The 60,948-nt window shown below is 34.4% G+C and overlaps 5 protein-coding genes across 7 annotated transcripts; 3 read left to right on the forward strand and 2 right to left on the reverse strand.

Annotated features, from left to right (window-relative positions):
* The first annotated feature begins 5,211 nt into the window (after positions 1–5,211).
* LOC107637977 (general transcription and DNA repair factor IIH helicase/translocase subunit XPB1) lies at positions 5,212–11,630 on the forward strand. 2 transcript variants are annotated; one of them, XM_088502026.1, is made up of 20 exons: positions 5,212–5,550; positions 5,647–5,693; positions 5,784–5,853; positions 5,958–6,117; positions 6,246–6,468; positions 6,578–6,634; positions 6,802–6,942; positions 7,536–7,616; positions 7,759–7,846; positions 8,304–8,641; positions 8,720–8,795; positions 8,896–9,089; positions 9,278–9,441; positions 9,592–9,664; positions 9,940–10,053; positions 10,222–10,302; positions 10,388–10,447; positions 10,867–10,950; positions 11,035–11,177; positions 11,308–11,630. In XM_088502026.1, exons 1-20 carry the CDS (start codon positions 5,532–5,534, stop codon positions 11,390–11,392), a joined length of 2,298 nt encoding a protein of 765 aa, XP_088358152.1. In that variant the 5' UTR covers positions 5,212–5,531; the 3' UTR covers positions 11,393–11,630. The 2 variants fall into 2 exon arrangements, with proteins under 2 accessions (XP_088358152.1, XP_088358153.1); XM_088502027.1 differs by lacking the exon at positions 5,647–5,693 and having other exon boundaries at positions 5,374–5,646.
* Positions 11,631–16,664: 5,034 nt separating this feature from the next.
* Positions 16,665–17,872, reverse strand: LOC148578718 (uncharacterized). The gene is made up of 3 exons (XM_088503164.1): positions 17,665–17,872; positions 16,881–17,608; positions 16,665–16,784 (listed from the first exon to the last, which is right to left on the reverse strand). Exons 1-3 carry the CDS (start codon positions 17,870–17,872, stop codon positions 16,665–16,667), a joined length of 1,056 nt encoding a protein of 351 aa, XP_088359290.1.
* Positions 17,873–24,281: 6,409 nt separating this feature from the next.
* Positions 24,282–28,085, forward strand: LOC107637988 (clathrin adaptor complexes medium subunit family protein). 2 transcript variants are annotated; one of them, XM_016341200.3, is made up of 7 exons: positions 24,282–24,530; positions 24,599–25,027; positions 25,508–25,791; positions 25,907–26,796; positions 27,117–27,173; positions 27,509–27,556; positions 27,691–28,085. In XM_016341200.3, the coding sequence occupies exons 1-7, from the start codon at positions 24,463–24,465 to the stop codon at positions 27,760–27,762; spliced, it is 1,848 nt and encodes a 615-aa protein (XP_016196686.1). In that variant the 5' UTR covers positions 24,282–24,462; the 3' UTR covers positions 27,763–28,085. The 2 variants fall into 2 exon arrangements, with proteins under 2 accessions (XP_016196686.1, XP_088358150.1); XM_088502024.1 differs by having other exon boundaries at positions 24,339–25,027.
* A 566-nt stretch (positions 28,086–28,651) lies between these two features.
* On the reverse strand, positions 28,652–29,936 carry LOC107619952 (putative galacturonosyltransferase-like 4). The gene has a single exon (XM_016322178.3). The coding sequence runs from the start codon at positions 29,848–29,850 to the stop codon at positions 28,795–28,797; it is 1,056 nt and encodes a 351-aa protein (XP_016177664.2). The 5' UTR covers positions 29,851–29,936; the 3' UTR covers positions 28,652–28,794.
* A 9,995-nt stretch (positions 29,937–39,931) lies between these two features.
* Positions 39,932–41,792, forward strand: LOC107619953 (S-adenosylmethionine decarboxylase proenzyme 4-like). Its single transcript, XM_016322181.3, has one exon. The coding sequence runs from the start codon at positions 40,070–40,072 to the stop codon at positions 41,081–41,083; it is 1,014 nt and encodes a 337-aa protein (XP_016177667.1). The 5' UTR covers positions 39,932–40,069; the 3' UTR covers positions 41,084–41,792.
* Positions 41,793–60,948: the final 19,156 nt, after the last annotated feature.

Raw genomic sequence — 60,948 nt, forward strand, 5'->3', positions numbered from 1 at the left:
ACCCTCCATCTTCCAACAAACAACTCGGACGACAGCTGCTTGACGCAGGATAAGTCAGAGATCATCTCATTAAGAGCTTAGACCTCACGTTCAAGCCCAAACACAACCCAGTTTTAGGTAACCCTCGAAACAGGTACAAATGATTATTTTTTTTCTAAAAAAAAGAGTAAATAGTTATTTCTAATAATGAAAGATTGAGGTGCTGACAATACTTACTATGACTAATTTAAATAAATTTTATAACTATAAAAGATTATATGCATTTGACATTTCTAACTAAATGTTAGTCTATGAGAGATGCCGTTAGTTTTCAATCCTAAGTGGCTTGTTGGTGTTAATAATGTCATGCAAATCCTTATTTCTCTTCGAAACCTCTCCTTCTTCTTCTCATCTTTTTTACCAATCAAAACCCTAAGTCCTAATTTGTAAAGATGAAACAAGACAAAGGTAAGAAAATAAAATGGCATAATTAACATGAAGATTTAGTCCAAAGTAAGAATTTGAACAAAATCTTAAATAGCTCAAAATCAAAAGGTCTGAGTTTCATCCGTTATAGAGAAGAAACAAAAAGAATATCAAAAGACCACAAAAATAATAATTAACAAATTGAATGATATCATAGAATAAAGAAGGAAATGATTTTGGAACCAAAATCTATTATTTCACCTTCAATTCTACCCTCTTTGGACTAGACACATGTTCCTCTTTTTCCTTCCTTTATTTCAACGCACGTGCGCCAAAACGCACTGTTTAAAGGTAAGGGCTTTTATCTTGGTTACTTTTGTCAAGGACTTTTCAACAGAACGATGATAGAATTATGATTGATTTTACTTCGTTGAGGATTGATTCATTCTAAGATAATGAAAATGGTGATAGAAATGAAGAAAAAATAAGGTAGCTTAAAATTTTGTTTTGATAAAAAAGATGAGAAGGAGAGTATTCAGAAAAAAAAGAGAGATGACATTACTAGCGACGTCTTTCATATATAAAGGTTTGGTTAAGGTTTGGGGTTATAAAATTTATAAAATTTATTTAAAATTTATTTAAATTAAGGTTTGGGGTTATAAATTAAGGTTTGGTTAAGGTTTGACATTACTAGCGACGTCTTGCAGGGATGGCGGATCTGATGAAGACGCTGAGATCAGTGGAATAGTGGTCGAACAGACTGCTATGGATGACGGAGACATAATAGAACAAGATGGAGGCAAGTTGGAAGTGTGTGCGAAGTTGAATGGTGCGAGGTTTGATGATGGCTGTGCTGAAGCTGGGACTGGCTTGGATTTTGGTGCTGGTAATCTGAAGAACAAAGATGGAATGGCTCATGATAGGGCAGAACAGATGTTGGAAAATAAGAAGGTGTGGGAATTAGCTGTTGAGGCAGGAGCGGTGCAGTACGACGAAGATGAGGATATTATGGCAATTCTTCAAGAACAGAATGAAGCACTAGCTCAAAAACGGAGGATGGCAAAGAAAAAAGAAAAGGTACGGAGATGCAGACCAAAAAAGCTCAATAAGGTGTGTAATACATATGTGAAATGATTTTTAGTTCCTGGAATGTTAGGGGACTACGGGGTGTTGAGAAGCTGAGTATGGTGAAAGAACTAAAAAAGAAGCAAAAACTAAATATGTTAGGTTTGGTTGAATCTAAACTACAGGTTGTGACTAAGTTTGATGTAATACGTATTTGGGAAAATGATGGTGTGGGGTGGGAGTATATAGGATCAGAAGGAACGTCTGGGGGTCTGTTGTTAATATGGGATGATACGCTGTTCAGAATGAATAACTGTTACAAAGGAGGTAGATGGTTATGTGTTGAAGGAGTCCTATTAAAGAATGGATTTAACTGTGCCTTTTGTTTGGTATATGGTGCTCACACTAGAGCGGAGAAACTTACAGTGTGGGAGGAATTGAGTTTTATAGCTGGCCTATGTCAAGTTCCGATGTGTTATATGGGTGACTTTAATGAGGTTCTTCAGGTTGAAAGAAAAGGTCAGGCAGGTTAACAGCGTCTGCAAAGGATTTTAAAGGTTAGGTTCAAGATATGCAGCTAGTGGATTTACCATTGAATGATCGACAATTTACATGGTTTAGAGGCCGCTCTTGCAGTCGTATTGATAGAGCTCTAGTGAGTGTAGAATGGACTGAGGAGTTCCCGGAGATTCAGTTAAAAGGAGACCCAAGAGGGTTGTCAGATCACTGCCCAATTATAGTTGACGTCTCCAAATTCAGAAGTGGTCCACGCCCCTTCCGGAGTCTAGATTCTTGGTTCACACATGCTGGTTTCCTAAGAATGGTTAGGGAGGAATGGAGAAATCTTGGGGAGATGCAGCTCACAGATAAGCTGAAGGCTCTAACGGTGCCGTTGGGGAGATGGCATAAGGACAAGTTTGGTGACATGGCCAAGAAAATTCAGAGCTTTGGAGAGGAGATCAAGAAGATAGATGATATGGCTGGCAATGGAGTTTATGATGAAACAGTGGAGGCTAGAAGAAAGGCTCTAGTAAACTGTTGCAAGCGGTGGTATGTGAGAAAGGAACTACATTGGAAGCAGATGTCCCGATCCAGGCATGCGAAGGATATGGATAAAAATACTAGGTATTTTCATAACTTAGCATCGGCAAGAAGAAGGAATAACAGTATTGACGCTCTGATAATTAATAGAAGATTGATAAGAAATCAAGCTCGGATTAAGATCGCTATCAGGGAGTTTTATAAGAAGTTGTATCATCAGGAGAGGTCACCAGTTGTGGGATTTAGGGATGGCCTGGTAAATAGGATTGATGAAGAAGATGTCGTAGCTTTGGAGAGGATGCCGACAATGGAAGAGGTTAGGGAGGCAGTTTGGGATTGTGAATCTTCAAAGGCACCAGGAAGTGATGGGTATAACATGAACTTCATTAAAAAGTGTTGGGATGAGATTGGTACGGAGTTCACAACAGCTGTTCTGGAATTCTTTCGGTCATCAAGATTGCCTGCGGATTCTAATATTACGTGGGTGGCCCTAACACCTAAGTTTACTGGAGCTAAAGAGATCAAGGACCTCAGGCCGATTAGCATGGTAGGCTGTGTATATAAAGTGATCTCTAAAGTGATGGTCAGACGATTGAGATCAGTGATGCCAGGTCTAGTAGGGGAGACGCAGAGCGCATTCGTGAAGGGTCGAAAAATACATGATGGGGCTCTTATTGCTTGCGAAACAGTGCAATGGTTAAAGATGAGAAAGAAGAAAGTAGCTATCATTAAATTGGACTTTCAGAAGGCTTATGATCGGGTAAAATGGAGCTTTGTGGATATAGTGTTACAGAAGATGGGTTTGGTTGGAGGTGGAGAGAATGGGTGAAGGAATGTGTTGGTACTGCATCAATGTCAATACTGATAAATGGCTTACCATCTAAACCTTTTAAGATGGAGAGGGGCTGGAGACAAGGTGACCCATTGTCCCCATTTTTATTTGTTCTTGTTGTTGATGTTCTGCATAGGATATTAGGGGAGGCAGTCAGAAACAGACGTATCTCGCCTCTGTTGGTTGGAAAGAATAATATAGAGTTGTCACACCTCCAATTCGCGGATGACACTATATTATTCTGTCCACTGGAGGAAGAGACCATTAAGAACTATGCCAGGCTGCTAAGGTGTTTTGAGTTGATATCGGGGTTAAGTATCAACTATGACAAGTCAAGTCTAATCCAATCAATTGTGATCAGCAGTGGACCTACAACATGTGTAACTCATTGGGTTGTAAGGAGGCTAATCTTCCAATTAGGTATCTGGGCATCTCGCTAGGAGCAAACCCAAGGCTGGTAAGCACTTGGAAACCTATTATTGATAAAGTCAAGGAGAAACTTAGCTTATGGAAGGCAAAAATACTCAATAAAGCGGGTAAGCTAGTCCTTATTAAATCTGTGTTGAATAGCTTGCCTGTGTACTATTTGAGTCTATACAAGATGCCGAAAACAGTGGCAGAAAGGTTGATTTCGTTGCAGTGACAATTCCTATGGAGCAAGGAGGACGGTCGAAATGGTGTGCCGATGGTTAAGTGGGAAATGGTTCAGGCTCCTAAGAAGTTGGGTGGATTGGGAGTAGGTGACGCCGTGATTAGGAACACAGCCCTCCTGTTCAAGTGGTGGTGGCATTTTTCAAAAGAGGAGTGCTCATTATGGAAGAAAGTTATATGCTCCTATTATAATTTGAACCCTAATGTAATGCTATCTGCTCAGACATTGCCTAGTAGAGGGGGTCCGTGGAAGGATATCTGTCAATTACAATTCAAGAACAGTAATGTAAGAGATAAGATGATTAATGGGCTGTCCATGGAGGTGGGTGACGGAAGAAGGACTCGCTTTTGGGAAGATGTTTGGCTACAGAGCGGTTCACTGATGATGAGTTTTCCGAGGTTTTTCTCTATTTCAAACCAAAAAGGATCTGTCATAGGGGATTGTGGGTTTTGGGATGGGTTAGAGTGGATTTGGAATCTCCAGTGGAGGTGAGAGTTATATCAATGGGAGTTGGAATTAGTGAATCAATTACATGAGACTTTACGACCTGTAAAGTTAGCTTATGATACGCAAGATAGAGTTGTCTGGAAGTTTGACAAGGAAGGCATTTTTTCAACTAACTCTTTGTGCAGGTGATGCATTCAGAAACAACTCCGAAAGATATTACCAGCTATAACTTCACAAGAACCATATGGCAAGGATTGGTTCCACCGCGAGTGGAGGTATTTACTTGGTTTGTGTTGATAGGACGAGTTAATACTAAAGAAAGACTGAGTAGACTGGGTATCATTAGTCATGGTGATGACATGTGCGTACTGTGTAAAAAAGAGGGTGAACACTTTTACCATTTGTTCCTTGATTGTGAATTCACTTAGCAGGTGTGGTGTGACTGGTTATCAGACTTTCGGAGACTCTGGTCTATTCCGGACTCACTGAAAGAGCACTTTGAGAGTTGGACAGGTGTCGCCAACAGAAAGAGGAACGCAAAAAGTGGCTCATTTGCTTCTTTGTTGTTATTTGGAACGTTTGGTTAGAGAGAAATAGACGGATCTTTAATAATAAGAAAGTAGGTGTAGAAGAGGTGTACCAGAGTTAGAAAGTGGAGTAGCTTAGATCCCTTTAGCTGTTGATGGCTATGCCGTAGATAGCACAAGGGAGATTTTTCTATTTTATCCTTTTGTGTATGTTTAAGTTTGTTTGACTCTTCTATCGCTCCACTCTGTGTGTTGAGCTCACTTGTTCCAAAAAAAAAATGATGGTAACTATTGTGAGCACCTTATGGCCATAAAGGACTATTTTCTCAAAAAAAAAAAAAAAAAAAAAAAAAAGCAGTACTGTCATACTCATTGGTATAAATAAGAAGATTCACTCGGTTGTCTGAAACTTGGTTCGTTCATTCTCTCGTTCAGGTTCTATTTTCTTCATCCTGGGCAATTCATCAATCTGAGTCGGTTCAGTGCCAATCACTGATCGGAAAGAAGAAAGCGTTTTAAAAGAATTCGAATTAAATTAACAAAATTTTCATACCCTAATCTAATGGGACAACACGGACACGGTACTTTTGCCCTTCGTTCTGAATTTCTGATGCACCCATCTAATCCAATGAAACGCATGTAATCAAGCTCTTCGTATTTCGATTCCATATTTGCAGGTGATAAGGGCCGACCCTTCAAAAAGTTCAAGCCCTCTAACAAATTCGTTAGTTCACTTGCGATATCTTCGATTTTAGTTCCTCTTTTAGTTCGTTTATTTTCGTGCTTCAACTCCTCTTGATGTTGTTTGCTTCAGGAAGATAGCAGCAAAAGAGGATTCGATGACGATGACGTTTATGGCGGCGACGATGCACACGACGAGGATGGTAAGTTTACCATCTAATTAAATTGCATTTAGGATTAGATTTTGGAGAAGGGGGTTAGTTGAGTTTTTAGGATAATATTGGATTGAGTTTTTTGTATGAATCAGATGGCAAAGTCAAAGATTTTAGCAAATTAGAGCTGAAACCGGATCACCTCAATCGTCCTCTCTGGGCCTGTGGCAATGGCCGCATATTCCTTGAGACCTTCTCTCCTTTGTACAAGCAAGCTTATGATTTTCTTATTGCCATTGCCGAACCCGTTTGCAGGTTGCTTCTTTTCCTTTTGAGTAATCATTTTTATATAGATTTAGATATATGAGGAAGATAGTTGCAGGGTGTGTTGTGTTATTAGATTGTTACTTATAAGTTTGGTGTGTGATGATACTGATGGATAGGCCGGAGTCTATGCATGAATACAACCTTACACCACACTCGCTGTATGCTGCTGTTTCTGTTGGTCTGGAAACAGAAACTATCATATCCGTTTTGAACAAGTTATCAAAGACCAAGCTTCCCAAAGAGATGATTAGTTTCATACATGATTCCACTGCTAATTATGGTAAAGTGAAGCTGGTGCTCAAGAAGAATCGCTACTTTATTGAATCTCCATTTCCTGAGGTATGGAAATGTTGCTCTCAGCCTCTCACTGACCCATTGTGTTTCCCTTAGCAGTCTATGCAAATACTTTGTTAAGATCTTGTTTGTTTCATTATAACAAATTTTATAGGTATTGAAGACATTGCTTAAAGATGAAGTCATATCTCGAGCAAGAATTACTTCTGAGGTTTGTGATCACATTTTTTTCTGCTAAAATGCATATTTTTGGATGTAAAAATTTGCAAATGTTACTATATGCTCAATACTACACAGTGTGCATTCCTGTTACTACTTCTTCCCATGACGTGACTGAATCAGTGAATTTCAAATTCCATATTGTCCTTTCTCTTATAGGGTACAAATGGGGATGGATTTACAATTAGCAAAGCAGCAGGTGAAATTGAAGGCAGACATGACGAGTTGCTAAATGAAGCCGAGGTGGCAGCAGCTGCTGAAGAGAAAGAAACTCATGCTTTTGAAATTAATCCTTCTCAGGTAACTTAGTTGTGAGCTTTTGAAAGAGATTGTCTTATTTTCACTCTGAAGCAAATCCCTTTGTTTTCAGTTTTGCATCATGATACCTAGACTTACACCACAAATTTGAATCAGAGTTCTGTTATTTCTCATGAAAAAATGATGCTGGGTTTGGTAATTCAGGTCCCAAATGAATGGATGAGTTAATTGACTCGAATCCAAGGGGAAAATTTTTAATATATATACAGTAATTAGAAGAAGTAGATAATATTAGCAGCATATTTTTTATTACTAGGTTCTTTTTTCTCTATGCTGTGGCTCTGATATTGTTCTGTATGCTGTTTCGATTGCCACAACGACAAGTGTAAATACATTAAGTGGATTCCACACTAAATCCTTAATTTTACACAGTTGATCGTCACCCAAATTACATAGTTCATCTTTCCATCTTTTTGGCAGTCAACTTTGTTACTTCAGTTTGCGTGAGTATCTGTTTGGAATTCGCCGATAAATAATATGATGTCAAAATGTTTTTAATTTGCAAGAAAATTGAGATTTTATCTGTTGGAAATCAAAATAGTGATTGCAATTGCTTTACATACATTCTATTACAGGTTGAAAATGTAAAGCAACGGTGCTTGCCAAATGCATTAAATTATCCCATGTTGGAGGAGTATGATTTCAGAAATGATACAGTGAGTTTACATAATTTTTCTTCCAAAGAAACCTTATAGGGTTGTAATTATGTTTACTGATAGTACATCTTGCTAATTTACAGTTATGAGCTTTGAATTGGTTATCTTGCATGCATTCAATTGTATTCTGTTAATGTTGCAGGTGAACCCTGACCTTGACATGGAACTAAAGCCTCAAGCACAACCACGACCTTATCAAGAGAAGAGCCTTAGCAAAATGTTTGGAAATGGTAATGCTGATATCTTAAACAAGGACTTTATCTCTTGCAATTTACTAAATTTAGAGCACACATCAACTTTTGTTTTTGAATTGATTGAATTTATTTATTTATTCATTTATTTTTTTAGTTTGGTCTTAAACTTGGGTCTACAACACAATTTTCAAGTTTTGCATATTATGAAGACTATAATTTTCAGCTTCATTAAACCATAACATATAGTTTAAAAACCGTATGCATTAGTATGATTAACATTAATTTTCCTTTGGAATTTGTGTGTTAATATCATAACATATAGATTAAAAATCATGTTAAGGATATTTCGCTAGTGGTGTGGCTGTTGTGGCTGTTGTGACTGGTTTTGGATTGGCATGACTTCAGCAACATTAAATGATTAATGTTTCTATTCTGTAAATGCCTATTGAAATATAAATTATTTCTGAGTGCAACTCTTTTTTTCGCTGCTCAGGTAGAGCAAGATCTGGTATAATAGTCCTGCCCTGTGGTGCTGGAAAGTCCCTGGTTGGTGTATCTGCAGCTAGCCGGATCAAGAAGAGTTGCCTTTGTTTGGCAACAAATGCTGTCTCTGTAGATCAGTGGGCTTTTCAGTTTAAACTATGGTCAACTATCCGAGAGGAAAATATTTGCCGTTTTACATCTGATAGCAAAGAGAGATTCCGTGGTAATGCTGGAGTTGTTGTGACAACATATAATATGGTTGCTTTTGGTGGTAAACGGTCTGAAGAATCTGAAAAGATCATTGAAGAAATAAGAAACAGAGAATGGGGATTGCTCCTTATGGATGAGGTAATCCTAAAACCTACTCTTTCGTTATGATGAAATATAGCTCGTTATTTATGCATGATATCATTGCATAATAAACAGGTGCATGTGGTTCCAGCCCATATGTTTCGAAAAGTCATTAGTATCACTAAATCTCACTGCAAACTTGGGCTAACAGGTATGCTCTTTTATGTTAATTTATTATCACGTGGACTATGATTCTAGCCTCTTTTTTTTTTTTTTGGGTTGGAGTGAGATCTTGACCATTAATATTGCAGCTACACTTGTGAGAGAGGATGAAAGGATTACAGATCTCAACTTCCTAATTGGTCCCAAGCTGTATGAGGCAAATTGGTTAGACTTAGTAAAAGGTGGATTTATTGCAAATGTTCAGTGTGCTGAAGTATGGTGTCCAATGACAAGAGAGTTTTTTGCTGAGTATCTGAAGAAAGAGAATTCCAAGAAGAGGCAGGTAAGGCTTCTCGGAATGTTTGTGGATCTTTTCAGGAGGAAGCATGTAGAGTGATTATGATTTGTTGGTTGTTTCACATGATATATTGTATTAATGGATTAAAAAATCTTTTTTTGAATACTTTCAACTACTCAGAGTTTACTTGTTTTGGATCTACTCTTCCTAACTGATGAGCTTTACATGTGCAGGCACTTTATGTGATGAATCCAAATAAGTTCAGAGCTTGTGAATTTCTCATAAATTACCATGAAAGGGCACGTGGCGATAAAATTATTGTCTTTGCTGATAATCTTTTCGCTCTCACTGAGTATGCCATGAAACTCCGCAAACCAATGATATATGGTGCTACAAGGTGCTGTTGACACGTTACTCTCTCTCTCTCCCCCCCCCCCCCCCCCCCAAAAAAAAAAAAAAAAAAACACGCAAACACACACGCATGCACACACACAAGCTGTGTTTTGGGTTCTGTTGCAACATCTATTCTAATATGTGTTGTCTTCAGCCATGTTGAGAGGACGAAAATTCTACAAGCATTCAAAACTAGCAAAGACGTGAACACTGTTTTTCTTTCGAAGGTATCTTTTGTAGTTTAGTTCACTTCTATTTTTGAGGCTTATCTGCTATTCTGATTTATTTTTCTTTGGATTTGTCAAAGCATGTACTAATCAATCTTATTGACATTCATCAATGTAAACATTTGAATTGATATATATTTTTAGTTTTGTTGTGTTAGCTTGGGTTCGTAAGGAGTGTGCTTTTTTTGCGTCAGTTCTTTATGCTCTATTGTGGATATTATCAGGTTTTAACATCTTACTAAAAAATATGATATTTAATAATCTAATATTCTCAGGTGGGTGACAACTCAATTGATATTCCCGAAGCAAATGTGATAATTCAAATTTCTTCGCATGCTGGTTCTAGGCGTCAAGAAGCCCAGCGTCTAGGTCGTATTCTTAGGGCCAAGGTCAGTTTCTGAATTTTAAAGCCACCTTACAGAGTAAATTCTAAACTTAAAATGATGGTTGACGGAAGTTTGAAGTTCTCTGCCACTAATATCTTAATATCATCTGTCAGTAATGCATTGTGCAATGCGGTGCCTGATATATTCAAATTATATCAATTAAAATCGCAGGGAAAGCTTCAGGATAGGATGGCAGGCGGTAAAGAAGAGTATAATGCATTTTTTTATTCCCTTGTCTCAACTGATACCCAGGTATATCATCTATTATGCACCATGGCCTGCACTTATACAAATTATTCATGGTTTAATATACATCTATCATTTCTTGGCTTTGCAGGAGATGTATTACTCGACTAAAAGGCAACAATTTTTAATTGATCAGGGTTATAGCTTTAAGGTATGTTCTTTAATTTTATTTTTGCTAAATATTGCACGTGTTGTTATTTTCTTGAAGAGACACATCAATTGCTCATTTGCTTTATGTATTCCAAGTGGTTGATGTGTTAGATGAAGTTGTTATCTACTTTATAAAGGAAATGGAGAGAAAGGAAATGAACGAGCTAATGTATTTGGAGTCAATCAAACCCTAAATATAAATACAGGGTTGCTTCACTGTCTTCTCTTATCGATCTTCTTATACCAGACATTGCATCAAGTAGATTTCCCGATTTTGTTGAGCTCAATCGAGTAAAAAAATTATTATTAACAGTATTAGGAAGGCCATGCTTGATCATGTGTTATTCTGGTTGGTCACCGAAACTGCCTTGACAAGATCTCCAATCAAACATATCCTAAGCTTTTGATGGTACTTGACAGGTAATTACAAGCTTGCCTCCACCTGATGAAGGGCCGCGATTGAGCTATCATCATCTTGATGATCAACTTGCACTTCTTTCAAAGGTTTCCATCTTCATCATATTTTGACTTCAAATTTAATTGTTGGTTGGGAAATGAAATAACTGGTATGCCGTGTACCTGTATTAGGTATTGAGTGCTGGTGATGATGCAGTGGGGCTAGAACAGCTAGAAGAAGATACAGATGAAATAGCTCTCCGCCATGCCCGTCGTTCTCAAGGATCAATGAGTGCAATGTCAGGTGCAAAGGGGATGGTTTACATGGAGTACAGGTTTGTACTTATAGTGATCTATGTCAATCTGTTACATTGCCTTTTGGGAGTTCATAGATCCTTGATCTTATAACTAGATACCAAACTAAACAGATTTGTGATCATGATTTGCTTTTTCTTTTGCTTGCAGTACTGGCAAAGGCAAAGCACCTGTTAAGAGCAAGCCAAAAGACCCATCAAAGAGACACCACTTATTCAGAAAGCGATTTGGTTGAAATCTTTGATTAAGGAAATAGCTGATGGAATGGGAAAGAAGATGGTGCTTAGGCATGAAGCACTAAAGTATGTGGGTCTATCTTAATGCAATAGATCATTGGAAGAATAGTGATGAGCCAATTTCCAAGTGTAATATAATAAGTAATAACAGCAAGCACACGTGTTATAGTATATTACTGTCTTTCTGAATAGATGTGTAACAATTTTGAAGATAATGATATATTTGGGACTCCCCAATATGAGTGTGGATTGTGTCTTCTCCCTAAAACACACTTGTAGCTCGAAAAAATATCGGACCAAGTTTAGCGACATCTCTTGTACGGTTGATAATGATTTTGTTAAGTAATATGGGTTGAAAAAAGGTAAATGCTTTAATCTGAACAAGATAAAATTAAGGGAAAAGGACAAATTAGTCCTTGAATTTTTAAATCGTGGACAAATTAGGGGTGAGCACGGGTAGCGGGTACCCGATTATCCACCCGGACCCGAACTGAACCAATTAAATTGGTTCAGGAACCGACGGGTAATCGGGTCTAACTCGAACCGAACCGAATTGATGACATTTACTGATGATTGGTTCGGGTATCGGTTTTGGGGTGCGGAACCCGAACCAACCCGTATACCCGATCATAATTAATTATATATATATATATATATATATATATGACTTTGAAAACACATAACCTGATAACCCTAATACTATCTCATTCTCACTAATGGCGCAACCAAACCATGGCGAAACCCTAGCAGAGGTAGAGGCGCAGAGCTTCCTCCTACCACGCAACCAGCTTCTCCAATCTTCATGGTCTTCTCCATTAGGCGTCAGGCGCATCGTCTTCTCCACCTTGTCCGTGGGACCATCTGGTGTATCATCTTCCTCGTAGCGGCAGCGACGCAGCAACCAACTTTCTCTCGATTGTTGGCGTCTCAGTCGGTATCTCTGTCAGCATCATTGTTCGCGGTTCCCTCCCAGCTTCATCTTCAGTCAGCCGTTTCCTCTCCAGCAGCCAGCTTCCTCCAGGCTCCAGCGTCGTCTTCTCCAGTCACTCATTTAGGTTAGTCTATAATTTTTGGGGAATGTTATATGTTAAACTGTTAATTATTTTATTTTCTGTTCAATTTTTGAAATTATACATTCTTAGTTGTTGAATAAAGCAATCTTGATCACTCTGAAACAATCGTGCTGTTCAATTTTTTAAATATTAATAGAATCTTGCTCTTATGTAAAAGCTAGATTTGATTTTGAACTAAGGATCTTCTATAAGCTAATTTTGATTTTTAACTTCAAAAATATTATGCTAATTGCTATGCAGTTACTATTATAATCCATGGTAGCAGATATTTATAACAGAGACCAAACCCTTAGAGTTTTTTATCTATCATGCAATTTCACTAATATGTGATTTTATCTTGTTAATTGAGTTGATTTGATTAATTTAAACCGGTGTCTATATATATATATATTGAATTTTGTATTGAATCATAAGATATAGGAGCAAAGTAGTATCCATTGGAGTTGATGTTGTTTACAACAATTTGAGGTTAACATTTTAATTATTGTTATTTGTTGAATTACTTTTAATTAATCAATTTTATATATTGACATTAGTTAATTATATGCTGATTTTTTGAAGGTCACAACTCCTCTCTTGAATATGCTTGGTTGATGGAGTGAAGGATTATGGCGTAAAGACTTTGAAAACTAGACAAATATTTCTATTGCACTTTTGTATTGAGCTTCTAATGTTTAGATTTTATTGTGTTTTGGTTTTAGCTTTTTCAAAGATTATTTACTAGACTTTTGTATTTAACTTCTAATATTTCTATTGCACTTTTATATTTTCATTAGACAAGATTATTCACTATTACTATGTATGTTTGGATTTTGATGAGTTTAGTTTTTAATGTATTTGGTGTTTAATATGTTTGCATTATTTTTGTTGATGTTACATGTTTATTGTATTTGTTGAATTTTTAACATAAAAATTTTCCAATTTATTTTTTCTTATGAATTTCAACTTCATCAGGTACCTGCTATCCGAACCGAACTAACCCACTCTTAATCGGTTTGGTTTGGTTCGGGTACAAGCATAAAAAAACGCAAATCCGAACCAAACCGAACCAATTACTTTTTGATCGGTTCGGTTCTAATTTTATCTTAAACCCGAACCAAACCGACCCGTGCTCACCCCTAGGACAAATCGATCCCTTAAGATCTAAAAATACTAAAACGCCCCTTACTATTCAAAACGTGTGACGGATCGATCCTTCCGTGCAAAATGATGTGCCAGACGTAACGGAGAGGGGTGATCTGTCGCTTAGTTGGCGTGTGTTGGACCTAGGTGGCAAGATGGGACCGTTGAGGAAGCTTGGTGTGCCCGTTGGGAAAAAGTCTTGGACAAATAGGTCCTTATGATTGAAAATGGCGTCGCTTTTCTGTTTGCCCTATTTGTTCAAATGGAACTCGTTCGCCATTACCGTTGTTCATTTCTGTGAGTGGTTGAGTGTGAGGATATTGTGCAAGCTTAAATGGCTAGTGACGGAGCCTCCTCCAGCTCACGACGAGTTCGATTGCCGCCAACCATGAAATGCGTGGAAGCTTCAGAGGAGAAGGACGAGATTGCTCCGATGTGTAAATGCCGTGTGTACGCCATATTGTACAAATCGAGGACGACGACGAACCCCAATAGATTGTTCTTTGGGTGTCCATTCTTTAAGGTATGTTGGTGATTTTATTTGGTCAGTTTGATTATAGGGGAGTTGATTAAGTTCTGTTTGTTTTGGAACGATGAACATGCAGCTGAAAAATCCCAGTCACTGCAAGTTCTTCTTAGGGCTGGATGACCATCTTTCAATAATAAGAGTCCTTGAAAAGTTTACTACGGAGGACGAGGTTGATGATCTGAAAGTGTATCTTGGGAAGAAGGTAGTGGAACAGAAACTGATTGATTTGGAGAAGAAGGTGTTGTATCTAGAGAGGAAGAAGAATGTTAATTTGTATTTGGTTATTGTAGCAGTGGTTTGTATAATTTTTGCTCCTGTCATTGTCAATCTTGGCTGAAAAGTAGGTAAAAAAAAATCTTGTAATGTAGTATGGGATGAGCTTCCATTTTGTTGTATGCTATTCGAACAAATAATGTTGTAAGGTAAATTATGATATGTTTAGCAAAGTCATTGCCCTAAGCAAGTGAGTGGCATAATTATTTAGAGACATCATTATATATGTAAAGCATAATTTAATCTCATGAAAGAGTTGTTAATATTGACAAAAGAAGTCAAGTACATGTCTACTGCCAAAGTAAGGCATAACTTAAGCCTGCCAGCTATAGCTAATCACGTTGTTTCCAAAAAGAGTTGCTTAGTAAAATAACAGTGTTTCTCAAAAAGGGGTTGAGGTCATGACTAAAGTCTAAACATGTAGCATTAACTACTTGGCTTGTTTAGTCCTGGAGTGGGGATGAACTTAAACAGCCGTTGAGTTGCTTTGCCTGCTGCTGCCAAAGTCTGTGGAGATGCTCCTGATGCAGTTGGTTGTTGTGGAGAGGGGAGATGCTGCTCACTTTGGGCAGGTGGCATAGACTGCGAGGGTTTATTTGTCACAGGCTTCCTCCTAACTGGTTGCTTAGGCCTAAATGTACCTCGTGTCGGGCGTGATGTAGACTGGGCTGGGGGCTTGAATAGTGCTTTTGGAGGCATTGATTGTGTCTCAACCGCTATTACTGAGGGACCAGATTCTTGCTCATTCATCGGTGCAGTGTTTGCATTGGAATTACCCTGCATGAAGGTCAAAACAAGTGTGAAATGCAATGAAACCAGCAAGCAACAACAATGAAATGTCACCAAAATTGTTACCTCATTAGCAACTGACTGATTAGCAGAATTTTGTTCAACATGAGGAGGGTTCGTAGCAGCAGGGGGACTCTGTTTCACAATCTGAGATGAGGCATTGTGTAAAATGTATCCAGTTAGTTTAAACAGTCCCAGTAAAGCACATTATATCATAAGACATTTAAAACCTTGAAGTCTAAAAATATAGACAAATAGCTCCCTAACTAAAACTAAAATAGACACTTAAATCCCTGAGTTTATTGTCGGGGGGACAATTACATCCCTGGGAAAGTAAGTATTACCTCTTCCTCGGGGGCTGACTATGACAAAGGTAGAACCACAAGTGATTGAGAGTCCTTGGCCTTTGTTCTTGATTTTTTCGTCTTTGGCTTCCAGTTTGGGTTGGATGGGGCCCTTTTGCACGTCTTGTAGTTGTGTCCCCTCTCACCACACTTGCTACATGTGACATAGAAACTCCTCTTCAATTTGTCCCCATCAATAACAGCCTCAGCTGGGTCCTTCTGTCTGTTATGCACCTTGGGACGTCCAATTGGCCTTTTTAACACAGGTGGAGCAGGCTTAGTAAACTCAGATCTTGTCCAGTATTCCTCACTCGTTACCGGCTGGATGAAGTGCTCGTATGTCTTTCTAATGGATTCCATACATAGCCATGGATGAACATAATCGTCGGGATTATCATGCCGTTTTCTGATTGCTGCTATAGCATGAATGCACGGCATCCCTTCACAGCAGGACAGCGGTTTCACAACAACAAAATGGCATAAACATGACTAAAAGTTGAATGAACTAATATAAATTCACAGCATGGCTAACAGGTTCACAGCATAGTTAATATCAACACAATCACAGCATGTTAATTAGATTCACACCAAGCATGTCCAAATTCACAGCATGGTTAACATCATCTATGAGTAAAATTGAAATTCACATCAACTATGAATTCACAGCAGGCTTAAATTAAAAAAATACACAGCATGGTTATATTGAAATTCAGGAACCTGACTAACCTATGAGTTGCCATTTGTTACACGAGCAGCTGTGTTTGATCAGATCCACATCAACTTTGGATCCCTTGTGAGTGACTTCAAACCGTTTGTGCTCATTATCACCAATCCAATTCGCTGTCCATTTGTTGCTTGGTTTGATAAGCCTCTGTAGCATTTTCTCTTGCACTGGTGCCAGTTTTCCCTCATGAGTCCCCAGAAGTTTCTTGTGTTGAACCATTCGCCGCATCACGTAGCACCGTAACTCCTCGCACATGTTGTTTGTTAGGTTGTCGACTTTGGGACCATGGCTAAAGTATGCTCTAACCCAGGTAGCAGGTTCAAATTTCATGAGATACGCCCAAGCATCCTTGTTCACTACTTTTAGTCTTTCCATGGTTGTCTTGAACTCTGAGATGGTTGTGCATCTAGCACATTCCTACACAATTTCTCTTATATACAGATCCTTGAATCGGTTTATAAAATTTTTCCACATATGCATGACGCAGTTTCCAACATGTGTACCAGGCATTACCTCCTTCAGTGCAGGTAGCAGTCCCTAACAACAATGAAGGCATGAAGCCATGTTTACAACAATATATAATACAGTAAATGACTAAGACAACAAACACAAAATGACAAAAAGGGAACTAACCTTCTGTTGATCCGACATAAAATTCCAACCGTGGTTGCCTACATCACCAATATCCTCCTGTAAGCATGTTAGGAACCACTTCCAAGATTCTTTGTTCTCGGATCTTGCAACTGCGTATGCAACCACGTAAAACTGGTTGTTGGCATCCTGTGCAATGGCAGAAAGTAGTTGTCTCCCATGGTATGTTGTAAGAAATGCTCCATCTAGGTGGATCAATGGTCTGCAGCCACTCTTGAATCCCTGCTTGTAGGCCTCAAAACAAACATATAACTTGTCAAACATAGGGGCTTCTTGAGGCTGAGGGATCAGGTCTAGAAATGCAGAAGACCCAGGGTTACTTCTATGTATCTCTAATAAGTAATCCCTCAATTTGCCATACTGTTGCCTTTCGTTACCCATCATCCTCTCCCTTGCCTCCTTCACAGCTCTATACACCATCTTTGGGTGTGCAGTAAGGTCAAAGTCCTCTCTTAGAAAATCAATGGCTTCATGGGTTGTCATATGCGGGTGCGTTGCCATCCTCTTCTCCACCTTTTTACTGATCCAGTGTTGATCAGCAGCGTTGCTTCCAAGGTCTCTTGCACAAGTGTGCTCGTTTCTATACGTCTTGACTTGGAAGCATTGTAGTTGCCGATTGTAAGACAAGTGGGCAATCCAACCACACTCTTCGTCCTTGCATCCAACCCTAACTCTTTCCCTATCATTCTTTATCCACACCAACTCCCGGCCTTTAGCAATAAAGGTGTCCTTTACCACCTCTTTGAACCTCTCAATTGTTGCAAACCTTGTTCCAAGCTCAAATCTTCCCTCTCCGAAACTATATTGGTCATTGAACTCAGGCCAATGATGTTTGTTTCCTCATCATTAGAAGAGACAGGTGTATGCAGCTCCTCAAATTCATACTCCCATACAATATCATCACCATCCGTGTCTACATCACTCACGTAGTCTACTAGTGCTGGCCTTGGTCCTCTGGCCCTATTGGGCTCCATTGCAGGCCTGGATATATTGGGCTCCCCTGCAGGCCTACATCCACTGGGTTATCCACCAGGCCCACCTGCCTCGGGCTCATGGACAGGCCCTTTCTTTGTTGCAGCAGACCTTGTTCTTTGAGACACACGTCGCACTTGCTTCCTGGGTTGCTTACTTGGCTGAGGGGTTCTCTTAGAGGAATGAGGCACTTGTTTCCTCTTCTCTCTGCCAAACACAGACCCACTGACAACATCTTTCCCACTATCACTGTTACTTTCATCACCAGGAGGTTGAGGTGCATACGGCTCATCCTCTGCGCTCTCGTAACTATCGTGCTCCGTCGACGACTCACCCAATTCATCCACCTCGACACCAACATCATCTTCCTCTGCCTCAACGTTTTCCTTTCCAGCACAATCTACAGGTTCTGGGTCATCAATAGGATGATCAAAGAATATATAGAACTCATCAGTATCTTTGTTTGTCATCTTTGCTTGCCGCATCTGGTTGATGCCTGCATCTCCCCTCAGAACATGCAGCCCTGACTCCATATCCTTGCTCTTTGGATCATACCAGTATGCCTCCTTGTATGATTGATATCCCAATCCTTTGAACAGTGTTATCAAATCACCAAAATTTACAAAATCCAGGTCCATGGGGGGAACCTCTCAACCTTACCATCGAGATAAACTAACTCACCATTCGGAGCCCGTTGAAAGTAGCCCCCGTGATGGAAAACAGGAATCACGAAAATATCTACCATCTGCATCATTGTTTGACTCAACGATTACCACTAAGCATTAGCAAATAAACAACTACCTAAGCCATAAACCACACACAACTCATCTTCCATGCCCCTCCCAACACTACATTACACCTAAACCCCAACCCACGACATGCACAGCAGATAACGTTCGAAAGTAACAGTCACATTCAGTTTCGCATTAAGGGTACTTACCACTACCGATGACACCCGCAACTCCACCAACGAAGCTTCACTAGCGCAACCTTACACGAAGACGACGACGGGAAGAAGATCAATCGTTTTTTTTTGGAGGAAAAAGATCATACATATGTGTGCTAGGGCTTCTTTGGAATTGTGTGTGATTGATATGGGCTTCTTTGGAATTGTGACTACAGCCAACGTTCTCAAAACGTTGCCGTTTTCAATCATAAGGACCTATTTGTCCAAGACTTTTTCCCAACGGGCACACCAAGCTTTCTCAACGGTCCCGTCTTGCCACCTAGGCCCAACACACGCCAACTAAGCGACAGATCACCCCTCTCCGTTACGTCTGGCACATCATTTTGCACGGAAGGATCGATCCGTTACACGTTTTGAATAGTAAGGGACGTTTTAGTATTTTTAGATCTTAAGGGATCGATTTGTCCACGATTTAAAAATTCAGGGACTAATTTGTCCTTTTTCCTAAAATTAATTTGGAAATTTTGTACAAAATAAAAGTTGTGCGAGTGTTTTACCAGAGGCAAAGAACTTCCGCGATTTGAATCCTTTCATTTTCCATAACAAGATAATGGGATGTCGTTAGAAATGCTAAATCAAAAGTAGGGGTGTCCATGGATCGGATCGTATCCGCAGATCCGCGGTAAATATCCGCATCTGATCCAAAAATTGCGGATACGATCCGATCCGCACCCTTTGCGGATCGGATCGCGGATATTTGCTCTACATGCACGTATCCGATCTGCGGATCCGCACAATAATAATTAAAAAATAAATAAATATATATATATATATACTTGTTTGTATGTTTTAGTTAGTAATTATTATTCATAAATTGTATTATTTTATTTTTGTTATTTAAAAAGAATTTGATTAAAAATATTTTAGGAATAAATAAGTTTAAAAGTATGAAAAAAATATTTTTATTGAATTTTTTACATAGAAATATGATTAAAAAGAGAAGGTTTAATCATGCGGATATATCTGATATCTGATCCGATTTGCGAATCGGATATCGGATCGGATCCGGCACTAAAAAGTGCGGATATCATATCTGATCCGATCCGATGAAAATTGTGCGGATCGGATCGAATTTTCAGCCATATCCAATCCGATCCGCGGACACCCCTAATCAAAAGGGTTACAATATTTTAGATGTTATTGTCTACCAAAATATGATTATTTTCATCACTGAAGTACAGTAACGCTTTTATATGAAATCGAAATTCTCTCCAAGTATATTTGTATATTTGGTTTTAGAAAATACAGAACTTGTTAGTATTTACTTGTGTTAATTTTTAACAAAAATTATTTGTAATGTCATCATTCTATGCTTCAACTTTTAAGCTATTATTATTTATTGTTGACGAAGCATAGATTCGAAGTGAAATTGAATAATAATTACTTACAATTTAATACTATTGGTGATTATTATTTTAAAAATTGTCAGTTTTATTTTTGTTAATAACAAAAGACTACAATTTTGGTGTAATTTTTTTCTTTTTCCAACATTTAGCTCTGTTGTTCATTAAAAAAAATTGAAGTATTATTTTTATTTCTAATATTTAAAAAATTTTTAAAGTTATTCTTATTGTTTAAATTATTCTATTAAAATTTATAACGTTTCTTAATATGTTAAGAAAAACTTTGCTTTATTCTTAAAAAAATAATAATTTATTCTAACATTTTATTTATATCTAAATTTAAAACATTTAAATACAAAAATACACACAAATGGTATAACATAAAAATCAAAAGAAAATAAGCAAACAAAAATACACGCGCAATATTTTTTTTATATTAGATTATTAGGTATAAATTTTTTAAAAATAACTCAAATTATGTATTATATGTCGTTGTGAATCTGGCGGTTTTTTTATAATTAAAATAATATTTTTTAATAAAATATTAATCTTTTATAGTTAATTCTTTTTAATTATAAACCGTGAATGATATTTTATAGGCCTTGTTACCATAATAGTATAGGAAACGTTTCAAGTGCTCCAGGGTATTTTTTTAAAGATCAGTATGCCAAGTACGGTTAGGTTGCAAAATTTATTTTGTCCTAGAGTGATGCAGGAAAGGACTAATTTATCCTTGAAAAGTAAATGAAAAGGACAAGGGGCAGCTGCTATGAGAGATGCAGAGAGATGCAGAGAGAGAAAAATTTCAAATCAATCTATCTCTATCACCACATTTTTTTTAAAAAAAAAATATCTATTTTAACATCAAATCTATTACGAATAGAAAAAGAAAAATATTTTTTTCTTTAATTTTTAAAAAAAAAAAAATTTGAGAACCTTATTTTTTATCAGATTTATTGAATATTAAATTTAAGTATTCATATATATAACTATATTTTTTATAAAAAAAATGAATATGAACATTTTTATTTTAATAATGTCATTTAAAAAAATACAAATATACAATATAAAAAATTATGTATGAAATGATATTATCAAAAATAGAAGAACCATTATTATTTATTTTTTTATGTATTATTTAGGTAAAAATATTATTACATTTACTAAAAATTAGCTATTAAATTAGTTATTTTATATTTATGTATATTTATATATAGGTTTATATATATTTTTTCACTGAATAATTAGTTATAAGAGGAAACAACCAAAAAAAAAAAAGATTCTATTATTAAAAATGATGACTAAGTAAATAAAAAAGAAATTTTGAAAAAGTTCTGCTAACAAAAATTTATTGTTTACTTGTAAAAGAAAAAATAAATTAAAAGAAATCCAACTTCTATGTTAATATTAATATTTTTATAAAAATAGCAAGATTAACATAGAAGTGTCGAAATAATTTTATATATGAAATATCAAGTAGTATAATTTAAATATCATATTTTTTTCTTTAAATGTTAAGATTGATGAACATAGTTGAAACAGTTAAATTCTATAAGTTTTTGTGTGCTAAAATATCTAAATTAAGAATAACACTTCATTGAAATTATCATAAAAAAAATTTTCTATTAAAAAAATAGCAAACTATTTCTAATAAAATAAAATCTTTTTTGTTTTTAAAATTATAAATAATTTGATTCCTCAATAATATTATTTTTTTAAAAAAATGAGAATTAATTTATACTTTATAAAATTTTACAATAGATTATTTTTTAAAATAAAAATCTTAATTTTTAAATTTGTATTATAAACAGGTAATTTATATTTATCTATATTACTTATTAATTTTAATGTACAAACTAAAAAATTAAGAAAGAAATGAGTATTTCAAAAACACAAACTACAAAATTATAAAACAGCAAAGAAAATTATTTTTATTTTTGCATGTTATGTAAGTGAAATCATATAATGAAAGATATTCTAATCATAAATTTTAATAAAAAAATATTTTTATTTGTATTTAAATAAAATAAAAAGTAAAAACTAATACAAATTGAAATCTAATTTTTTTTTAAATCAAATTTATTTATAAAATTGTGTTTTTTATAAATTTATAACTTTAAACTACATATTTGGATTTTAAAACAATTTATTTAATATATAATTTTTTAAAGTGGCACGGAAATTTAAACTTAAGAATTTAGAATAACAAATAATTATAATAAAATAAAGTAAGAATACTAACTAAATTTATGCAATTATGATTTTGAAAATAATTAAAGCATAACATTAGTTAAATTACTATTTAATTTGTAAAATAAATATAGTATAACAAATGTTTAGATATTATTATATGTTAGTTCAAACTCTAAAAATGTTAACTTTAAATTCATATATCATATGTAGGACTATATGTTAGGTGTATCTATTCAAAATAAAAAATTTTGGTAATGGTTCCATGGCTGGACGATGATAAATTAAATGATGATTTATAATAAAACTTAAGAAATTATTATGGATTTGTTTTAAATTGATAAACTTATAAAAAATATTATTTTTAATGAATTTGAATTGAAACACAAAATTTAGATTTTTATTATATTTTATTTTTATATTTTATTTCAATTCAAATAGAAGTATATATATTTTTTTATTGATATTTATATTTTAAAGATTATGAAAAATAAATGATTAATTTAAAATAATATTTTAATATAATTAAAATTTATTTTATGTGATTTTACATGCATAGTCTGTGAAATAGAGATGAATTTTTTGTTTTGGTTTTTAATTTTGCAAAAAATACTTATGAAATAGTATTTTTTTTAAAATTTATCAATATATCTCAACAAAATAAGACTAGCTGTGAAATAAAACTACCCACAAAATTAACAAATAATATGTATAATAGTAAATTTGTTCTTTTTAACACAAATTAAAAAATATTTTTTCTTTAAATAAAAAACTCCTAATATGTTTGATATTCTAAAAGATTAAAAAATAATTTATTTTTTTTATTAAAAACTAGTTTGTCCAAAAAAAATTATTAAAAACCAATTGAAGTATTACTAAAAAATAAATGAACAAATTAAAGTCTTAAAATTAATATTTTCTAATATAAGCTAATGTTGTTTTCTTATTGTAATTTGTAAATTTTGAATATTTTATCAATTGAAATTGTTATTATTAGTTGATAAATTGTTAATAATATATGTATAATAAATTGAGTAAGGATGCAAGATTAATGGGAATCAGATGAATATGAAATTTGTGATATACCTGATAAAAAATTGGCTTAAATGGACAAAATTATGGATTTTTTTGTGTTTTTAGAAAAAAAATTTTCTTTTTAGTGATTTTTTTAAAAGATAAAAATAATTTTATATTTAAATATTTTGTGCAAAAATATTTTATTCTCTTTATAATATTAAAGTTAAAATATTTTTTTAAGTCATTTTTTAAAAATTATAAAAATATTTTTAAAGTTTTTTAAATTTTTATTGTTAAAATTTTATCAAATATATTAAAAAATTATTAAAAAATATTTTTATTTAACAATTTAATTACAACCAAATAAATTTTGGCTCATCATTTCATTGTAAGCTAACTACAGGGCACATGACATAAGTCATAAGCTAGTCCACATCATCACACCGTAGTGGACATTATGGACTTCTTCCATACCTATGAACTTGACAATGAAAAAACAGGTTAACGGTCCACCATGCACTCATTTATCTCATTTCACAACATTCCTCTCTCCCATAATCTCATCCCTTTATATATTTTATATTATATCTTAATGGTTCACAGGCATGGCACACTGAACCTCCAATATATAGTACAATGCCTCAGCTGAAATGCATCCAATAGTATAAACCACTATATGACGTATATATTAAAATTAGCTATTAAAATCAGATTATTAATATAAATATGTTAAAATATAAATATATTTTAAAAATAAATTAAATTCTACATATATTTATATACAAATATTTTAATAATTAATTTTAATAGTTAATTTTAATCTACGAATAATATTTTTATAGTATAAAATATTAAAATATTCAAATATTGTTGTGTTGCACACTAAAATCATTCATACCTCAAACATTTAGGCCACTTAGTGCACCTAAATCTCTATTTAAAATCATCTTTGACAAAATATTTAAAATTTAGTTTCCGTTTTTTTTTTTCTCGAAATTAAATTACTTGCTTGTATTTTGTCATTTTTGTGTGTGCGTCAGTGGTGGTGGTGGTGGTGGTTCCCTAACCGCAACGCATGGCCGGTGGATGCAGCATCAGAGCTATCTGGATTCTGAACAACCTCGACGCCGTCGTTTTCTCCAGGTCCTACTCTCTCTCAATCTCTCAGCAGATATATTGAACTTCGAATTTACGATTCCATTTTCCTTTAGGAGATTCCCTGTTGTAGAAAAGCGTTGGCGAGCTGCTTTGAACTTCGAGAGCGATGAGCTCTTCACTTCAATTCCCAACGACTCTGAACTCGCCGATGCTTTCATGGACAGAAAGCAAAGGGAAGGATCTGCTCGCGGATTCGGCGTACGTAGAACTCATCAATCCTCTCCGGGATCTGATTCTTGGATCGATGATCCTATCACTCGTCATATCGTATCCCTTTACATTACCAAAGAGGAGCAAAAGAATCTCTTGTGGCCTTTAATCTTGCACATAAGGGGCCTTTTCACTATTCTTGTTCTGCCATTCGTCGAACCTAAGCATTTAAAGGCTTATGCAAGTTTGTGTAAGAGACCTGATTGTGGAAGTGCTCTTGGCCTTGACCATGGTTTGTCTTCGCTTTTGATCCAACTTCCCTCAATAACAGGGTATGGTAAGTTAAGTTACTTGCAAAATTTGAACTAACATTCAGGATTATCATGCTTTATTGATTTATCAGGTTACCGTCCATAAGAGCAATTTGTGAAACAAAAATGCTATGTGCACACCAAAAATTAGCTACCGAATCAGCAGTTCAGCACCATGTATTTGCGTATGCATACATGTATTGTTTCACTCATTTTCAATGTGTATTTCGCATTCCAACAAGCATTCTATACAAGTGTCTGATCTGGTGGCTATTTTTGGTGTAGGTTGTTTTCGAAATGTTTGTTTGAAAGGTTACCACATTTACCATATAGAATAAAGATTTTCCTTATGTTTTCCTTGACGGAATTGATTGTGGTTCATTGTTGGTTCTTATACACTGAATTGATTGGCCACAGTCCCAGATAATGGTAGTGGACTTTTACTTCCTTTTATGAACTTCTCAACAGAGATATCTTATCGCATTTCCTTTCATTTTACAGGGCATTTATGATAGCTCACGCCATCGGTGACATAATTACAGGCGACGTAGTAGAGCCTGAAGTGATTGTAAGTTCAGCTCCCTCTGTTGGAGGGCTGTTTGATTCACTAACTGGTAGTATAGGCATATCTTCCAGGCCAAAACCGGTAGCTCCATCAGTTGCTTCTTCTGCTCCATTGGGTGCAGCTGTACCAGGATTAGCTACAGCAGATAGTCAAAAATTTGGGTCTAGGCCTTTGGATAAAGATGCACTGAGAACATTTATTAGTAGTTCAATGCCATTTGGTTGGTACTTTTTATTATGGTATTTCTCATCTCATAGTTTGTAGTGTTTCTTCAAGATAAGCTTGCAGTTACTTATTGCTTGTAAATTTAATCCATCTGTTTATTTTGCATACAGGCACTCCTTTGGACCTTAATTACTCAAATATTTTTAATATCAAGGCCAATGGCTTTTCTGCATCAGATTTGCCTCCTGCTGACCAGAAGCAACCAGCTTGGAAGCCATATTTGTACAAGGGAAAGCAGAGAGTATTGTTTACAATTCATGAGACTGTTCATGCAGCTCTGTATGATAGAGATGAGATTCCGGATATTATATCAATTTCTGGTCAAATGAATTGTCGTGCTGATCTGGAAGGCTTGCCAGATGTGTCATTGCCATTGTCAGGAGTGAACACAGCCAACCTTGAGGTTTCATCCTATCACCCTTGTGCTCAAGTTTCAGATCAAGGTCTGGATAAGCAGGGTGTGATGTTTTCTCCACCATTAGGTAATTTTGTGTTAATGCGCTATCAGGCAACTTGTGCCCTCGGACCACCTGTTAGCGGATTTTATCAGCTGTCAATGGTTTCGGAGGACAAAGGTGCATTTCTATTCAAGTTGCGTCTAATGGAAGGTTATAAGGCTCCTTTGACAATGGAGTTTTGTACTGTGATTATGCCCTTTCCTAGGAGAAGGATTGTATCTTTGGATGGAACTCCTTCTGTCGGAACAGTTTCAACTTCTGATCACTCTGTAGAGTGGAAAATAGTGCCAAGTGGACGTGGACTGTCTGGAAAAAGTATTGAGGTGACTTTCCCAGGAACAGTCAAGTTTGCACCATGGCAAAACCAAAGGGTGCCGTCCTCTAGGTCTATTGGAGCCACTGCTGACGAAGATAGTGATAATGAGGCAGAAAATGCTAGCAACATGGTCAATGAAGAACATTTGATGGAGAAAATGAACAAGGATCTTCCTCCAGTTGATCTAGAGGAGCCATTCTGCTGGCAGGCATACAATTATGCCAAAGTAATCGCATCCCTTTTAATAATTATCTTTTTGGTATTTTATCGAGTTGATGCTATCTTTTCTGTTTGCATAAAATGCTGTTTGCTTCATTTATTATTTTGGGTGTTAGATTAGTACATTATTTTGATAACTCTGTCATTATTTCATCATATTCTTACCTTGTGCCTGATATGATATGGGTGTAAATTTCTTGTAATGATGATGATGACAAAATGAGGAGCATCTATTTGTTTAGACTTGCATATTTTTTAAAGTATGACAAGATTTTTATTATATAACAATAAGGTTTTTCTTATATAGTTATTTGCTTGTTTTGACAGGTATCCTTCAAGATTGTTGGAGCATCTCTATCTAGAATTGCTATTGATCCTAAATCTGTGAGTTTACAAGTCTATTTTAGCCAAAAACTCGTTTCAGATAGATAAACAAACAAATAAATAAGATCCATATCATTGTGTTTCAGTTCTGCAAACATATTCTAGTTTAGCATCATGAATAAATTAATCTATGTTTCTCTGTCTTTCTATTGTTTGGAAGCCATTCGCATGGTATAAATTCATCAGACAACCTATCCTTGTTACTATGGTATCTCTTTTAAGTCTCGCTTTGGAGGATGTATCAAGTCATCAGCCATCCCTGAACTGAATCTTACGTTTTTAAACTGTCATTCTTTTGCTTTGACTATCTAACTGATAACTTGTGTATTTTTCAGGTGAGCATCTATCCAGCTGTTAAAGCACCTGTGGAGTTTGCAACTCAGGTATGTGATTCCAATAATTGTTTGTGTAAGATCAGCAAACACCGTCGAACCCTGTATGATGGAAATAAATTTCCTGCTCTTTCGAGTTTCGTTATCATCTGCTCATATTTTTGTATTATTTCTGGCATAACCAGGTAACTTCTGGGGACTATATTTTGTGGAATACTCTTGGTAAGTGCCCACATGTAGCCACAGTAAAGACGTAAGTATGATTGGCCATGGGGGAATATTTGAAATTGCTGGGAGATATCTGTTGGGAACTCTGAAGTTTTATTAATTTTTCGCTGAGTAGCTAGACACTAGACAGTGCATGATTGTGTCTTCCTAGCTATTTTATTAAGACAATACCTTCTATTAGTGCTTCTAATTATTTTAAATAGGAAAGTCTTGTATACTTTTTTTTTTTTTTTTAAATTGTTTAGTTGTTTTTTGTCTTTTATTTTATTTTAAAATGTAAGCAATGCGTTACTGTTAGCAGATTCCTTTCTAGACATTTGGGATTACAATAAAAAAGAAGTTTCACTTTCAATCTTTTTCCCGGATACTTGGGGTAGGTGGAGAAATATAAATTCACAAGGCTCATTATTAAAGTTTCATAGTTTCAATAGAAATAATCTACCAAGCTTTGCTGATCCAAATTTCATAACTCGCCCAAGGGAATCAGTTTGGTAGAAAGTAGCCTACGAAGATGTTGCATGCTACGCATGAGGCATGTATAAACGTTGTATTGTTCTTATCTTGTATAATAAAGGCTGAGGGCCAAACATAATTGCAGAAAAGTTAAATAATTATATACAGTGAATGAAACAAAAATTAGGTTACACTTATGCGAAGAAGCTGAAGCTCTTCGTACTTACCCTGTCAACAAATACATGATTTATATCTGCATATTGTTTGTTATGCTTCCTACAATAATGTAACCACCAAGCCAAAGGCAAGGCATAAAAAAAATACTACGACAAGGAATGGGAAAATTAAAACAGAACTTACAACTCTCCATTGCTTGCCTAGAAAACTAAAAGCTAGACGCTGCTGGAGATATCAGTTCCCTTCCTGTCCGCCAAATACGAGTTAGAAAACTATACATACTCAGATCTCTCCATCTCACCTTTTTCTTCATTAATTATTCTTCGAAACCCATTTTATTAAGTGTTCCCCTTCTTAATTTCTCCTTATATTCTTTTAATTCTTTTTTATTTTTTATTTTATGCTTTTTGTTTTTTTGTTTTTTTATTTCGTCATTCTTCAAAGAAATGATGTCTAGAGGACCAGAATAGATCATAAGGAGCCCATAAATGGTCAACAGTGCATGGCTTCCTTGAATCTAACCTCAACCATGGCTTCCCCTTACCACTCCAATGCAACAAACTTATAGGACCAGGGTGCAGGCCCCTACATTTACCTTCAAAGTTATCCCCACCCAATCCATGTTGGTTCCATCTATGGTCCACCGCTGTGATATTCCCCGCCAGAACCAGCAAGAAGGGTGGTAGTGACCCCAAATGATAGATCCTCTTCTGTTGCTTCTGCACCGCCATCCATTCCTCCACCTTCCCTGTGTACCCTTCACTCCTCCATTTGTCCACGTCCATCACCATCACCCCTGTATTGAAATAACACGGCTTCCTCCCCTCAAATGTCTTTGACAAAACGGGGTCTAACCAGAACTTGTCAGTGAAATACAAGGTGAAGTTTGCATGGCAATATTCCGGTGCAGCCACCACCTTTTCTTCCATGTCAGTGGACCAAAGCTTAGCTATATCATCAACCACTACAAGGTCTGAGTCCAGATATATCACGCGCTTCACGTCGTCTGGTATGGTGTCCGCCAGGTATATCCTTGCATAATTCAATGGCTGATCCAATGCTTGTCGAATCGACTTGGATATCTTGTCATGGACTCTATTGGAATCAAAGCGGTAAATCTTCATGTTGAGATAAGGGAAAGTTTTTCTGATGCTGTAGAATAGTTCAGGAGTGTAGTGTGCGGTTAGGAAGTAGAATGCCAGGTTCTCCGGGCACGTGGAATGTTGCAACATGGACAAAACTGCAGCCATGGTGCCACGGAGGTAGTTTGCGTCGAGGGTCATGGCTACATTGATGCGTTCAGCTGGGGTGGAGCCACATTCTTGGCCGTTCCGGAAGGCAGGGGCTTCCCGGAAAGCGGGGATGTCAGCGCTTTGTCGCTCGACGAAGCCAAAGCGGATGGCAACGACAGGTTGGAGAAGGAGAAGGAGAAGGACGAAGGACAGGAGGCCAAGGAGTGCATGAGAATTGGTGCTCCAAAAGACCATCCTGTCGTAACAAGGTTTATTGATTTGTTTTGGTTGTGGTCAGAAGAATATGGGTTTTGGAAATGGCAGAGAATATAGGAATGAGATTGCGGAGAAGAAGAAGAAGAACAGCAACAACTAACAACAACAAAATCTGATCAAGAGAGGTTCATTGGTTTTGTGGTTTGTTGAGTATGAACCTTTTTCGGTTGGTGCAATTTGTGAGGATGAGAGCAACCTTCGGGCTATCTTTTACTAACTATGGACTAATTTAGAAACCAATTGAAGCTAATTTATGTTATACGGCGTTTAGAAAACTAAATTACACAAACTACATATTGAGTTTATCCAAACAAATTTATATCTCTATCTTTATAAGGGTGTTCTTTGTATAACTATCATCATTATATATATAAGAAGTGATTTTCCTCCGAACGGTTTTGTTAGGAAACTAATTAGGAGTGAAGCCAACTTAACCAACTAATTAAAAAACAGGTTTGTTACAAAAAAATAAAAACTTACCCTAATTTTTCTAATTAAATCAGAAATAAAAAAAAATTGGTTTAGTTGGCTTATATTATATTGTAGTTGGCTCCTAAAATTTTTCTTTTCCAAATCATATACTACGTGACAAAAAATGCATGACTGCATGAAACGTTGCAAAATTAAAAATTGTATAGCCTGGGGAAAAAATTGATTTCGGCTACTAAAGTCATGCACATACGGATATCACCATCAAATTAAACTTGATTATAACTAGATGGGTTCAAGGCCAATCTAAACACAAACTAAAATCTATAATCTATACAATACTATTTACATGTGATCTTCTGAGTGTTCAAGTACACAAAATACAAAATGAGAAATGTTAGAAGCCAACACTTTTGCTGTAAAATAAGAGAAAGAATTGACTAATATTGATTAAACTATAAGACAAAAATGAAAAAAATATTGGTCACTTAACATTCATAAGACTACAAGGACGAAGAAAGTGTAGGCATTAAGAAGATATGAAATCTATAGTGTGAAGAGTGTAGTGTAAACATCAACCTTGAGAAGAAGCTCCGTAATGACCTTTTTCGTGATCACAATCTTAAAGGTCCTACCACTTCCACTTTGAAAGAGTTGCAGCCATTGGAATACATGGATATATAGCTGTTATCTAACAACCCATTCACCATATTACAGGCTTCCTTGTCTCCAGAGAAATGCTTCCTCTGCCTCTACACATCTTGACAACATTTTTTAAAAGCTTTTTCTATCCGAAGCCTTTCACCTATTGCTATTACTCTATTACCCCTTGTAATGGCGACAACTTTCTACTCTTGCCTACCATGGCATGGACTAACCAAATTACACCTTGTTTTTAAAGAAAGAGAAAATGAGAATAAAATAAACGTATAAATTCTTCTATGGAATTTTACTTTGTTTTATACTTTTATTCTTAAATAAAAAGATTGGTAAAATAATAAAGTGATAGATTAATCATTATTGAATTTGTAACTTTTATCATATGTGAGTTTTACCATCTAATTGTAAAGTAATTAATCATTCACTTTACTATTCTATCAATTTTTTTTTTCAAAGAAAAACTCGAATTCGCGACCTCTAAGTAAGTACGAGGAAATTATGTTATTTGAGACATAGTTTGTTAACGTTCTATCAATTTCTTTACTTTAAAAGAGTTTGATCAGTGTTTGATAAAAATTTTTTATTTTGTGCAATAAATAGGAGAACTAATAAGATGTGTACCATGTCAATGCCACATCACCTTCTTACATGGCCACTGCCACCTCATTTGTTAGTAATTGGTCCTTTCATGAAAGTTGGAGGCGACATTGCTCCACTAGAAGCTAGAGAGGATTTGAAATTAGATTATTTTGGAGGCAGAGCGTCAACATCAAAAGTGGAACATAACTAACATCTTTAAGAAAACTTTGATGATGGTAAATTGAAGCAGAAGTAGTAGGGGGGTGGTCATTTTTTTGAGGATGAAATTTGAGTAAACTTAAAATAAAAATGAAATGATATGATATGATATGGGGCTACATGAATTTAAGTGAAGGGTAATAAGGGTGAAAGAGGGGCATGATTGCATTGGGTGCGGAGTAGTGCATACTTGTATAATACGGAAAAGTGAGCCAATGAGAAAGAAGCTGCCAAACAGGGTCACTCAGCAGAATGATGCTCTATGGCTGGAGCAATCAACACAGATTCCTATTTTGCAAGAAAATATAGGACAAGGACATGCACTTCCATTCAAAATGTGTGTGTTTGTGCGAGTGAGAAAGAGAATGTTTGCTTAAAGCACGAGAAGAATCATGTGGCGTGTATGGGTAGAGGGAACTTAACTTATCATATATCATATGAATCAAAATCACTTGTCTACTATTAAATGCAACTTGTGTTTTAATATCAACAAAATACTTGAGTTATACACTATAATTTGGCTATGAACGTTACAAATCGAAAATTAATATTGATATCACATAAACTATTTTTAAACGTCTTTATTTCTTATTATTAGCATGATTATAACAAATAATAGCTAGTGACATACACGAAGCTTATAAAAGGATAAATTTAAAGAAAAAAAAGGATTGATCTAAGATTATTTCTTAAAAAAAATTCATTACTCACACGTTAATTTGAACGTCAGAATGTTTCCATTCGAAAATTGAAAAACAATCACTTAGATACGAACTATATCAAAGTCAATCTACCCAAGAACAACTCCAATAAATATTATGTGAATTTAGGAGACATAAATAACTCTCTTCAAATTATATGATCACTATATTTGTATGTGTGTGTTCGGAATCCATTATCTACAATTTTCGAGATAGATTTAGTCCTGGCATTGGCAGGGCTCGAGGTGTGACATTATGGATCACAAAGGAGCCACAATTATTTGGTCACCTTGGCTTGTATGTATGTGGTGATGGACCATCTAGTTCTAAGCAACTCTCTCTCACTCACTCACTATTTGTGGGGACTTCCCTATGAGATTGGTCACTTAAAAAGTTCACAAAATAAATCTTAAGCACACCTACGAGGAATGATTCTTGTGGGAGCCATCTTTTGTAGTTCAAGATTACTACTTCTCCCTTTGATTATTAAATACTGCTTTTTCAATACTATCCTATATGGACCAATTCATTATATGGTCTCCTCTAAGTTCATTTTCATGTTTTAACAATAAAAAAATACTTAATCCAACTCAGTTTAGGATGAGACCACCTTATTTTATATTTGCATGGTTAATCTTCCAAAAACATTTAATTTCCTTAATATAAGCATGTTCATACAATCATCAAGATCCTACTTTCTTCATAATTGTTATGTCGTAATGGTAGTCTCACCATCACTTACCACCTGGGGTATAATGAAAACAATAATAAATAATAATTTATCACAAATAACTAACGTTATGCCCATTACAACTCTGTTCATTTTCCTCCAATAGCTTCTACCACTATGTTCACGGGATTAAAGTCTCGTATATTTTATCCTTTTGTTTTTCAATAGAATAATAGAAAGAAAAGTCAATGAACTTATCAATGAGACCCACACCAATGAAGCTCTCCCATACTCCTCAAGAGCTTGAGAAGAACATGCCTAGATACAAAGATAGACATGAATATGTATTTGAATAATGAAGCTGCTTTAATTGTTCTCCAGACTCCAGAGCATGCACTAACTCATAAGAAAAAAAATATATATATTAATTTGATTTAGAGTTAGAGAAGGAGCATAGTGGGGTCCCTAAGAAGCATTTGGGCAAATACTTGGTGCGCATGATACAGTAGCACTTGTGTTGTGTGATGGTGTGATTAGGTAGAGTGCAGTGCACACTCATGAAGTTAAATTCCCATATTAACCCTGAGGCAAAAATGGCACATGTGTGTGCCAAACTCTGCGCGTGCTAGCAACTATGGCGGCTTAAGCCACCAAGTAATGAAAAATGTCTCGCAGGGTAAGGGCATAGTGGGGACCACATGTTACCCAACTCCAACATTAACACTTGAAACAAACTTGGACCCCCTTTTGTACCATGAACTTGGGGACACATGCTAGATGATGTGTACCCACTGTGGGCCCATCCACGCTGCCTGTCGGAGGGGCACGTTACTATTTAGTGGGCCCATCTATGCCTTTAAGGCAGAAGGAGGATGTGGCATCCAGGTTAGAAGAGAAGCTCCTCACTACTTTTAGTGGGCTCAATTTTTTGGATTAAACTTACTTTCAACTTTCAACCCTAGCTAAAACGATTTATCGTTATCATTATTATTATTATTATTATTATTTTGAAATATCCCTTTCTTTGTCCGACTAAATTACCAATGCGTATGTGAATGTGTATGTCTTGGCCAACAATTAGCTCTAAGACTAATAAGAGTTCTAAGTATTAGGCTCGAAACTTTTGATGTGAAAAGGTAGGGCTTTTTTTTTGGTTCGAGAGTTAAAAAGATCAATTCTATTACTCATCTAAGTCTTTTTTATAACTAAGTTTAATTAAGTTGGTTCAAATTTAACAAAAGCTACTTTTATTATTTGTAGTGTATATACACGTATGCTTCACTAATGTAAATATATCATTTTTTTTCGCGTTTTTTCCTCTTCTTTTTTCGTCGCGTTCCTTCTTCTTATCCACGTATTTTTTTTTTCCATTATCGTTCTTTTATTGTTATTGTGATTGCTGTATTTTTTCTTTTCCTCCTAGTAATTTTGCAACATTAATTTTTTCTTTTTTTTTATTCTTCTTAAAAAAGTGAAACAAAAAGAATTATGAAAAAAATGAAATAAGAAGATGAAGAAGAAGTAGCATAACATAAAGAGGAGAAAGAGAAAGAGTTTTGAATTATGCATAACTTATTAGAATAAAAATATACTGAAATTTCTTAACAAATATACACATAAATTTCTTAGTTTTTACACCAAAACTTTACTACAAAAACACAAAAATATATTTTTTAATGCTGCATTTTTTTCTTCTTCTTTTTTCTTATTTCTTTCTTTATTTTAGTTGAATGAATATAGGTTCATCCTTTTTCTAGTAATTTTGCAGTATTATGTATTTCTTTTTCTTCTTTGTTTGATTTTTTTGTTTTTATTCTTGTTAAAAGAGTAAAACAAGAAGAAACTTTAGAAGGTAAAACAAAAAAAAAGATGAATAAAAAAAAGATGATGATGAAAAATAAGAAGCGGCAGCAAAAGATGAGGAGAAGAAGAGGAAGAGTTTTGAATTATGTAGAATAAAAATACACCAAAAGTTATTAACAAATACACAAAAATTTCTTAGTTTTTACATCGAAATTTTGCTACAAAAGTACAAAAATATATTCTTTAATGCTGTATTTTTTTTTCTTTTTTTTTTCTTATTTCTTTCTTTCTTTTAGTTGAATGAATGTAGGTTTATTCTCTTCCTAGTAAGTTTGCAACATAATGTATTTCTTCTTTTTCTTTATTTGATTTTTTTGTTTTATTTGTTAAGAGAGTAAAACAAGAAGGAAAATAAGAATAAGAGAAAAAAAGAAGATGATGATGAAAAAGAAAAAGAAGAAAAAGTAATAGCAGAAGATGAGGAGGAGGAAGAAGAAGAAGAGTTTTGAATTATGCATAGTCTATCAGAATAAAAATACACTGAAATTTCTTAATAAATACACATAAATTTCTTAATTTTTACACTAAAATTTTGCTACAAAAGTAAAAAAATGTCTTCTTTAATGTTGCATTTTTTTTCTTTATTTCTTTCTTTCTTTTAGTTGAATACATGTAGGTTCATTATTTTTATTCTTGTTAAGAGAATAAAATAAGAAAAATTTGAGAATGTAAAATAAAAAAGAAAAGATGAATAAAAAAAAAGACGATGATGATGAAAAAGAAGCAGTTGCAAGACCTAGAGTAATTTATCATAGCCTAATGCAAGTAGTTATGGAACGATTAACACTTTAGTACTGTGACATCTTATTAGCAAGTTAGTGGGCAGGAATAATTGGATAAATTGTGTGCTTTTTGGTCAGGTTGTAGATAATATTCTTCCGCACCTTGAAGAAGGAAGGGTTGGACCCCTCATTGTTGTGCTGAGTTTTGAATTATGCAAAATTTATCAGAATAAAAATACACCGAAATTTCTTAACAGATACGCATAAATTTCTTAGTTTTTATACCGAAATTACTTAATGATTGCGACACGTAAACTCAGTTCGAAAACAAGCACACAAATAAGATTGAATCATGAACAAAAACACATCCAAATTAATTTTGAATCAGATAACATCATTAATATGACAAAAATTGAATGATAGTGATAATAATAACGACAATAACGATAAAAAAGATGACGATGACGATGACGAAATAAAGATAACGATGATGATGATGATGGAGAAGAAGTAGGAGGAAAACAAATAAAAAAAAAATCAAATAAAAAAAGAGAAGAAGAGGAGGAGAAGGTAGTGATAGTAGTAGTGATGACGACGATAACGAAAAAAAAAATAATAACTGAGATGTCAGTAAAAAGAAGAATAAGAGAAAAAGGAAGAGAAGGAGAAGGAAAAAGAAATAGAAAAAAAAAAAAACGAAAAAAAGAGAAGAAAAAGGAGAATGTACATAATTTAAAAAGTAATTATAACAATTTAATTAAACTTAATTAAGTATTTTAATGTAAAGTTTTATTAATGTATTTAAGATTTGATTTTTTTAACGTGGTTGACCATGTTTTCTTTTGCTTGATGATACATGTGGAATGAGAATGACTTTATGCAAAATTGTAAGGATGTGATTGATGCTAGCATATTAAAAATTGAATAAACAATTAAAACTAATTCTAAAAAATTTAAACGCTGACAAATTTAATCCTAAAAAAAAAACTAATTTATAATGCATGAATGTTTTATTATTTTCATTAATTTTAATTTAATTTTAAATTTAAATATTTACATCATAAGTGATATGTATTCAATAACGTAATATATAGGCTAAATTATTAACGTCATTCATTTTTGATTGACGTTTGATTAGTTTTAACGAATAGAATGAATAATTTTTTTTTTGGTGACTAACAGAATGAATAATTTAGAATTATAAGTTAATTTTCTTTTTTTTAGAATCAGATTTGTCTGCGTTTAAATTTTTTAGAGTCAATTTTGGTAATTTATTTTTAAAAATTTGATAAAAATTCAGGTGTAACTAATTTTATGTAAAATTAATAGTTGAGAACTGTTAGATGATAATTTAATCAAATTTATTAAATTATTTAACGATTTTTAACTATCAATTTTATATGAAGTTAACTCGTTGAGTTTTCATCTAAAAATTTGGGATTTGTGGATATTAAATATGATATGAAAATGAGAATAAAATTATCAAAATTGAAGTATAATAAAAATAGATATTAACATGCATTTGGTATGTGTTGTTGGGTTGGGTTGGCTTGCGTGTAAGGGTGAGAGTGAGAGTGAGAGAGTGGAAGTGTGGGTGCGCGTGCTGCGTGCATGACAAAGAGAAAGAGGTGGCTGCCACCCACATTCATGACGCCATACATTCCAACATCATTTCTGCCTCTCTTAACTATCTCCTTATTTTCCATTCCGAACTCACAATTTTTCATCATTGCCTTCTCTCTATATTTTTATTCTTTCTCTTTCTAAACTCACTTTTATTTCTACTTATCTTTATACTATACATACAATAAGCGTGATTCATTATGCTTATGAACACAATTCTCTTCAATTGAAAGTCAAGGAGACCATGTATGTTTAGCTATATGATGAATATATTCATGAAGATTAAAATTAAGATAGTTTTGCCCTTACTAATTACTCCCTTTTACTTCACAATTACTGTTCCTCCCTCCCTTATTATCAAACTAGTAGTTAAAAACATTATGATCCAAATCTACTTAATGTCCGACCAAATTGGAAGAGTTATTATACTTGAACTGGGTTTTAATATGGTCGTATTCTTAATCAGAAAACATTATAATAAAAGGAGTACAGTTAGAATGAGATGCATGTATACGATGGTATTGGTAGTATAATCATTATCATAACAACACTAAACAAAAATGGAATCCTTTTAGTATTTAATTGTTTTTTGTAACCCAATCTTTTTGAAACTAATCACTTGGATGACATAGAGAATCCTTTTTTAATTCCGATGCTGATACGGTTAAAAAGTGTGCATGCATGCTTTGATAAATACAGGAGGAAAAACACAAACAAGTTTGATAAAATAGATAAAATAATGATAATGCCACCTAGATACATGAAATTGCATGAAGAATAAAAATGATCGATGTGAGTGCTTTTCATTTCACGTACGGGCCTCCCCTCATTCAAAGATATTCTCATTATTTACATGCCACGCCTGATTCCTTTTGATTTTTTTTTCTTTTTTTTTTTTTGTTATGTAGTTTTCTTCTTCTGCATAATAATAATAATAATAATAATTAATTATTATTATTATTCTAACCCAAATATAGATGACATTCTGGGCACGTCAAGTTTGTTGTTAATTAACGCTTGCTCTCCTAGGAATAGACAATGTTGTCTCCATCAACTCACCTTTCCATCATGCAATAGCCATTATCACCATTAGAGAGTGCTCATTCTCAAACAAAGTCCCAAGTGATTGGTACTTTTATTCCCAATTTCACCACTTTTTGGTTGCAATTTAATTTAATCTAATGAGTTTGTGCCTTTGTTTTTAACCTCTCTATCTTGGCTACTAATGTAGCTCTAATTAGAATGGTCTCTCACTCATTCCATTACCCTCTCTCTCAGAGCTAATAATAATAATTGTTTGTCTTGCAGCACCACAAATACATCATCATCTTGGTGTGGTTTATGATTATGTTTCTATTTTATTAGAACTATCATTGGAACAGTTACATTGAATGCTGAATTTTGACTCACACAATACAAACAGCTTAATTGACCATGATCTCTATTACATGTCTCTCTTTACTAAGTTTTCATTTTGAGTTTTGTAAAGGAATTTTTTATATGATTTTCAACACAATTATGTCCGACATTTCCCTGCATAAGTTCTAGTCAAAACAAAACAGTCCTTCATCCTTCAAAGCTTGAAATTCTATTTAGTTTCCCCTGCATTAAAATTGTAATGACGAGAAAGAAATTCACCATGCATCTTTCTCCCCCATCCCCCCTTCCCCTCCCTAAAACCAATAAGTAAAGTTAGTTAATAAATAATAAGCTTAGGCTGCTACATCATGGGCAAGTAAGTTAGGGAACTATTTGATGTGTGATGTGATGCTTGACAATCTTTAAATTATTGAAATGAGATAACAAAATCTACTTAGGTAGGAAAAAAAGGCATTTAATATATATATATATATATATATATATATATATATATATATATATATATATATATATATATATATATATATGATAATTAAAAATTATTTGATGAAAGTTTAATCAAATATATTAAACTATAGTTTTTAACTATCATATTTACATAAAATAATCGTATGTGAATTAATTTGATATATTTGACCAGAAAAATGGAAACTAAAAATCTAAAGAGAGAGATTAAAATTAAATTAAAAATTTGACAACGGGGAATTGATGAACATGGAAATAAATTTAAAAAACAAAATTGAAAGCACTTAAAAAAGTAAATAGTAGAATTGCATATAGGTTCGGTTTGGATAGAATAGAGTGGTAGAATGATAAAAAAAAAACATACCAAAACAAAAATATATACAACAAATAATTTAGATAAAATATTGTGTAAAAATAATAATAAAGAGCCCATATTTTTAGCAAATAAAATATTAGGTAAAAATAGTAGTAAAAGACCGATAATCTTTTATTTTAAAGTCAAATTTTTTTAACAAAAATAATAAAATAATTTTTAAAAATAAAAATTATATTTTTTTATTCTTTCAAAAACTCTAAATTAAGTTTTTAAAAGATTAAAAGTATTTTTCAAATACCAAATACAAAGGTGACTTTTCATAATTAAAAAAAAAAAAAAAAAAGGTTTTGCTACTTCCCATACCGCTCATACTCTATGACGATCCTATTCACTTGATTATGGCAAGAATGATGATTCTTGGTTCAGTCACCCGCATGCTCTTTCTTCTCTTCTAAACAACACACACTTATAAATCCCATTCACCCTCCCATTCTTTTCTTACACACACCTCCACCTCACTCATCCACATCTCTGTTTTCCTCTGCTTTCCTCTGTTCCATTCTAAACTCCAATGGCCGTCTCCGGCTTCGAAGGCTTTGAGAAACGCTTGGAGCTTCATTTCTTTGGCGATGATTTCCAACTTGGTCTCCGAAAGATAGACTTCGAATCAATACAATTAGTCCTGGAACAAGTCCAATGCACCGTCGTCTCCGCCGTCGGCAACGCCTACTTCGACGCCTATGTTCTTTCGGAATCAAGCCTCTTCGTATACCCAACAAAGATCATAATCAAAACATGCGGAACAACCCAACTTCTGAAATCAATTCGACCCTTGATCTTCTATTCACGCCTCATAGGCCTCACACTCTGTTCATGCCGTTACACACGTGGAACCTTCATCTTCCCAAAGTCGCAGCCTTTTCCTCACACAAGCTTCAAAGACGAAGTCACTTACTTGGAAGACACAATCCCTTCCAACCTCTGCTTCAGAAAAGCTTCCATCATGCCTTCCATGTCTTCTTCTCATTCATGGCATGTTTTCACTGCCACCATTGACCACCATGACCAAGACAATGAACTCTTCACCATGGAGGTCTGCATGACTGACCTTGACCCCATCCTCGCTAGGAAGTTCTTCCGCCGACCGGACGATGGAAAAACCGGCCACTCTGCCGGAAAAGAGATGACAGAGCTGACAGGGATCAATGACATAAACGCGGACGCACTCGTCTGCGATTTCGCCTTTGATCCCTGCGGTTACTCCATGAATGGCATGGATGGTGATTGGTATTCCACCATCCATGTCACACCTGAGGATGGTTTTAGCTATGCCAGCTTTGAATGCGTTGGTTCCGTTAACGCCAACAACATAGGACATGTTTTGAGGAAGGTGGTTCAGATTTTCCGACCGGGTACGATGTCGGTTTCTACGACGTGCAGCGGTTACAGCAATGAGATGTGGAAGCAGATGGCAACTGCGGTTGAGCCTTTGGGATTCAAATGCCGGAGTTGCGCAATGGACCAGTTCCCTGCAGCAGCTACTGTTGTCTTTCAAACGTTTACGCCTCGCCGGAAAAGTACTTAGAACAAGATCGATATCATGCGGCGAACGGCGATGGTAGGTTAGGAAGTTAGAGTTAGTTGAAAAAAATTTAGAGGAGTTGGGATGGGGTCGTGACGTGGCCAAATCTGATTGGTTTATGACGGTTGATGTTGGATTTTGACTTAATTTGTTGGTTTTAAAAAGAGAAATATTATATGCGCTATTTTTGTGTATATCTTTTATTTTTTTTTTATATAAAAACAATTGATAAAATTTAAAAGAAAAAAAATAGAAGATATTGTACACAAAAATTAGTATAAACTATTATTTCTCTTTAAAAAATGAATTATATAAAAAGTGGGATAATGTTATGACTTATGAGTGATGTATCAAGTTAAAAAGCTAAGATAGAGGGTGGGTTAGGGAATTTACTGAATTGAATTGAATTGTTCTAAACGAATAGTATCATGAAGAAATGGGAATGGGAAGGTAGAGAGAGTGGGATGGGGTTGATCATGATAATGCACCCCACTTTGGCTTGTCACGCCTAAAGATTTTTGAGACCATATGTGTAGTGGGTGTAAAAGTGCTCTTGTTTGAGGTTATATTCATCCTTTCTTTTCTTTTTATTTATCTTCTTTTTTTCTCTCCTGCAGTCCTGCTTCTACATCTTGTAGTTTTCATTGACTTTCCTCTCTTGTTTTTTATGCTTTTTTTTAAAGATTATTAAAGACCAAATTCATACTTTCCAGTACATTCTCTTCTTATAAAATTGTTGTGCATTTATCATTGCTCCATGCTCGGTTACATTACACTCTGCTCGGGAACTCGGCAATTAAAAATTGTTGTGCATGCAAAAGAGTTGCCATGTGTGTATAAATTGAAAAGGGAAGTGCTAGGGGAATACTGTGCTCACGTACACTTACTACTATTATTACCTAAAGTGTGAATCCAGTATAAAGAAGAATCATATGTTATCTAACACAGGTGAATCCGACGAATATCTTATGGGAAAACTTTCAATACCGGTACACTTATATACCGATATACTTCAAAATTTTCCTGTCTTATCGTGAATACCATGCCTTGTATATCACAGCATTTATTTTTGTGGTCAGAATTATAGGATTATGCCCAGGGATGGATCCACTCCGCTGTGGCCGCAAGCGGCCCTTACCATTTGAAATTTTATTAAGTAGTATATAATAATAATATTTATTTACTTTTATTAAATTATTAAATTTGATCCCATAATCATTTTTATTTAACTTTCGATATTTGATAGTCAATTTAAAAACTTCTATTAGATGTCCATTATAATGATTAATTTTTAAATTTAAATAAGATTGATGTTCTTTTTTAAAAATCGACTCGAAAAAATATTATTTATTCATTTATATTTTTTCTTTTAAAATTAGCTCTAGTTTTTTTCATAATAACTACACCAATTAAATGAACTTTTTTAACTATGAATATCATCAAAAGCTAATTGTATGAAAGTTAAATTTTAAATAATTGTTTAACGATATATACAAAAAAAAAGACATTTTAATTATATTGTCGAAATTTTAAAATATGAAATATAAAAAATTAAATTTTAAATTATATGTTATTATTTAAATTACTATTTTAATATTTTAATTTATAATTAGATATTTTAAAACCTAATCAGATTTTACAATAACAAAATATAATTATAACAACAATGATGTTACGTATACATAAAATAATCACTTGTACAGAATAAATCTTAAAATATAAATTTTGAAATACAAAATACACATTAAAAATAAGTTAAATGATATATGTATTTATACACAAATTTATAGTAGATAATTTAATAGTTAATTTTTTATATAAACGTAATATTTTTATTATAAAAATTATTATTATATTATATATATTTCGCTCCCACTATTAAAATTTTTTGGATCCGTCACTTTATGGCTAACTAAGTTTAGGTTATCTTGTGACGTTTTATTTTGCATGGCTTTTATCTCGTGGAACATCTAAGTTATAACTTATAACATGTTCCCAAATCGGGTCGGATTTGGATAATCCGTTTAAGAATAAGACTCAATTCACGTAGTGAGGCCTCGCCTAATTGTTGGACCTAAATCAATTTTTTGGACCTTTAACTTATTGGCTTTCTCCTAGTGATTTTTTCATGGGCAGTACAAATATCGGATAAAAGCATTAGAGGACTCTTAAGCGGTTTCTTTAAGTAGACAATAAAAAATTTGAACAATATGAATAATGTATTAAAAATTTAGCCTAATAAAATAAAAAAAAAAACACATTCTATTCAAATTACATATTCAACCAAAAAATCTCATTCAATAATTTAAAAATTTTAACTATTTATTATCTTTTTTATTGTCGTTGGTTCGTCAACAAAGACCCTCATCGATGTTGCTCTCCTCTAGACCGGAAACGAACAGTGCTGCCGGGTTCCTCCTTGCCGTCGCTCATCCTTAATGAAAATAATCATCCATTTAAGGATAAAAATAATCATCTGCATACCTAGTGAATTGAACATCTAGTATATTTTAATTGTATATAACTAAACCCAGTCCAATCAAATAACTATCCACATAAGAATTAAAATAACTATTCGCATACCTACTAAAATGACCATCCTGAACTAGCCATGATTGAATACCAGAACTTAAACTTAGGAGACGGCGAACGAAGGGACGGAACCCATCGGAACCCCTGGTAGGGAGAGTGGCACCGTCGTAAAATTCCTGAATTTCAGAACTCAACACATACATTAACAATGTTGAGGTTCGTACCATATGTATCATGTGTGGCATATGAAGATGGTGCAAAAGATCTTACTTCCCCATATGAACGTTCCATATCGGCTTCGCAACTATTTTCTTGGCTCAATTAATTCCCTATTCACTAGCCTTCAGCAGCGGCACCCCCCTAACGGATTGCGAACTGCAGCAATTCGAGATTCGTGAACAGCAGTAGTTTGGGGGTTGTGAACAGCAGTGGCGGTGGCACTGTGGTCATGTACAGCAACGGCAGCGGGAGACCGTGGTCGCAAAACAGAAATGGCTGCAGTGGCTCGTGAACAGCAGCGGTGGTGGTACTGTGGTCGTGAACAGGAGCGGCGGCGGGAGAACGTGGTCGCGACCCAGCAGTGGCAGCAGCGATATGAGTATGGTGGTGTGATGAGATGAGATGTTCAATTAAGGGGTGTGAATGAGTTTAGGAGGTGTATTGGAGGTTATGGTGAGATAAAGAATAACCGTACGTAGTGTGAATGCGTTTAAATGCTAATCCTAATTTTTTAAATTTTAAAATTTGAAATTAAATAATTAATTAATGATCTAATTTTTAATTTTAATTTTAATTTTACCTTCTTTTTTATATTCATTGTTCACAATTATCATTGTTTTCCTATACTTTCTCAAAAAATTATATTTGATAAATAAGACATAAATAGAGATATTGTATCCAAAGACATTGAATTAGTATATTTTACATTCTTTTTGACAAAAATGACATAAAAATACTAATAAAAGATATAATTTATTTTTTATTTTTAATTATTTTTATCAAATTTTCATAATTATATTTTTTCTTAAATTTTTTTATAAAAAAATAAAAAAAATTAAATTTTTATAATTCATCAAACAAAATATAAGAACATTAATTTTTGTGTCTCTATCATTTATGTCTTGTTCTTAATATTTTATTTTATCATATTCTCAAAATCAAACGCGGTCTTAGAAATATTAATATATTATTAAATGTGTATGAAAATAATAAATATGAAGTTACTAGAGAGAGTAAAGTTTTTATATTATAACTACTAGTATTTTATTTAAATTCTTTGAAATTGCAAAATGTATTCTTTATAAATATATAAGACAAAAGATATTTTAGAAATCAATTTCGCTAAATAATTAATAGGAGTCTAGCCAACAACAAGTCAACAAGTATTTTTAAACTATACTTTATATTAATTAATTATCATTAATTTGATTATTTAAATTTATTTTTAAACAAATAAAAAATTATTAATTATTAATTATAGTTGTTTAAAATTGATTAGTTAAAAGTTGTTTATCTATATTTTTTTTTAAAATAAAAAAATTTTACTCCATAAAATAAAAATAAAATATTTAAAATTTATTAAATATTATCTATTTGTCTTTTTTAATAAGTTAGGTATAATATCATATACACCGTAACATTCACCTAAATCTAAACATGTAACACGCCAAATGAAAAGGTAATAAGAAATGGTAATCCGCCTTCTTTTCTTTTGATACAAACTTTCATACACACACACACACACATATATATATATATATATACTCTAATAAACAAATCACAGCAAATCTTTTCCTAATATAGCAGCTTGATTTGTTATCCTAATTTATTCCTATAAAAAATATATATGACAGATTGCTATATACATAAATAACCAAACTTTCTAATTGACATTTTTATATATAACTTATGTTGACCGTTGTTATCCCCACTCAAGTTGGCTCGTGTAAATTTTGAATGCCCAACTTGACTAAGAGCTTCCCAAACTGTTTCGTCGCGAGAGCCTTGGTGAAAATATCAGCTAGTTGGAGATGAGTAGGAACGTAAGAAGGTAATAGTCGATTGTGTATGATTTCATCCCGGACAAAATGACAGTCCACTTCGATGTGTTTGGTACGTTCGTGGAAGACTGGATTTTTAGCAATGTGAAGCGCCGCTTGATTATCGCAGTGCAAGCGAATGGGAGTAGGATGCGATACGTGCAGCGAGGATAGTATATCCTTTATCCATATTAATTCCCTGGTTGTCTTGGCCATTGAGTGGTACTCAACTTCAGCAAAAGAGGCGGAGACCGTTTGTTATTTCTGTGTTTTCCACGAGATAGGGGCGGTACCGAATTGAATAAACCACCTTGTAAGAGACCGGCGTGTTAGCGGACAGCCAATCCAATCAGAATCACACCAGCCATAGAGTTGCAAATCATTTTCTTTAGGTAGAAGTATGCCCTGCCCCAGATGTCCCTTCAAATACCGAACAACCCGTAAAGCGGCGCGCCAATGTTCAATACGTGGGTTCTGCATAAACTGGGACAAAACATGAACACTATAGGTGAGGTCAGGTCTGGTGAAACACAAATATATGAGTCTTCCAACGAGGCGGTGATACATGTTAGGATCAGAGAGAACAAGGCCAGCAGCGGATGCCAACCGGTGATTTTCCTCACACGGAGTAGCTGCGGGCTTAGCAGCCAGCAAACCTGCTTCAGTGATGATGTCCAAGGCGTATTTCCGCTGGCATAGAAAAATTCCCTTGGAAGATCGGGCAACTTCAACCCACAAAAAATATTTCAGGCGCCCTAAGTCTTTCATGTAAAAGTACTTGTGCAAGTACTGTTTGAATTTGTTAATTGCATCACCATTATTTCTTGCAATCACAAGGTCATCAACATACACCAAAACAACTAGGTGGACATCATTTTTACAAAGACTAAACAAGGAATGGTCGTTTTGTGACTGCTGGAAACTAAATCGAGTAAGGGCAGAGGATAATTTTGCAAACCAACAACACGGAGCTTATCGCAAGCCATAGATGGATTTTTGAAGTTTACACACTAAGCTTGGCTGAGACACTTGGAACCCAGGTGGGAGCTTCATGTACACATCTTCATCAAGGTCGCCATGCAGAAAGGCGTTATGGACATCCATTAGGTGAAGTTCCCAATCCTGGGCTACTGCAACAGCAAGAGTTGTTCGAATGGTCATCATCTTTGCTACCGGAGAGAACGTTTCATTGTAATCTAGTCCTTCCACTTGTTGATTTCCTAAGATGACCAACCGTGCTTTGAATCGCTCGACTGACCCATCAGAATTGTATTTAATTCGATAAATTCACTTACAACCATAAGCTTTCTTTCCTGGAGGAAGAGGTGTGAGCTTCCACGTGTTGTTAACTTCCAGTGCTTGAATTTCTTTGGACATGGCATCTCGCCATCGCGAATCTGTAACAGCTTGGGAGAAGGACCAAGGTTCTTGCTCGGCTTGTAATGAAGCAAGAAAAATGCGGTGTTGGTCAGAGAAATTGTTACAATTTACAAAAATTTGTATAGGATAGGACACACCTGAGGAAGTTGATGAAGTCGGATTCTGGACGGAGGGACTCTTTTGGACAGTGGCGGTGGTGACAAAGTCGCGCAGCTTGATGGAGGGCATTTTCACACGGTGTCCACGGCCAAGGGGGTCTTCGGTTGCAGCTGGTGGTAAATCGGAGATAGGCACCGTTTCCTCGGCACTGATTTTGGAGGGGATGACGACGTCCTCGTCTGGGTCGTCTCGGAGCTCATGTCCCCCTTGTCTTGGATGTCAGGTGCAGTGGTGAATGTTCTAGAGTCTCATTTTGATTTGGAGGAATGGGCTCAGCTGTGGGAAAAGTGAAAATTGACCTAATTGGAGTGTCCTCTTCAAAAATATGCTCTAGCATTGGGGGTTCAATTTGGTCAACTCGTGAGTTTGCTCTTTGGGCTTCACGAAAGGAAAACACACCTTCAATGAAATGTACATCACGAGATACAAGAAAAACTTTCTTTTCCAAATCAAACAGCTTCCATCCTTTTTGCCCAAACGGATACCCGACAAACACAAATTTCCTACTTCGACTGTCAAATTTGTCATTTTTTCTACTTTGGTTATAAGCATAACACAAAGAACGAAAAACTCGCAGGTGTTCATAACTGGGAACTCTTCCATGAATAATTTCATATGGAGATTTTCCTTTCAACACTAAGGACGTTGTGAGATTGATTAGGTGCCCGGCAGTTAAAACGCATTCTCCCCAAAACTTAATAGGGAGATTACCTTGGAATCACAAGGACCGAGCAACATTTAGAATATGTCTGTGCTTGCGCTCTACTCTTCCATTTTGTTGTGGAGTTCTGACACACGAAGTTTGATGAACCACTCCTTGTTGCATAAAGTACTGCTTTAAACACATGAACTCTGTTCCATTATCGGATCGCACCATTTTGACGCATTTATTGTATTGTTTTTCAACCAAAACACAGAAATTTTCAACGTAACAGACACTTCCATCTTTTCTTTTAACAAATATATCCAAACAGCCCGTGAGCAATCATCCACAATGGTTAAGAAATATGAGGCTCCACATGACGACGGAGTTTTATAAGGTCCCCACAAGTCACAATGAATCAAATAAAAAATACTCGAAGCATGACTATCACTTAATGGAAACTTATCTCTTGTTTGTTTGGATTTTTTACAAATTTCACAAATTTTATTCACCTCTTCGCTAGTACATTTGTCACTCACATGGGGATCATTTGAACAATTTTAAATGATGGATGTCCCAATCTCTTATGCCACAGAGTCAATTTATTTTTAGCTTTGACATGACTTGCTTGAGCCTTGTGCACACCACGATACCAATAGAGCCCATTCTTCCGTTCACCCACTCCAATCATCTTCCTCGAAGTGCGGTCCTGCATAATACACAGCTTGTCAGTGAATTGTACAACACAGTTTTCTTCATCAGTCAATTGTGGAACAGAAAGTAAGTTGCATTTTAATTTTGGTACATAAAAGACATTTTTCAACTGAAGTCCTCCGTCAAGAACCACAGTTCCTTGTTTGCAAGCAAGCACCTGCTCACCGTTAGGCAGCCCCACTGGGCATCCTGGAATGGTCCTTTTTTCACACAAAATTTTCAAGGTACCTGTCATGTAGTTAGAAGCACCACTATCGATGATCCACAAATCCCAAATTCTCTTACCAGTCATTTTCTCAGATTCAGCTGGTTTTTGTTTGCTGATCATATCAACCAATACCTTCCATTGCTCACTAGTTAAACCTGCCATGTCAAGATTCTTTTCTTCTAGGTTGTTCACACAACTTCCACTTCCTCCAGTACATGCCACATTAGCACGTGTTTGAGCCCCTCGGTTGCGCATCCCTTGTCTTCCTGATCCTCTGGCAATGCCTTTTCGTTCGTGCCTTGGCCGGCCACCCCACCATTCTGGGTAACCCATTATTTGAAAACACTCTTTCACATCATGCCCATTTTCGCCGCACTTGGAACACGTTACGGCCTTTTCTCCATGTTCACCTCCCCTTCTAGCCTTGTTGCCGACATACGCCGCAAGTCCCACAACCAATTCCCTTTCATCCGCCGACTTGGTGATTGTCTTATATAGGGCTGCACGCGGATCGGATCGAATCGGATATGGCCAAAATTTCGATCCGATCCACACTAAAATCATCGGATCGGATCGGATCCAATATCCGCAGTTTTTAATGTTGGATCGGATCGGATAACGGATATATCCGCAAAACACAAAAATATTTTTAAAAGCTTATTTTTATTAAAAAAATATCAATAAAATTCATTTTTTCTATTCTTTTAAATATTTTTACTCTTAAAATAATATTAAACATACTTTTCTTAAATAATAAATTAAAATAATACATTATATATGATAATTATTAGTTGAAATAAAATATAAAAAGAATATTTATTTATTTATTTAGTTTTGCGGATACGCAGATATGCGGATACTAACGTAAAATTCGCAATCCGATCCGATTAGTGTGCGGATCCGATCCGATCCGAAAGCCTTGCGGATCGGATCCATATCCGCAATTTTCGGATCAAATTCGGATAAATACCGCGGATATGCGGATCAGATCCGATCCATGATCACCCCTAGTCTTATATAGCAATTTGTCATATATATTTTTGGTAGGAATAAATTAGGATAACAAATCAAGCTGCTATATTAGAAAAAGATTTGCTGTGATTTGTTATCCTAATTTATTCCTACCAAAAATATATATGACAGATTGCTATATACATAAATAACTAAACTGTCTAATTGACATTTCTATATATAATTTATGTTGACCGTTGTTAAAAGATAATAATTGAATTTGGGTGACACGACAAACCAGGGCATATAGGTGTGATTCAAGGCACCATTAGAGAAACCATAATAACATGTTTAAAAAAATTCTCGGTTCCCCTTTCACAAAACTAGGAGATATTAGACAAACAACCACCACCACCCAAAAAAAGGTTTATAATTAGTATACGGAATACAAGTTATATATGGCAAATAACCTATTGTTTTTGTAGTTTAATGATACCAACAATATATATGTGAGCCATGATGAAGTATAATTGTATTTATTCAATTTAACTCAAACTCTTACTAAAAAGATTTAATAATGGAGCGTGAAGACGGGTAGAAGAGACACACAAGACACAATAAGCACAAAATCAAACCAGCAGAAAACCTCCCACAAATTAAGTTACCAACATAAGACTAGAATCTATTCACAAAAATTTGTCTCTTCTCTTTTCTTTTTCTTTTTTTTTTTTATGACTTATAAATCCATGACATTACCTGCGTTGGAGGACCCTGACCCTTTTAAAGCTCAAATTTCGACATTCATCTTCACAAGAATATAGATAATTAGATATATCCTAGTATAGTGGTACATATCTAGCGTTTGGGTGGTGTTCCTCCTCAAACATTGACACATTGTCATGTCCAAAAAAAAAAAAAAACACATTGACACATTCACATTCACATGCAACGCAGTAACAAATCTAGTCTAGTAGTTATAATTTGGTTGTAACTAAAATTTCGGGCAAAAACGTTCTTAAATATTATGAGCCAGTGCTGAATCATCGATCTCGTTATTACTATTTGGTTGTAACAGACTATTTGAAATAGGGAGACACTCGAATAAAGATGGTTAAAATGTCTTTTTTTAAAGATATTTATTATTAACTAAAATTTAATACATATAATTGATTAAATTATATTATTTTTGTCAAAATTATATCAGACAAATTGATTTGGTCAAAAAATCCGTAAACAAAACCTTAAACCGATTTAAATTAATATTTTTTTTTTATAGAAAATGACTATAATAATTTTATTATAAAAAATGAATAAAATATTTTTATTATATATTTTTAGGAAAATTCCACTCCCCTCCCTACGAGATGCTAAAATGACACTCTCCTCCCATCTATTTTATAAATGTACATTTACCTCCCTTCTAATTTTTAAAAAACCTCCTCTTTAGTCCATTTTAAATTTTTTGTGTTAACTAATATTAACTTTATCCATTTTAAAAAAAAAATATTTTTAAAAAAATACCCATTAACAAAAATTTTATTTTTTATCATTAAATTTTACTTACCAAAATATCCTTTAATAAATTATTCTTTTATTGATTAAATTATAAAAAATTAATAATTATATTATTTTTTCTAAAATATTCTTCAATAATTTTTTAATTATTAAATTATAATTTTACCAAAATTTTTGTTAATAATTTTTTTATATTTTACTATTAATTTTTCGATATCTATATATATTATTTTAACATTAAAAAAATTTTAGTAAGATTATTTTTTAATATCAATATATATTAATTGTTATACATATTAACAGTGGTAAGATTTTTTTATTTAATGTTAAAATAATATATATTGATATCAAATAATTAATAGTAAATATAAAAATAATTGTTAATAAAAATTTTAGTAAAATCATAATTTAATAATTTAAAAATTATTGAAGGGTAGGTGTCTTAGAAAAAAATAATTTAATTATTAATTTTTTTGAAAATATTTTGGTAAAATACAATTTAATCAATAAAAGAATAATTTATTAAAGGGTATTTTGGTAAGTAAAATTTAATAATAAAAAATAAAATTTTGTTTAATGGATATTTTTTCAAAAAATAATTTATTTTTTTTAAAAAATGGATAAAGTTAACATTAGTTAACACAAAAAATTTAAAATGGATTAAAGAAGAGGTTTTTTAAAAGTTAGAAGGGAGGGGAATGTACATTTATAAAATAGAGGGGAGGTGAGTGTCATTTTAGTATTTCGCAGGGGAGGGGAGTGGAATTTTTCCTATTTTTTTTAATATTAAAAATCTTAAATTCTAACCCTATAACAATACAGAGAAAAGAAAATGGTTAAAATTTAGGGTTCTTAATATATATATATGTCATTTTTTATAATAGAAATATTGTAATTATTTTTTATAAAAAATATTAATTTAGACCAAATCAAGGTATAATTTATTAATTTTTTTGTCAAATCAATTTATCTGATCTAATTTTAATAAAAATAATATAGTTTAATCAATTATATGTATTGAATTTTAATTAATTAAAAATATCTTTAAAAAAGGCGTTTTAAACGTCTTTATCTAAGTGACTCCTTTTAAAATATCAATAATTCATTACTTATAAAAAAAATAAATAAATAACTTTCTAATCATTAAAGATTTTACTGTTGATAAAATTAATCATAAAAAATTAAATTAATTTTATATTCATAAAAAATAAATTATATCTGATAAAAATAGCTAATAATTAAATTTATATTAATTATATTAAAAATATATGTTAAATACCAAAATTATCATGTACTATCATCTTCAATCTCTTGATTTTGACAAAAGAAAGAGAGAATATCAAAAAATAAAAATAGTCGAAATCTTTCCTTTTAGAAAATAAAAAAAAAAGTTTTTTGATTTTCAAGAAATAAGAAGCATTATTAACAAGCAGAAAAAAAATCAATAATAACATAAAATTATAAAATATGACTTGAAGAAATCAAAATATCATGATAAAAGAAAATAAATTTATTAAAGATCACTGAATAACAGGTCATAGCTATTTACTTTAATCTTAAATCTATCAAAAAAAATAAATACACACAGAAAAGAAAAAAACAGAGAAAATAAAAAAAAAAAAAGGGAAAAAAAAAAAGACCGACAAAATGGGTCACCGCCGTCGTAGCAAAGAAGAAAGAAAAAGAGAAAGAAATGAAGGAAATAAAAACAAAGGGGAAAATAAGGAGAAGGGGAAGAGGAGAGGGCGACGATATAGAAAACCATGGCCGCCACGGCCGTCCAACAAGGTCTCTCTCTCCATTTTCAACTTCTTCCATTGTGCTGTCGCGTGATACGAGGAATCTGCCACCAATCTTTAATGAAGAAAGGGCTTCTTCCATCTGATGTTAGTTTTGTTTGTTGAGATCCAGTTATTATTATTATGGTCTATCATAAAATTTTTGTGGTTTCTAATAACCATATGAACGGCTAACAAAACATGGTTTAAAATTAAAAAGAATAATGAAACGTCAGTGAATAAAGGTTTTGTTTTCTTACACTTACTACATGATATCTACTTTTAGAATATCTGATTTTTGTTCAGAAAAATATGTGGTCTGCTTTGGAATGTTAGGCATGGAAGTGGAAGAAATTGAATGGTTGGATTGGAATTGGATTAAGCACTAAAAAAGTTGAAGATGATAAAAAGGGTCATTTAAAAATTTTCAAAAAAAATTAATGAAATTTTAAATTTGACTATTGGATATTTTTGTCTAATAAAATTCATCTTTCATGGATATAAAGTTAGTTTAATTTTTTTATGGTTAGTTTTGTCAGCGGTCAAATCTTTGATGGTTAGAAATAATTATTTACTCTATAAAAGAAACATTTATATTTTTGAAAAAATATATGTTTTGGATTTCATTTGGTTTTGCTCCTAAGATATACAATAATAATTTGATCGTCATAAATATCTTTTTCAGGTACTGACTAAAGATATACGGGTCGAATTGGTTTGAAAATGAAAAAATGAGAATCGAATTGGTTCGAATTTTGCGATTCCAGAACCAATATCCAAATTAATTAACGTCGGGTTTAATAAGGTCTGACCCGATTATACCTATTATCCATCGGTCTAGAATTAATATAATCAGATCAGTTTTAAATGAATAATCGAGTTATCTGTAACCATAAATACCTCTAGTACCCATACTTCATGTTCTTAATTGTCAAAATATATATACTTCATTTATCAAAAAAGAAACATTTTCAACCTCAACAGAAAAAGTTATATAACAGAGAGCTTAACTGCACAAGAACAAAAACCATAATTGAATTTAAATTTGAACTACTCAACAATTTTAATTATTTTATAACCTAGCATCTACTTTTAATAGACGGTTCTCATCCCATACTGTGTTGTTGTTTTCAGATGCAGGTTGAGAGGCTCCTCGCTAGGCGTCTGGATCATGAAGCAGAGTAGTCCCTGGGTTGTTTGGGTTTTATGATTGTATATATATGTACCTATGTATTTAGCTTGCTCTCTAAGAAACTTGTTTATTTTGCTCCTCATAGAGGTTGAGGGAGAGATATGATCTTATTTTGTATTTTGTGTATTTTGTGTTGAGTTAAGAAATTAACTAAATTAATTAATGATGACAAACATTATTTTTGAGCAAAATAAATAATTAGTGTTGATTAATTATATCTACCTATTAACTAATTGTTTATTGTTGCAGACCAAATGTTAATAGTCCAAATGGAATAAAAGGCATTCATCAAAGAATATTGGGCTGAAAGCAAAATAAAGAGCCCAAGCAAAAGCAAAGGAAGAAACCAAAGAAATTAAATCGGGCTATGCATACTAATACCCGATCCAAGCCCGAACTGATTTCAGAATTGAAATTCCCTCTCTCCTGCTTAACCAAAAGCAACGTTCTTCTTCCTTCTAATCAAGTCACATCAAGATTTCAGAAAAAGCAAGAAAGAGAAAGAGAAGAAAAGCTTCTTCCATAAGCCATTAACCAAAGAAGCAAGAGAGAGAGAGTTGAAGCTTGAAGCACAGAAGCTAAAACAGAAATCCCAAGCTAAATCAAGCTTAAGAAAGGTAATCCATCTCATCTTGCATGCATCAAGATCCTCATCCCTTCTTCCCAACTCTCTGCACTACCCGAAAATGGCTTTGAAGGGAAAGTTGTTTTCTGCCCCATTCTGCTGTGTATCTACGGACTTAATCAAAACTTGGGGACCAAGTTGCATCTCTATGGTTCAGATTTGGTTGACCAATGGAAAACAATTCCGGTTACTTCTTCATGGCTTTCGGTCAAGTTGGAAAAGTCAGAAGCAAAGGTTCTACTTTGATGCTTGAGAAGAAAAAGTAAGCTTGTGGGTTGGTGAAGCTCAAAGCTCAAGGTGTTGATCTTGGAAGAAGAACTCAGCCACATGCAAGGAGATATAAGAAGTTTGCTGTTCATTCAGAAACCAAGGAGAGAAAACCAGTGAATAGAGGTTATTGTTCTGAGAGAGCTCTTTGAAGAAGTTCAACTAACTGGACAGTGTAACCTAATCAAAGGTGCATTCCGCCAGTATGAAGAACTGAATCAGAGGCTTGCTAATCTGGTTTTTCGCATAGCACAGAGGCTGTTGATGAAGTCAATCTCCTTCATGTTTTACTGATTGTAATGTTCTTTTCAATGTTTATCATTCTGTAATTTCTAGTGAGAAAAGGCATTGTGAGAAAACTCAAGTAAAAGCCATGAGTGAAAAAAGGCTGAGTGAAACACTTGAGAGAAAAGCCTAGAGTTATTTTCAGATTTCTTTAGATGTGTTCATGTCTTGTATCTTGTACCTGTGAGGTATCCCTTTCTTAGTTGGGTTAGCACTAAGAGGTATAGTTAGGTATTAGCATAGCCAATGTCAAGTTAGGTTAGAACTTGAGTGTGAAAGGATTGGGTCAATCCTGTGTTATTGGTGTATGTAATACTGTTTACTATAGTGAAATTCTTCCATAGTTGTGGAGGAGACTGGATGTAGGTTGCATAGCACAAGGCAACCGAACCAGGATACATGCTGGTGTTAGCTTTTCTCTTCTCTGCTGTGTTCTGTTTTCTGATATTCATGAGACAAAAATAAATTGTCTCATAAATTTCCGCTGCTAAGTTAAAACAGAATCAGAATTGCAAATCTGTTCTAAAAGGGTAACAACAGTAATTAAAAGGAAGGCATAGATTCAACCCCCCTTCTCTAAGCCTACCACAACCTTCAATTGGTATCAGAGCTAAGGTCTCAAGAATCAAGCTTAACCGCTTGGACCAAAGATCCAATGGCGAACAATCTGGGCACAACCACAATTGCCTACACCCTCACTGAAGGCCAGTCAAACAACCGGCCACCTTTCTTTAACGGAAAGAACTATTCCTACTGGAAAGAAAGGATAAGGATCTTCATCCAATCCATTGACTACAACTTATGGAAGATCGTTGTGAGTGGTCCCAAGATCCCAACAAAAACAAGTGCTGATGGAGTGGTGACTCCGAAAGAAGAAGCTGAATGAAATGAAGATGACAAGAAGAAGATAGAGCTGAACGCTAAAGCAATCAACCTTCTTCACTGTGCTATCAGCTTTGAAGAGTACCGGAAGGTGTCTAGATGCAAGACAGCCAAAGAAATCTGGGAAAAACTCCAGGTTACACACGAAGGCACTAAACAAGTCAAAGAAACGAGGATTGATATGCTGCGAAAAGAGTATGAGATGTTTAGCATGAAGGATGGAGAAAGCATTGATGAAGCATTTGAGAGATTCTCAATCATAATCAACAACCTTGATGCTATGGGTACAAACTATGCAGAACAAACCTTGGTGAGAAAACTCCTTAGAAGCCTTACAAAAGAGTGGGAAAACACTGCCACTGTCCTAACCGAGAGTAACAACATAAGTCCCATAACCTATGATGAGCTGAGAGGAAAACTCATTGCCTATGAAGCCACACACACAAACACAAACTCAAAGAAAAAGGGAATAGCCCTCAAGTCACAAATAGAACCGAAAGAGAGTGAGTCTAGTGATGGTATTTCAGATGACGAACTTTTGTTTTTTGCTAGGAGATTTAGAAGGATGATGAAGAACAAAGGCAAACACAAGGGTTCAAGTTCAAAGGAGCACAAGATAGACTTGAGCAAAGTGACGTGCCATCATTGCAAGGAGGCTGGACACTTCAAGTCAAACTGTCCAAAGCTCAAAAAGGAGGACAAAGGCAAGAAGGAAAGGAAAAGAGTACTCATGGCAGCTTGGGAGGATCTTGAGAATGACTCAAATGAAGAAGAAGAATCTGAAGGAGATGACAAAGACTGTTTCATGGCTGGAAACAACAATCTTGATGAGGTAAATTATTATGATTTGACCATTGAGGACTTGCATGTTATTATTGATGATCTCACCTTAAACACCTCAAAACTGCTTGATAAATACAATGGATGCAGATCTGAAAGAGATGTGTTAAGAGCTGAAAATGAATTTTTAAAAGAAAAAGTGAAGGAAACTGAATGTGCTTTGGACATCATTGAAGAAAACAGATTTCTAAAATCTGAACTTGAAAAATTAAAAGGAAAGCACATTGTGGATCCTTCACATGAGTTAATTGCTGAAAACAAAAGATTAAATGATATGATTAAAATGTTGAATGGTGACTTAGCAAAATTTGCTCAAGGTTCTAGCAACTTGGACAAATTACTTGCAAGTCAAAGACCATTGTTTGAAAAATCTGGTTTAGGCTACATAGCCAAGGAAGATGTTGTTTCTAACACATCCTCTATAAAATTTGTGGCTTCTTCATCAAATACCAAATCCATACCAAACAAATCAGGTATCGGATATGTTTCAAAATGTGAAGAAAAATCTGATGAAGAATACACAAATGTAGCTGAGCCTTCACCAAGAACTGGTCCAAGTTTAAACCGGCCAGGTTTGGGTTATATTTCGAAAAATGAGGCTGCTTTCAAGAAACCAACTTTTCACAACAAAACCTCATTCTCGAAAGGCAAAAATATTCAAAAAAATTCTGGTGAAAATGCTTTTGCAAAGAGGAATAACTTTACTAAAAATCAGTTTGTCAAAAGAAATGCATCTCCTCCAAGAACCAGAAAATTTCAAAAATTTAATCATTTCAAGCAATATAACTCACATCAGTTTCAGCAACACACACCAGAAAATCATTGTGCAAATTGCAAGAAATTTGGTCACTCATATGCACAATGCTTCATTGAAAAGAGAGTTGTAGGAAACAAAGTCTACAATGTTATTTGTGATTTCAATGCACTTGGGCAACCAAGATGGATTAACTTCAAAGGATCCAAATTAATTTGGATACCTAAGGCTACTTGAAACTCATCATGCAGATTTGCCTAGCATCCAAGAACAAAAAGGACATGTGGTACATGGATAGTGGATGTTCAAGGCACATGACTGGAAGGTCAACCTACTTCATCAAACTAAATAAGTATGATGGAGGTTTTGTGACCTTTGGAGATGATGGTAAAGGTAAAATCATTGCTGTTGGAAAAGTAGGTAATGAGCAATCTACTTTCATTGATGATGTACTTTTGGTTTGTGGTTTAAAGCACAATCTTTTAAGTATAAGTCAGCTGTGTGATTTGGGATATTTAGTTGTTTTCAAAAGACTTGAATGCTGTGTTGTCAATGAAAAGACAAATGAAGTGATGTTTGTTGCCAAGCGTTTCAATAATATGTATGGACTTACTCTTGATGAACTAAAGAATCAAAATGTAGCTTGTCTTCACTCTAAAGAATCTGAAAAGTGGTTATGGCACAAGAGATTGGGCCATGCAAGTATGTTTCAAATAAACAAACTTGTAAAGAAAGAATTAGTAAGAGGTCTTCCTTTGATAAAGTTTGACAAAGATATCACCTGTGATGCTTGCCAAATGGGAAAACAAACAAAAAGTTCTTTTAAACCAAAGGAAGACATCTCCACTAAAAGACCACTTGAGTTGCTACACATTGATTTATTTGGTCCAACAAGAACTCAAAGCCTAGGTGGTAAACATTATGGTTTAGTAATTGTGGATGACTACACTAGGTTTAGTTGGGTTTTATTTCTTGCACACAAAAATGAAGCCTTTTCGGCCTTTGAACCTTTTTGCAAGAAAATTCAAAATGAAAAGGATTTGAAAATCTCATCTATAAGGAGCGATCATGGAACTGAATTTGAAAATAATTTGTTTGAATCCTTTTGTGAGGAATTTGGAATATCTCACAACTTCTCTTGTCCAAGAACACCACAACAAAATGGTGTTGTGGAAAGAAGAAATAGAAGCATACAAGAGATGACAAGAGCTATACTTTGTGAGAGCAATGTTCCAAAATTCCTTTGGGCTGAAGCAGTTAACACAGCTTGCCACATTTTAAATAGAACAATCATAAGGAAATTTTTGAAGAAAACCCCTTATGAACTTTGGAAAGGCTACCCACCAAACTTAGATTACTTGCACATCTTTGGATGCAAATGTTTTGTTTTAAATAACAAAGAAAATTTGGGAAAATTTGATCCAAAGGCTTATGAGTGTTTGTTTGTAGGATATTCCACAACTGGTAAAGCATATAGGGTTTATCATCAAGATGCTAGAATTATTGAAGAGTCCATACATGTTACATTCTGTGATACTAACTTGGTGCAAAGCATTTTGGAAGATGGTGATGCAGGAAATCAAGCTCAAAATGAGGATGAAACTGCTCAGAATCATGGAAAAAAAAAATTCTGGACAATCTGAACCAGAAACAGCAAACGCTGAAAATTCAAGAGACAATTCCATTTTGTCTCATGAATCTGAAGGAAATTCTGCAGACAGCAGCACACAGAATCCCTTGGTGACTGAATCTGCCTCCAAGTCCACCAGACCTCGTGAATGGAGATTCTTGAAGAATTATCCTGAGGAATTTGTCATTGGGGATGTCTCTCATGGAGTGCAAACTAGGTCTTCCACTAGAAAGGCAAATGAAGGTTCAAACATTGCCCTTCTTTCACAAATAGAGCCTCAAAACGTCAAGGAAGCCCTTAGTGACCCCTCTTGGGTTAAGGCTATGGAGGATGAGCTTCTTGAGTTTGAAAAGAACCAAGTGTGGACGTTGGTTCCAAGGCCAAATGGAAAGAAAGTGACCGGCACCAAGTGGATATTCCAGAACAAGTTGGGAGAAGATGGTAGCATTGCAAGGAACAAGGCAAGGCTGGTGGCACAAGGATATGACCAAGAAGAAGGAATTGACTTTGATGAATCCTTTTCCCCTGTTGCCCGAATGGAAGCCATAAGACTTCTCTTAGCTTATGCTGCATTTTGTGGTTTTAAACTATACCAAATGGATGTGAAATGTGCATTTTTGAATGGTGTGATAGATAGAGAAGTTTATGTGGAACAGCCTCCTGGTTTTGAAAATAAAGAGCATTCTAATCATGTTTTTAAATTGTCTAAAGCTCTCTATGGTTTAAGACAAGCTCCTAGAGCTTCGTATGAGAGACTTAGCTCTTTTCTTTTAAAAAATGGTTTTCAAAGAGGCACCACTGACACAACTCTATTTATTAAGAACTCTAATGATTCTTTTATTCTAGTCCAAATATATGTTGATGACATTATTTTTGGATCAGCAAATGAATCCCTTTGTTCTGAATTTGGAAAACTCATGACAAGTGAATTTGACATGAGTATGATGGGTGAACTTAATTTCTTCCTTGGGCTGCAAATTAAACAAACTGAAAAAGGTATTTTCATTCATCAAGAGAAGTATGCCAAGGAATTAGTTAAGAAATTTGGTATGGAAAATGCCAAACCCATGGGAACTCCCATGCATCCTAATTCTAAATTAGATAAAGGAGAAAATGAGAAAGATGTTGATGAGACTAGGTATAGAGGAATGATTGGTTCTCTTATGTACTTAACTTCCTCTAGACCCGATATTGTGCAAAGTGTTGGATTGTGTTCTAGGTTCCAATCCAAACCAAAAGAGTCACATCTTTCTGCAGTTAAAAGGATCATTAGATATGTTCATGACACATCCAATTTTGGTCTTTGGTATCCTAAGATTGATGATTTTTCTACAGTTGGTTATTGTGATGCAGATTTTGCTGGTGATAGAGTTGATAGAAGGAGCACTTCTGGTTTATGTTGCTTCCTTGGGAAGTCCTTAAATGTATGGTCAAGTAAGAAGCAACCCACAGTGGCCCTTTCCACTGCAGAGGC

The sequence above is a fragment of the Arachis ipaensis genome, chromosome B1, assembly GCF_059453495.1.
Source record: "Arachis ipaensis isolate K30076 ecotype BB chromosome B1, ASM5945349v1, whole genome shotgun sequence".
Classification (NCBI taxonomy): Eukaryota; Viridiplantae; Streptophyta; class Magnoliopsida; order Fabales; family Fabaceae; genus Arachis; species Arachis ipaensis.

Bases quoted from the DNA above. Each gene is read 5' to 3' on its own strand.
- LOC107637977 (XM_088502026.1), top strand. The intron at 6,118-6,245 runs GTTGCTTCTTTT...ACTGATGGATAG, and splicing joins ATTGCCGAACCCGTTTGCAG to GCCGGAGTCTATGCATGAAT. The intron at 7,617-7,758 runs GTGAGTTTACAT...TTAATGTTGCAG, and splicing joins ATGATTTCAGAAATGATACA to GTGAACCCTGACCTTGACAT.
- LOC148578718 (XM_088503164.1), bottom strand. From the start codon at position 17,872: ATGGAGCCCAATAGGGCCAGAGGACCAAGGCCAGCACTAGTAGACTAC. The intron at 17,609-17,664 runs GTTTGCAACAAT...TTATTGCTAAAG, and splicing joins AGATTTGAGCTTGGAACAAG to GCCGGGAGTTGGTGTGGATA. The intron at 16,785-16,880 runs GTTAGTTCCCTT...CATTGTTGTTAG, and splicing joins TTATGTCGGATCAACAGAAG to GGACTGCTACCTGCACTGAA.
- LOC107637988 (XM_088502024.1), top strand. From the start codon at position 24,474: ATGCAGCATCAGAGCTATCTGGATTCTGAACAACCTCGACGCCGTCGT. The intron at 25,792-25,906 runs GTTGGTACTTTT...TTTTGCATACAG, and splicing joins TAGTAGTTCAATGCCATTTG to GCACTCCTTTGGACCTTAAT. The intron at 27,174-27,508 runs GTGAGTTTACAA...TGTATTTTTCAG, and splicing joins TTGCTATTGATCCTAAATCT to GTGAGCATCTATCCAGCTGT.
- LOC107619952 (XM_016322178.3), bottom strand. From the start codon at position 29,850: ATGGTCTTTTGGAGCACCAATTCTCATGCACTCCTTGGCCTCCTGTCC.
- LOC107619953 (XM_016322181.3), top strand. From the start codon at position 40,070: ATGGCCGTCTCCGGCTTCGAAGGCTTTGAGAAACGCTTGGAGCTTCAT.